Source organism: Carya illinoinensis, chromosome 2 (genome assembly GCF_018687715.1).
Source record: "Carya illinoinensis cultivar Pawnee chromosome 2, C.illinoinensisPawnee_v1, whole genome shotgun sequence".
Classification (NCBI taxonomy): domain Eukaryota; kingdom Viridiplantae; phylum Streptophyta; class Magnoliopsida; order Fagales; family Juglandaceae; genus Carya; species Carya illinoinensis.
Window position 1 is genome coordinate 20,447,474 of NC_056753.1, and position 72,089 is coordinate 20,519,562.

The 72,089-nt window shown below is 36.6% G+C and overlaps 1 protein-coding gene across 1 annotated transcript; it reads right to left on the minus strand.

Annotated features, from left to right (window-relative positions):
• Window positions 1–24,690: 24,690 nt before the first annotated feature.
• Window positions 24,691–46,847, minus strand: LOC122300287 (glutathione reductase, cytosolic-like). The gene is made up of 17 exons (XM_043110812.1): window positions 46,661–46,847; window positions 45,956–46,121; window positions 45,196–45,260; window positions 44,236–44,305; window positions 43,608–43,679; window positions 34,716–34,919; window positions 32,659–32,732; window positions 32,482–32,565; window positions 31,548–31,635; window positions 31,345–31,426; window positions 30,006–30,079; window positions 29,309–29,416; window positions 29,128–29,192; window positions 28,255–28,368; window positions 27,502–27,601; window positions 26,459–26,512; window positions 24,691–25,175 (listed from the first exon to the last, which is right to left on the minus strand). Exons 2-17 carry the CDS (start codon window positions 46,094–46,096, stop codon window positions 25,077–25,079), a joined length of 1,494 nt encoding a protein of 497 aa, XP_042966746.1. The 5' UTR covers window positions 46,097–46,121; window positions 46,661–46,847; the 3' UTR covers window positions 24,691–25,076.
• Between the last annotated feature and the right edge of the window lie 25,242 nt (window positions 46,848–72,089).

Here is a 72,089-nt window from a genome sequence, read left to right on the forward strand (position 1 = left end):
ATCCCCTCTGTCATGACCTGGCTCTGATACCACTGTAGAAAAATGGAGAAACAAAATGGACAAAAATGAACTGACAAAATGGTGACACTCCTGTGAGGGTATTTGTCCCACAAGTTAGTGATGAACAAAGGGAATTAAGTGAATCAAATTGTGCACCAGTGACCCCTATTTATAGGCCATCATGCACTAGTTGGCAAATGACACAACCTTAAGAAGTGAAACAATATTTTGACTAAATCAAAAGGTTATGTATTTTAACACTTCACTAGTCACACAACCTTTTGTTGAGCTTCTTGATACTTCCTTAAACATCACCCCTCATGGGAACCATCAACATAGAGAGAGTGTCATTCCAAAGGGTACACCATTTGGTGATCACACTGCATACAATTACAACATATGTATATATACAAAAGTATATATGCGCGCATTCAATGAAATAAATAGACATTTCTCATATATATTTCCTATCTAAATTGAATGCCAAGTTTAGAGGGAGAACATGTGTGGCCAATTCACACTATTTAAAAATGTGCACCACACATTAAGAAGTCCTATGATCTATATATGCTATGTATTGATCTATCCTAGTTATAAAAGGTTTAGGGCTTGTTTGGACACTTGGAATATATTAGATTTATGTACTAAAAAGATCCCACTCTTTTTCCAAGTATTATGAAGCATCACATGTATATATAGATTGCAACATTAATACACCTGCCATCTCAAACTTCAAACCATAATAGGATTTTATGATGAGTTTATATGATATTTTCAAACAATGTGAACTCACTACAACAAATCTAATCTTTTGAGATGAAATACTTCTGGAAAGAATTACATTTCATCCCAAAATGTCATTTTTAGGGACGAAATTCTGGTTTCATCCCAAAAAGTATTAGCAATCTAATTCTCATTCAAATGGAAGGATTTGGGATGAAAGTATATCATCCCTAAACAAATTTATGGTTTGAGCTGATGATCTACCACTTGAATGAATATAAATTTCTATTCAAACATATAATAGAAGTTCAAATGGAAATTTTGTCAGGAGAGTTACATATATTTTGGGCACAAAGTATTGAACTTTGTTGGAACCGAAATCTTGTAGTTTGAACATAACTAATGTTGTTTGAATGAAAACATGTTGCTCGAATGCACAAATTTCATTCGAACTTACAACATTTTAGTTTCATTAAATATAAAAACAAATCATGTGTAAACATTTTTATATGATGCCCATTGTGTAAAACCATTAACTAGATAGAAAAAAACCATATTAAAATATATAACAAGTCACAAAACAAAAGTTAATGTCTAGCTAGTAATTAATTTGCATGCCCATAGTCCTAACAATATCCTCTATATCAATCAAATGAGCATCCACCTTATTTAGTTGATCAATGAGAGGTGTTATGCTCCTCTCAATATCATCGACAAGGCTCATCCACATCTCAACAATTGCCACACGGATCTTTATGGGCAAAATATCATCAAAGGCAACACTTAACTCTTTGTGCACAATATCAGTAAATGCCGCATAGATCTCTATGCACACAATATCAATGATCTCATCTATACCTCCAATTGTTGTGGTCACAATAGTAGATCTCCCTGAGGGTGGAATACTCGTGCCCCCAATAGGCTCTAACTAATGCCTAGTACGAAGGTTGCCAGCGCCTTTGCCAAAGGTGATGATATTTATTAGGCCAGTTCATGATTGCCAACACTTGGCCAGAGTCAACTTCACACTTGCAGACAGAAGTAGTTTAAAGATCATTAGTGCAAATGGCAGACTACTTTTGGACAAGTATCAAGACTCATCTCTGATTTGGGTTAGGTAATATAGGGGCAAATCAATCAAATAGGCACTTGCCAATCACAAAATGAATCTAGCCCTATCGATTTTGAAGTTCGTTTTATGCTTCCTCGAGTCTATGTTGTATGTGACAATTAGCCCCAACATCCGAAAGAATGTTGTGCAGTCAACCTACCTAATGGCCTTGCCGCCATGATAAGGAGGAGTTGTATCCTCGACCATCAGTAAACATGCCTCCTCGTTGGACAACTCGTCCACTAGACCAGCTTGCCCTATACGCTCCTCAGTTCCATCCTTTTGATGAACTACTTCCAAAGCAGGACATGTACCAAGCTCATGATGGATGTGAAGAATCTCAGCTGTCTTGTTAATTGAGAATGTAATAGTCAAACCCAGTAAAGGTGAATGCCTCATCTGCAACACCCATCTCACTAACTCCATAATAGACCTCGTAAAATAATAGTCATCCATTCGAATGGAAATGTAGCATTCGAATGAGTAAAGTCAGTTCAAACTATTTATATTATAGAATGAACTAATAGTTCATGAGACTTGTTCAAATATTATGTAAAATTTCAAACGGACATGTTTGAATGCTAAAAAAAAAGAGTTTGCAATGTTAAGCATTCAAACTTTGAAGGCATATATTTGGACGTGGAACTCTAGAAGACATCAATGGCTGAGTCAACCGGTTCCCAAAACGAAAACTCATCAATCTGGATGGGTTTTTTCTCCCCTAAATGTTTATCAGAGTGAGGTTATCCCTCATTTACATGGGCATCCACTGTTTGAGGTGGCCGAAAAATCAAAGAATAGGGTTTGGATCTACAAATGAGCTCCCAACCTCATTCGTCCAAAAATAGATTACATACTATAAAATAAATTAGGAAGGAGTACCTTTTGGTGGCTAGAAAGTGTGATGTGGACGTATGGTGTCAAAGACGGTGGTGAAGATTGTGGTGTGCAGCATTCGAGTATTCAAAAGGGTGTGAGAGAGAGGGATTCGAACAATGTATGCGTTTGGAGGGAAGTATTTGAGTATTTGTTCACATTGATTTGAGTTCAAGCAGATTATCTAGTATTCGAATGTTACGTGATTAATTATTCAAATGATATATTTAGCATTTTAGAGCATTATGTAGTGTGTTCAAATAGTAAGAGATATGTTCAAACAGTAATAGCTTATGACGTCCATAAGCCACGTAGATGTATAATATATGTAGTTTAAATTAACATAAATCTAATATTTATACAATACATATATAGTAGATATATATGTAGTTGAATCTATTAATCTACATAAATTAGTTAACCTATTAAAGAAACTAAAGCTATATAATATATATTTTAGTACTAGGTCAGGAGATGCACAAAATACGTTTGCCTAGTTGGGTTAAATAGGTTTTTTATAAAAATAATATGGTTTAAAAAAAAAACTTGATTAATGAATAATTTAATGCATAGAGACAAAAAAGCAAACTTTAGCTAATATCTTTTGATAATGATAAGTTGGTAAGTATAATAATTACATATTTAGATACATAAGAAAAAAAAAAAAAAAAATTAGTTCAAAATTAAGTCAAGATACATTAGAATCATATAGACCAATAAAAATAGCATTATTGTCATCACAATAAAAATAGCATTTTTTCCAGAAATGGTTTTCACATCTGCACCCTTTCTAAGATACACACCAATAAGATTGTTCGAGTCATAGTCATCCTTATGGGCCATCCATCCAAAAAACTTATCTCCTAGATTTGTGGCTATGTAGTAGTCTATCTTCCCACAATGATCAACTTCAAAACTCTTCTCCATGGACATGACATCATTGAAACCAGTCCAATCGCTTTTAAACTCTACAATCACAAAACCTGAATGTCCCCAACGATTCCATACGGGATGGACCCTCACTGGATTAAAAGGATATAGAATAATAAAAATCATATTCTAGAATCTGGTTCAGTTGCAAGGACTTGAAAAATTGCAAAAGCACAAAAATGAAATCCAGAAACGATAGAAAGAGAAACAGCGACATAGAATCTTTAGCAATGAGCGCTATACCTATTGAGGTGCTCTTTTAATGGCCGAGAGCAACCTATAGTTGTCTTGTTCATTGGTGACCAAGGCATTCCTCACAATAAGCTCACGGCTAAAATGGTCTAGCTTCCGCACGTTGATCATCTCAGTCTTAGAGTCCTCTTTCCCCTGCTCCGACGGAGTTCGCCTCAACAACAATAAGTTCATCTACTGATGCTAGGGAAACCTCTCGATAGCCGCCCATCGTAGCTCCTCCTCGTTCTCCAGCACCAATTCTACATTCGAAGGTCTTCCAAAGGAATCTTCCGCTCCTCAAATCTCAAAGTACTCGCTCCCATTCAATGCCGCCATAGCCTACGCTTCTTTCTCACTGTCTCCCTCTCCCTCTCTCTATTATAATGTTTTTTCTATTGTAATAGAATACAAACGGGAACTTAACAGCAAATAAGGAAATTAACAAAAAAACAAAAAAAATCACTATTCACAGTTAGATAGGCACACTTATATAATAGAATAGATATTATAAACATATATTCTATATATGCTAGAAATCTATCAAACTTTTATATATCCCATTCAAATATTCAAATTCATGTATTTTTAAATTGCAATAAAAAATATTATAAGAGAGATATATATTTTCACCCTATATATTGTTCGAATATGAAGTCATCGGTCCGAAACATATTTAGTTTATGTGTTTAATAAGTTTAAACAAGCTTGGCAACAAATGTGAAATTTATCCATTGACTAAGTTATGAATAACAACAAAATTGTCTAAATTGTTCTCAAACCATGTAGATAATTTGTAACAAAATTTTAGTCTTATGTAAGAAAATATTCCTAAGATGGTGGAGGCATAAATTGTCTGACCATCATCATTTGCATCTCGGGAAGCATTTATTGGGGCTGAATTGCTAACACCCTCCATTGTTGCCCTTATTGTTGATGCCTTAATCACATCTCCATGTTAGCTTCATTCAACCATGCACTTTCCTCCATTTCTCTCTACTTGATCTTAGCTGCTTGATTTCTAGTCTTGCTTCATCTAATTTCTTATATGAGTTATTTAATCTGCTCTTTGATCCCAAAGAAGAAGCAGAAGGTTTTACGCATTGCCCTAGACTCTTCAAATATCTAGAACAGGGTCCAAAACTTGAGAAGAAAATCTCAACGTCTCTCATTGATTATTCTTAATTAGCCTATTCATTATGCACGACCACATAAGGAAGTGTATAGTGTAGAGAAACCTGTCAAGCAGCCTCAAATGCAAGTTTCCACCACAATCTCTTTTGACGATGAGGATTGTTGTGGAATCGTCTACCCGCATGATGATGTGTTAACAGTAATGATGTTGGGGGTGAATTATACAATAAGGAAAATATCGATCGATTATAGGATTTCAGTAGACATCCTATTCTGGGATGCTTTCACTAGGATGAGAATCAGTGTAGATCAGTTATGGCCAACGTCGACTACGTTGAGAGGATTCACTGGGGAAGTAGTACAGCCCATGAGGTCCATCAGCTATCAATATCAGTGGGCACAGACCCTCACATTGCCACCACCATGATCAAATTCCTAGTGCTAATGACACGATCAGCATATAACTCTATCATCATTCGACCCACGTTAAATGCTTTAAAGGTGATCACCTTAACTTATCATCTAAAAATATAGTTCCTAACAAAGGAAGGGTTTGTGAGGTGTGGTACTCACTCAAGAATGTTATGTTCAGGAGCTCAAGCAAGGGGGGGGGGGGGAGAGAGAGAGAGAGAGAGAGAGAGAGAGAGAGAGGGGGGAAGTGGTCGAGACACAAGAAAATGTTGATGTGGCTCCCTCACCACCACTAGAGATATTTATGACTAAGGCAGAAACAAGAGACGAAGATACCTTGAGACGAGGAGAAGCATATGAGCCCTTGGAGCTTGTCAACTTTGATTTGGTCCATCCGAAAAACTATGTAAAGATCGAAACCAAAATGACGAAAGAGGAAAAGAAGCAATTGATACAGCTCCTCCTTGAGCATAAGGATGTCTTCGCATGGAGTCATAAGGACATGCCTAGAATTGGTGAGGATGACATTGAGCATAGGATGAACATCAACCCAAAAGTGTGGCCAACCAAACAAAAGAAAAGAAACTTTAGTACCAAGAAGTATGAGGTGATTGCAAAGGAAGTAGATCCGCTGTTAGTAGCCGGGTTCATCAAAGAAACTCAATTCCCTAAGTGGTTGTCAAATGTGTTGTTGGTGAAAAAGTCCAATGAGAAATGCCAGATGTGTGTAGACTTTACGGACCTTAACAAAACTTGTCCAAAAGATAACTTTTCTCTTCTGATAATAGACTCGATAGTTGATGCCATAGTGGGGCATAAAGTATTGAGATTCATGGATGCCTATTCGGAGTATAACCAGATCAGAATGAATCAAGATGACTGGTAGAGGACAACTTTTATAACCGACCGGGGATTATACTGCTACAAGGTCATGCCTTTTGGCCTAAAGAATGTGGGGGTGACATACCAGAGACTGATAAACAAGATGTTCAAAGGTCAGATAGGTTGGAGCATGGAAGTACATGTGGATGACTTATTGGTGAAGAGTATGGAGTTCAAGAAACATGTGAAGGACCTAAGAGAAGCTTTCAGTGTGTTACAGCAAGTTTAATCCGACGAAGTGCGCATTTGGAGTGCAATCGGGCAAGTTTCTAGGGTTTATGGTGTTAGAGAGTGGCATTGAAGCAAATCCTGAAAAGCTATGGGCAATCGTTAAGATGAAGTCGCCCACAAGTTTGAATGAGATCCAGAAGTTGGCAAGAAGGATAGCGGCCCTCAACAGATTCGTGTCCCAATCAATAGACAAAGGCCTCAATTTCTTTCAAGTGCTAAAGAATGTGCAAGGCTGGGACGCTAGATGTGAAGAGGCATTCACATAGTTGAAAGAATACTTGACCCACCCACTAATGCTTATCCAGACCAAGTCGGGGGAACCTTTGTCACTGTATTGGGTTGCAACTCCAGATGCTATATCAGCTGCGTTAGTGAGAGAGGAAGTAAACGAGCAAAGACTGGTGTACTACGTAAGTAGAGCTTTGAGAAGAGTCGAGGCAAGATACCCAAAGATTGAACTAATTTCTTTCGCCGTCGTAACAGGTGCATGGCGATTACGCCCCTATTTTCAAGCCCACCCGATAAGAGCGGCTACCTCATCATCCTTACAAAAGGTGCTGCAACGGTCTGACACCTCAAGGCAATTGGTTAAATGTCCATCAAACTAAGCAAATACAATATCAGTCATGTTCCAAAAACTGCTATCAAAGAACAAGTCTTGGACGACTTTGTAGCGAAATTTACGAATTTTCAAGAAGAAATGCCCAAGGCTCCCAAGAAGACACCATGGCAACTATACGTTGACGGGTCATCTTACCGAACAGGAAGTAGCGTTGGCCATACAATGAAGTCGAGTATGAAGCAGTACTCGCGGAGTTGGCCATAGCAGAGACCTTAGGGGGGTAAGAGGTTGAGATGAGGGCAGACTCGCAGGTTGCGATTCACCAAATCACATAGGAATATTCGGCAAAGGGATATAAATTGATAAAGTACCTCCACCAAGTTCAAGAAGGGTTCAGCTACCTTCGGTATTTTTGAATCAAGTGGATCCCTAAATGAGATAATTGGAAAGCCTATCGATTGTGATGTGCTTAATTTCTATATAAGTTTTGTCATACTTTTATTTTTAATTTTATACTAGTTTGTGTTTAATTTTCTTATTTATTAGAATTTTTATTTATTTTTTTTAATTTTTATTCAGGAATAAATAAATTGAATGAGTCATCAAAAGAATAAAAAACATTTATTTCTCGAAATTTCTAAATTACCCTTTTGTATTTGGAGGATACATTTGTCTATACAACTCCAATAAGGGTAATTTTGGTGTCTACAGAAAGTCAAGGAAAACCCTACAACTTTTGTGTTTAAGCTAGAGTCGAAAACGAATATCTTCAGGGAGGAAATGGCACTTCAAGCAGGAGGTCAAAAATCTACAGAATTAGAATTCATCAACGATAGAGATTCTCGATCTACGTAGAATTTCCTTTTTAACTCTTTAATATTTTCTTTGTATAATTCTCATTATGAATTCTAAAATTATTATGATTTGTTTTGATTAAATTATGAACTAATTTCTATTGCTAAGGCTACGATGAAGCCTCTCCATGACAATCATGATTCTTATTTCATTGTGATCATAATTTTATTATTCCTTTTAAGTATACATCATTGAGCTTAATGTCTTCAATTATTTGGCCAATAGTTGAATGATTTGTTATGCATGTTAATTTGAGAGATGATGGATGTACTTTAGCTTCATATGAACGAAAGACAGGAATGTGCCAACGTGATTTGTGCATCTTTTATGTGAAATATTATTAATATTAATGTGCTCAAATGCTTTTAAATTTGCATAGACATATTGCAGGTTATCGTATATTGAGTAATTCTAATTCTACTTGAGATAGGGTTTTAAATAAGTTAGAATATTTCACTGTCAAATAGGATAATAATTGATTGATTGTATGGTTAGGATTTAGGATTGGATTGGTTAGGTGAGTCAGATACCTTAATGTTTTCTTCTTGAGTAAAATCTTTTTCTTTTCAAGTGTTTGGTCAATTTTTCAGTTGTTGATTTTATTTAATTTCTTACTAATTTTCTAATTCAAGATCCACCACTTTTCTTAATTTTCAAATAACTTAAAATTAGAACAATTTCAATAGTTATAGGTAAATAGTCCTTGTGGGTTCGATATCTTTCTTATCATTATATTACTTGGTACGATTTTGTGCACTTGCGAAATTTCACAATAGATTGGCACAAGTAGCATTAGCGAAGCAGGAGGAGACTTTATTTAGGAGGTCAGCCTCCTGGCTATAGATACACCTGCCATAAGGAAGTTAGAGATCAGAGAAAGCATGCCAAGTTAGACAAACAATATAATCAAGTACATGGAAATTGGAGATCTCCTTGGCTCTCGGGAAGAAGCAAGGAAGGTCAAAAGCAAGGTGCATCTCAAAGGAGGAAGCCTAGTATGTGATGAGACATGTACATAAGGGGATATGCAAAAATCATTCAGGAGGAAGCTCACTCGCCGCGAAGATCACGGGAGCAAGGTACTACTGACCAAACGCCCTAAAAGACACAAAGGAGTTCATAAAAAGATGTGTCCAATGCCAGCTACCTGCACTAGTCCCAAATGCACCTCTCAAGAAATTGAGGTTGATAACCTCCCCTTGACCATTCGCTCAATAGGACACAGACCTGGTCGACCCTATACCCCCAAGTAAAGAGGGGACAAAGTTCATCATTGTTATCATTATCATCAACTGTTTTACTAAGTGGGCATAAGCGAAAGCAATGGCAACAGTGACCACACAAAGTGTGACAAGGTTCTTATGGAAAACCATCGTATGCATATTTGGAGTGCCACAATGCATCATCTCCAACAACAGAAAATAGTTTGATTATGAGCACTGTCACAAATGGTGTGCAGAACTCAAGATCAAGGTCAAATACTCATCTTCGGGACACTCATAGGCAAATGGGCAGGTTAAAGTGACCAAACAAAACTAATGTCAGGATATTAAAGAAAAAGGTAGGTGAGAAGAAGGGGACATGGGCAGATAAGCTCCCTGAAATCTTATGGGCATACAGGACAACACCAAACACCTCAAAGGGTGAAACAGGCATATAGAAACGAAGTTATGATACCGGTGGAAGTAGGATTGCCAAGCCACAGGAGAAAAGGGTTCGATGCAAGCGCAAATGATTAAAGGCTGACAAAAAATTTGGACCTACTAGAGGAGGTGAAGGCAGATGCTGAAGCAAGAAGGATGGCCTGCGAAAAGAAAATGGAGCAGTATTTCAACAAGAGGGTGAGGCCCAGGTCCTTCAAGGTGGGCCCTGGTCCTAAAGGAAACTGGAGTTACTAAGGTAGAGGAAGGGAAGTTGGGCCCGCAACGGGAAGCGCCATACATTGTGCTAGCCAGCCATCATCTTGGAACTTATTGCCTCAAAGACACCACAAGGCGTGAATTGCCCCACCTTTGGAACTCCAAGCACTTGAGAAGATATTACTTTTAAATATGTGATGTATTAATTTTGGTACAATAACTTCACTAGTTTGATTTAATAATATCTTGTCTTCTCTTATTGCTTTGTTTTATCTCATTGCCTTAGCGTGGCCAACACACTCTTTTCGCCAAGGTTACGCAGTCGATGGACTCTCCCACTACACCTATTTTTAAGGTTACACAATCGAGGTACTCTCCCGTTACAACTCTTGCTAGAGTTACGCAGTTGAGGCACTGTCCCACCACACTCTTTTTGCTAAGGTTACGTGGGAAATAGAATCTCCCGCTACATCTATCATTAAGGTTACACGATCGAGGTATTCTTTCATTACACCTCTTGCTAGAGTTGCACAGTTAAGGCACTCTCCTATCACATTCTTTCGCCAAGGCTATGCAATTAGAGTAATCTAACTCTAACCAAAGTAACCGAAAGAGGCAAACACACATGGCTCAATGATCAACCACATCCTTCAAGAGGAGAGAATCGCAAGGTAGAACTACATGGTTCATATTCTAGTTGAATTCTATGAAGAAAGTAAAACAATAAAGTGAAAGATAACATGGGAAACAATAATAGTGAAATAACATTTACATCATTTGGGAACCAAATTGCAAGCTAAACATAGTATCTTGAAACATTTACTAATATCTTGTTCCTAACACAAAGTTTGAAAGAAGAAATTTCAGGAAGGGCACGGGGAGGGGGGAAGGCATCTGGTATAGTATCCCTTCCAAAAGAATAAAAAACATGGTATGCAACGGGGCTAGTTTGGATGGACTTCTAGTTTAGGTTGTGAAGATATGCTTCAAGATTGTTGAGCAGAAACTCACGCAACTACTTAATGCCAAGCTTGAACCCAAGACCCCAAGCCCGGCCTCAAATTATATAGGCAGCCATTAGTTGGGGAAGAATGCGAGCAACCTCACTTTGAGAGTGGCCCAACTAGGCATTTAGTTCAGTCACTTTAGCTTTCAAGTCTGACAGTTGCTTTTTTACAAGTCTCTAGAACTTGGTTCAGCTGTAAATAACGGTGGTCGTGCTCCTTTAGTTCTTTCTTCACCTTCGCTAGATCTTATTCTGCCTTATCCTTTTCACCTTTCACCATGCTCAATCTAGTATTGGCTTCTCGAGCCCTTCTTCGGAGGTTAACAGGCGGGCAACATCATCAGCCTTCGACTATTTTAGTTCTTCATTTTCTACCTTCATTTGGTCAAGGCGAACAGTTAGATCATCCCACTCTTTCTTGTTAGTCTTTGCTTCATGGCAATGATGACTAGATTCTTCCAAAGTGCTCGCCAATTCCTTTCTAAGCGAGTCAACCTGGACATGTAAGGAAGCCAACTCACCTTCAAGCTGGCTGGAGCGGGACTTAGCTCGGGATACTTTGCCCACCATCTCCTCATTCTCGGCATGGGCAGCACAAACAGCACTATGGGCTTGACCGATAAAGGATCGCATGGACTGATTTACTTCCTCCAACTCCAAACATTCCTCAACTAAAGCATTCGCCAGGTGATCAACTCCGAAAAAAATCTTAAGGCAAAGGAAACCACTGGCAAAAGGATACTCTGAAAATTATGAACAGTTGAGTGAAAGGCCTCTTCATTGTGGGCACGAGAGTGCTGAGAAGAACTAGTTGGTCGAGAGCTATATGAACCTCGAGGATTAGGAACTTTGAAGGAAACACCAATGAAACCAGCCAAAGTAGAAGTATCTTGAACAAACTTCAATGGAACATTTGGGGGAACACTCGTATTCCCTATCGCTCGTTGATCGGAATGCAACTCTACATCATCCCCTCGAACAAGTGATGCTTAAGAAGGACCAGCGAGAAGATTCCCTTATAGAAAATTCAAGAAAGGCTCACCACTCCTAGAGGGAGAAATGCTAAAAGGTGAAAAGGAGATAGATACCCTACTTTCGTTGGCAGGAGATATTGTTGGAAAGACGAAAGGCAACTCAGGGGTAACCCCGCCCAAGATAGTTGAGGGAAAGGGAGAGCCAATCGCGAAAGGGGCCATTCCAATGAACAAGTCTTCAATGTCCTCTATTTAAGGAAATCCCCTAGAAGCGTTGAAAAGAGGAAAGCTACTCGGTACAGTCAGGGGTGCATTAAGGAACCGTTTGTTTGTTGAGTAGTTGCGAATGGTACATCAAGCGATGAAGCAGCTTTTGCAGTAATTGCGAACTCTAGATCGGCCACGACTTGGTCCATAATCTTGTCAAGGGAATTGGTAGAAGGTACAGGGGGAGGATTTGATTTTCCCTAGCCACCTGCCAAAGGTGGTGGCAAGGGCCCACCCCTCGTGGAACTGGATTCATCTAAAGGTGCCACAATTGAGGGAGCTTCTTCTTCTTCCTTCCCCCAATAGTAGGTTGTGGCCTCCTCTTTAGGTTGCTCACCGGCTATAGGGCAACTAAACATTTGCTCCCAAGAGCGTGCGCCCTACTAGGCACCATTAAAAATCTATCAATATTGGAAGGAGTCAAGATGACATCCGACCAAGTAGAGTTGGTATTCTTATCCACTCAAGCTTGCACCAATTGAATATGAGCTTCCTCCCGAGTAGAAAGGAGAATCTCGAAACCATGCTCATCAGGAACCAGAGACCAGGAAGCCCTAATGGGAAATTTACGATTTGAGGTCTCATCCACAGGAAATTCCCAACCGTTGCCTAAAACAAAGAAAAATTTCCTTGGCGTGGGAATGTTTACACTCTAACTGGACTATTATATTGTGGGACCTAAAACTACAAAGGTTTCCGTCCAAGCGTCTGAATCCATGAAGGGAGAGGAACTCATGAGCCATGAGATCGGGGTATTTATCACCCGTAGGTTCCAACACTCGCCACCAGAGAAAGTAGTAAACCATTAAAATCCTCCAGGCATTAGGCACCAATTGGGCCGGAGCAAGTCCCAAGACGTCTAAAACGTCACGGACAGGTCTTACAAAGGGCAAATGAAGCCCTATCACAAACATGGCCATATATAAGGCAACAGAAACAGACATACCTCTTGCATCGATGACTCCACAGCACTAGTCAGGCAATCTAAGATTCACCAAATCCAAAATGTTGAAGCTGTCCCATGTGGGGTCCAATTCACGACGTGAAATGGTTGAGGACCATCACTAACCCTAAAAAATAGAACGAGGGGCATCCACCCCTTCCCTATTAGGGTTAGCAGTGGCCCCTTTAGAACGAATAGGAGGATTGCGGGATCACGAGGAATTAGCCCACGGGAGGAAGAGGCAAGATTGCTTTTAGAGGAAGCCATAAATTTGCAATGAAGGTTGAGAAAGGGAATGCAAGGACAATAGAGTGCTCGAAAGAAGAAATGAGAGAATCGAAAGAAAAGAAAGTGGGATAGAAAGTATTAGGAAACTATAAGTATCCACAATGACGACAGTTAAAGGGAAATGTGCAAAAGAGTGCGACGGCAAAACGACGTTTTGGACAAAAGGGCACAAATGACGAAAAACCTAGATAACGAAGCGAAGTTATGATTACAAGTCTAGTAACTAGAAGGGGCTTAATACCACTCTGAGGATTATTGGGCAGCCCTACAGGCCTGGGTTACGACTTGGGCCAATAGCTCTAGATCCACCCTACAGGCCTCCGGTACGACTTGGGCCAATAGCCCAAAATCCACCTTGAGGGACCAATCCATCCTGACCATTGAGAGAACAGATGTTTGAGAGTGGCAAGGAGAGCTATCTGATCATTTGTTCATTCATGTGTAGATAAGCTTTTTATCCTGAGACTTGAATTTCGAATAGCGAATAAGCCACCCATTGCATGATAATAGAAATTTCACAGATTCTATATAATCATATCGCTCAGGTAGTAAAATAAGTTTTCCATCATGATTACTGACTTAAGCATTGGAGGCATTCCCCATAACCTCTAAGCCACTCAACTCTTTGGTTGCAGGTAATCGTGTGTGAGTAGCAGTGAAATACGTCCACAAACACACTGAAAAGAAGATTAATGAGAACCTGTTGTTGTATCTTTAGAGTAGACTATCAAGAAGCCTAGTGCATGTCTAAATTTGGAGGCAGTGAGATTTTACTCTTAAGGAAAGAGTCCATTATAATTTGCCTCAACATTAAATTCTTTTTTTCTAAATTATTTGTCATTTTTTTTCTTTAATTTACACAGCATATGCACGTTTATCGACATATGTATTTTCTATTCTCCAACATCATCTGCCATCAACGGATTTGTACGTAATTAATGAGTTATTGGTATATGTCATTGTTCTAACGATCTAAATTCAGCCTAACTAGGTAGCAGGCTAGAGCACTGCGCATGAACATGAGTTGCAGAACTTCACGACAGATCCAATTTATTAATTTGGAATTGGACACAAGGAGTTGCTATAATGCCGGGTTTCTTAATTAATAAAGAGGCATAAGTTTGAGAGTCATACGTATGTGATCACTAGTTAGTCTTTCAAGCCATTGATCCTATTGTAATGTCAATTAGCCGAGTTTGATCTAAACGTATGAGTGGTCTAAGGGTATGTTTGGAGAGTGAGGTGAGATAAAAATTTTATAAATAGTATTAAGATAGTCTGTGAATAGTATTGAATAATTTGAGTTGAGTATTTTTTTAATTTTAGAAAATGAGAGAGAAAATGTTGAATAAAAATATTATACAATTATAATATTATTATTATATTATTTTTTTATTTGAAAATTTGAAAAAATTGAATTTTTTTTAATTTTTTGTTTAAAAAATTTTTTCCAAACAAGCCCTTGTTCATTTAATTTGTATTCAAATATGAGTTAAGCTCGAGCTTATCACCGAGTTATATTTTATATTTAGGTGCAACTCATTAATTAACTACTTGAGCTAATTCAACTTTGTTTACGAGCTATTTCATTTTGACATCACTTGTCATTTATATTATATCTTATAACTTTATATATAATTTAACCAACAAATGTTGAGCTTTTACAAATATTTTATATAATTTATAATTTCAATAATTATATTTACAAGGATCTAAGCATCACACTAGTAAGAAGAATATGATTTTCTCTTCTCAATACTTAAAATGATCTCAATATAAAATAAAAGATAATACTATAAAAGCAATAAATACGAAGTTATTTGAGTTTATATAAAAGATTATATGTGTTGGATTCGGACTTTGTAAGAGTTATATCGTTTAATAATTGAATTTTGTTTATAAACAGATCATTTACTAAACAAATTGAGTCAAACTCAAATTTAACTGAGTCAATGTCAAGCAGTTTATCGAGTAGTCTTATTTATTTACTACTCTAATTCATTTATTGTAATCCTTGGATCAATTTTTGGTTTGAATAATGATAGTTAGCCTCTTCATTTTGCAAAATTTCTCCGGTTCATGGCAACACGCCACAAACCTGAGCTTACAAACCGGACTAGTCAACCACAATACGGTTCAATGAGCCCCCTTCCTCACTCGATATCCCTTTGTCCCCTTCCTCACATCCCCCTCCCGAACCCCTTAGTAACTTCTCCTAGTGAATACTCACCACACCCCCCCCCCCCCCCCCAACGCCGTCACTTCTCAGCGAAGCCACCGTCACCCTCATTTTCACCATCGCCCCTCAATTCAAAACCTGTCAGTTTCGACATTCGACATCACCCCTCAACTTTGACATCACCCACTAACCGAACACCCCTCAACTCCTCCGTTACCTATTATCCAAGCATCCCTCAGTTCCTCCCTCACCCCAACGAGATCCCACTTTGTTTTTTCATTGATTGCTCATAGTGATTTTCATGCACTTCTAGTTTCTACTTCCATTTGGTAGTGCACCCGAAAATCAAGGGGCTTGCGATGGATAATAAGGCCAAAGTTTTGGAGCCTGTGCTAAAAGAAGCCATGGATTTGGTACCAAAGCAGAGCAAACCATCTCTCTATTTGTTAACTTCTAAGAATTATTTTCTCTGTTTTGTGTCTTTTTACTCTTGGACTTACGTTTTCTATTGCTTTTCCTTTAAGGGCTTTTATTTTCGAATTAGAACTTTATTTTGGTACTTTTGTTGATGGGTTGTGTTTTAGGCTTCTTGATGACTATTTTGATTTTTTTTTTTTTTTTTTGGTTGTGTTATGGGTTTTGGTTTTTCTTTCAAAATGGTGTTTTAGATTTTTCTTGAGTTTGTAATTGAATTACTTGGATTGTAGGAGAATTTACCAATTGAAGAGGTTTTTTTAGACTTAGGGCAATAAAGGTGGTCTCACAACAAAGGCTGCTCAATAGAGGTTGGAGTTCAAGAATGGGGGCAGAGAGGTTAGGCTGTGGAAGGACAAGAAGCTAGGGGGAGAGAACGCAGGGGCCGAGGGAGAATGAATTTGGATCTCCGCAAACTAAACACACGTTTCATATTAAAAAATAAAAAGTAAATAAATTTCACGTACGCTAGCGTGTGGAGGTTGAGAAATAGTGGGAGGTTGTACAGAAAAACCCATCATTTTGCCCTCTCAAAGTTATCACTAGTGTTTTTTTTTTTTTTTTCTTTTTTTTTTTTCTTTTTTATGGCTAAAAATGTTACCACTAGTGCATATGTGTTTTTTTTTTTCTTTTTTTTTTTTTTCTTTCTTTAACATTTAAAGGCTTGCTAGCAATGGGAGATTAGTCATTGGAAGGCTAACACTAGTGCATTTGTAAAAAAAAAATTCTTTAACATTTAAAAAAATAAAAATAAAAAACATAAATTTAATTTGAACTAGTGGTAACTTTGAATGGCCAAAATGATGGGGCTAAATAACAACACCCTTTTTGGTTTTAAGAAAAAATTCTAAAGATAGTTGATAACGCCACATCAGGATATAAGTATGGTTCGCTAAATAAGGATTTTTCCAAAATAATATTATAATATGCACGACGAGGCAAAACAAAAGAGCCCAAAGTAGTTAGGTAATAAAGCAGCATCATGATAATATCTCTTCTACTATACCTTCAATATTATGTTAAAAAAATTATTAATCTAGGTAATTAAATGTGCATGCAAGGAGGATCAGTGTGCTATATATATTCACGCCTTCTGTGCACGACACGTGTGTGGTCATACTTTCATCATGAATGCAATGAATGGACTAAGACTCTAGATACTAGAAGATTAGGCATTCTCTAGTTGTCTGTGAATCCTATTCAATTCTCTTTTTCGGAATAGTAATTAAGTCCCTACTACATGAGATTTGAAGAAAGAAAAATATGAGCTGATGTGGTAGGGGCGATTATTCTCTCTACCTAGGCGATTATCTTAGAGTTTCTATGGTGGCTTCCAGCGCCCACCTGGGGGTGGCGACAGTGTGATTGAGTTGAATTATTGCATTTTTAATGCTTTTGGAACCAATATATATTAATTCTTTCATTACTTTATCATTGGTTTTATATGGAAAAATGAATAAATCAAAGTTGTGATTTTAATTGATTAAAAGCATGAATTTCTGCTCTAATTTTATCAACTGCCAATTAATATGGATTATGGTACATTTCGCTCGAGCGGCGGCTTCTGGCCGCTCGAGCGAAATCAGGCAGATTCAAACGCTCGACTTCCGCTTGAGCGAGATTCGGGAAAAGAGATCGCTCGAGAGGACGCATTTGGCCGCTCGAGCGAATTCAGGCAGAGTCGAACGCTCGATGTTCGCTCGACAGGCCGCTCGAGCAAACTTAAGCAGAATCGAACGCTCGATGTTCGCTCGACACTCTGCTCGAGCGAATATCGCATTTTTACAGATCAGGGTTCATTCCGCCGTCAGAGTATATATATGTTTTTTTTTTACATCTTAGGACGACTCTTGGGCTGGAAAACTCGGTTTTTGGGTAGAGAAACACTTAGAATTCATTTTTCCTTTGATTTTCGTTCAGATTCGAAGAGGAGGATTCATTCAATCGATCATTCACGCAGCTACACAATTTCCACTGGATCATTCACTCACACTGTAGCAGATTAAAGAACTCCTTGAGGGGTCCAATTGCCACTGCAGCTCAGCCTCCTCCACCATTTCGAATCTTCATCTCCATTCAACTGGCTTGATCTTTTCAATTCCCTACTTGCTATTTCATTTCAGTTTTGAGTTTCTGAATTATTTTAGAGAATTTTGATTTAGACGTTTGAGAAATTTATTTGTTATTCATTCAATTCATGTTATTTATTTTTATCGTTTCGTTAAACCTTCATTTTAGTAGTGATTACAATTACGGTGGTTTAATTTGAGAATTTGTGATTTGAACATAATGATGAACCCTAGAACATTGAATTTGGGGCTTTTCAATTTCAGTGCATGTTTTGTCAATTACTTCCTAATTTAGTTTAATTCTTAATTTAGTTTTATCAATTTCTGAGTTTAATTTATTAGTCCTTTACATTCCGATCCGACAATCAAAATCCAAAAATATGAATCTAGTCCAAGACTAGTGTCCTCTCCCATCCATTGCACATACCATCATTTTATTTTCTCTTTGTGAAGTTTTTCACATTTTTCAACGAGTTTGATTTCTAAGTAACTTTCCCTGAGTAGACGATCTAGGAATTTATTCCTAATTATTACACGACATCCTCCTGCACTTGGGATAGCTTTAGTGCTACTCATTTTTAAGTGAGTCAGCGGCAGGCCCTAGTGGCCCTCGAGAGAGTCTAGAGATGCAGGATGTGAACAAAACAGGAAGGAGTTGGGGAAAAGCAAGGAATTCAGCTCCATTTGTTGATGTGGTTGTCTCAAGGCCTCAACTTTTACAAGAGGTTGATATTCCACTACGTGCCCACGATTTAACAATGGAGATATGTTCTGTCATCTCCAAAGCTGAGATTAAACAATCGCCAGAGCCTTTCAAATTTTCAATTACTTTAAAATTTCTAAGACGGCGTCCATCATTGGATCATGTGAGGGGTTTTATTAAAAATCGGTGGGGGCTGAAATCGATGCCGATGGTTGGTCAACTTCGAAATCCCAACAATGTTTTGGTGTGATTGTCTAATGAGGAGGATTTTATGGCAGTGATGGCTCGAGGTAATGCGGAGATGGAGGAAGTGTCGTATAGTATGCTCCATTGGATGCTGGATTTTAGTGAAGAAGATGACTCTCCATTGGTTCCAGTATGGATTATGATTCTAAGGTTGCCTTCGAATTATTTTCATGCTTCAATTTTGAAAAGTATTGGTGGAGGTTTTGGACGGTTTTCTAAAAGGGATAATGTTACGGCATGTGTGACAAGGCCGAAGGCAGCACGTATTTGCGTATAAATGGATGTGTCAAAGCCTTTGACACATTTGTTCTAACTGAATATTCCAGGTCTTGAAAATAGCCACTTTCAAGAGATGGTCTATGAGGCTTTGCCCACATGCAGGAACAAGGACATGTAGAACAGAGGTGTGGTAGAAGAGAGCATCCTGGTAAATCTATTGTGAATGATGGTGGTAAGGGTGAGGGGGAGAAGGACCATTCGAAACAGGCGTGGAAGGTGGTAGGCATTAAAAATATAGAGAAAAATCCACAGGTTGAAGAGACGGAGGGGACATCAGGGAGAAATGACTGACATGAGTTTTTGCTACAGGGTATCAGTCTACGTCGGAGAGAAGTCGAGAAAAATCCTTTACCTATGCTGTATGTGGATTTAAAAAGGGATATTCTAGATCATTGTCAACTACAAGTGATTGAGGATCCTATGCAGGTGGATTCAGTTTGTGAAAATGAAACGTTTATTATAAAGGAACCGTTGCTTTGTGAGGAGGAGGAAAGAACAAGTGATGGAAAATCGCGGCATAAGTCCCAGGTGGTCCAACTTGAGGAGAATATTAGTAACTGGTATGATCTTGCATAAGCAGAGGAAGAACATGCTCAGTTTACTGAGGATATTGTTGATCTGCCCTCGCCAAGGAGTTCTTTGAAGATTATTGCTGAAGCAATTGAATGTGAGTTAGTGCAACTGGGAGAAAAGGGGAACATTGAGGTTGACGGGGATCTTGTAAGGGCTTCTTTGTGTTGTCCGATGTCTATTGAGGAGCTTGATCAGGGAATAGAGGACATGGCTTTGAAGTGTTATGAATCTGATCCGAAAATGAATTTGACTTTGAAAAAAAATCAAGGAGAAGAAAAATTCATTAGTAGTCTTGAGAGGGACTACTCGTTCCAATAAAATTCATTAATAGTAATGAATATTCTTACTTGAAATATTAAGAGAATTATTTCGTTAAAAAGTAGGTTTCAACACATTTTGAATCAATATCATCTTAAGTGTTTGCAATTTTAGAACCTTTTCTTTTAGCTAATAAATGTGGAAGATGGATGCAACTTCCTAATAATGTAGTTGGTGGCAAAGTTTGGCTTTTTTGGGTAGATGACTTTGATTTTGAGGTAGTTTCACTCTCTAATCAGGCTATTGTTGGTTGGATGGTGCGTGGAGATGTACGAGTCATTTTTAATGTGGTTTATGCAAAGTGTTTCTAGCGTAAAAGGAGGGAGTTGTGGAATTATTTGTCTAACTTTGATGAGGGGAATTTACCTTGGTTTGTCTCGGGAGATTTTAATATTATTCGTAATGATGAGGAAAAAGTGGGTGGATTATTTCGAGCTCCTTGTGCAAAGTCAGATTTTCATATATATATATATATATATATATATATATATATATCTAAGATTATGGATTTGTTGAATTGCCGCCGTGTGAGGGACACTGTCTATCTTGGTGCAATGGAAGGTTAGATGGCTGTCGGATTTGGGCTAAACTTCACAGGGTACTTGTTAATACTCAGTTTTTAGATACCTTTATTGATGCTCGAGTTACTATCTCCTAAAAACTTCGTCGGATAATTGTCCGTTGTTAACTAGTTTGCAATTTGTTAGAAGAAGTGGAGTTCGGCCTTTTAGATTTCAAAGAATGTGGGGCATGCACGAGGATTTTCTAAGTCTAGTTAAAAGATGTTGGAGTGAGCCGAGAGATGGATATGCTATGGTCCAGATCAGTGGAAAGTTGAAGACTTTAAAAAGAATTTTAGAACAGTGGAATGTGGAAGTGTTTGATAGAGTGGAATCTGAGCGAAAAAAGTATTGATACTAGGTCATTAGACCTGGAATAAGCGATCATTTCGAATTATTCTCCAGAATTAGAGCAAGAATTATTATGCTATAAACAAAAACATGTGCAATGGCTGCATAGGGAGGAGATTCTGGGGTGTCAAAAGTCACAGATTAAGTTGCTTTCGGAAGGAGATGCAAACACAAGTTTTTTTCATGTGTCAAAAAAAAAAAGGGTGATTAAAAGGGTTGAGCTAAATAATGGACAAATTCTTGATTCGGCCGAGGATGTCCATGACGGTGCAGTTAATTTTTTCCAAGAATTATTGATGGTTTCTCCAGCCGAGTGGGATAATGAGGCATTAAATTTGCTTCAGCCGATGATGTCTACATTGGAAAATGAGAAACTGTGCAGGGTGCTGATGATGGAGGAAGTGAAGGAAACTCTTTAGTCCATTCCGCAGGATAGTAGTCTGGGGTTGAATGGATATTTGGCAAGCTTTTTCATTCTTGCATGGGACATCATTAAAGATGATCATTTGTAGCTTGCGTGTGATTTTTTTTAAGAGATGCCTATGACTAATTTCTTTGGAACTACTAATATTGTTCTCATTCCGAAAATGGATATTCCAAGTTCTTTCACTCAATTTCGCTCTATTAGTTTGTGTTCGGTGGCTTACAAAATATTATCGAAGATTTTGGTGGATCGCTTGGCCCCGATTATTGAAGAAATTGTATCTCCAGAACAGGCTACATTTGTGCGTGGCATAGCATATTTGATAACATCACTCTTGTAAAGAGCTAGTTCATTGGATGAATAGAAAATGACGGGGGGTAATGTGATGATAAAGACAGATATGGCAAAGGTTTATGACCATGTTAGTTGGAGTTTCTTGATGTAAGTGTTATGGAGGCCAATTATTTTTAATTGCATTTCTTTACTGGTGTGTTCAGTTATACTAAATGGGAAATCGAAAGATTTTTTTAGACTGTCTAGGAGTCTTCGACAAGGCAACCCGTTATCCCCATATTTGTTTATTTTGGCAAAGGAAGTGTTGTCTCATATGATTCAAAAGGAAGTGTGAGGGGGAAATATTCAGCCTTTCAAGTCATGTGGTGGGACGGTGATTAGCCATCTTTTATATGCCGATGAACTTTTATTATTCTCCAATAGAGGTAAGAAATCCATCCGAAATATTATGCGTGTTTTGCAATCATATGAACGTATGTCTTGTCAGAGGGTGAACCCAAGTACATCTTCCATTTATTTTTCCTCTTCTTTTTCGTTGGCAAGGAATGAGGATGTGATGAGAATTTCTAGTTTTATGGAGGGGAATTGGCCGTGTATTTATTTGGGGGTGCCATTACATGTAGGGAGATTGAGATTAAGAATGTTTGACCCTTTTCTTGCCAAAGTATAGAAAAAGCTTTAGGGTTGAAAGAGTAAATTATTATTTGGTAGAAAGATTGTTTTATTAAAGTATGTATTGAATAGTATGCCGATACATTTGCTTTCAATGATGAATGTGCCAAAAGGTGTTCTCAAAGGGTTGAAAATAATTTTCTCTAATTTTCTTTGGGTTGCGAATGAGGGGAGAAAAAAAAGGAAGTCGATGATAGTATGTTTATCGATTGAAGAGGGAGGGCTGGGAATTCGAGACTTATCGGATGTTCTAGGTTCATTATTCATGAATTTTTCTTGGAAAATGTTGAAGGGAGACTCTATTTGGTCTAAATTTTTCAAAGCTAAATATGTGAGACATTCTCATATTGCAGCTTTAACTTCATATTCTAGAGGCTCTCGATTTTGGAAGAGAGTGTTTTGGGTTTTACCACATCTTAAGTAAACGTGATGGTTGATTTGTCGAGGGGATGTCAATTTCTAGTTTGACAATTGGTTGGGAGATTGGGCAATTGGTGATGCAGTTGATGTGGTGGGTGATTCTGGGATCACGCTAGGTGGGATTTTGGTAAGTTGCATTAGCTGGTTAGTGAGGCTTTGGTAAAGAAAATTAGAGGGGCACAGGTCCTTTTTCGAGAAGGAGATGATGTATTTGTATGGATGAAATCGGGAGATGGGAACTTCAGCACAAAATCTACGCAGAATTTAATTAGGCAACATGGTGCAGTTTGTATTTGGAAAAAGTGGTTGTGGTAGCAACATGTATCGAAAAAAATGTCATTGGTTTGATGGCGAGCGCGAATTAAAGCTTTACCAGTTGATGAGACTATCAAAGGTCTCGATGTGCCGATAGTTTCAAAATGTGATTATTGTGTAGCGCCTAAGGTTGAAACTTTAGATCATGTGCTATGTGATGGCGAAGGGGCAAGAAATGTTTGAAACTATTTTGCAGCTATTTTTGGTGTTTAGTTGCCGCAAGTGAGGTTGTGGTCGGGAGTAATTAATATTTGGTGGTTGAGGGCATCGTCAAACTCTCAAGTAGGGTGGTTACGTGCTGTGGCTCCTATTATTATTACTTGGACAATTTGGCGCGCTAGATGTGCAGCTTGGATGGAATGAATTTCATATGATTGGAGAGCAGTTATCCAGGTTGTAAAAGGTTTTTTCATGGATATTTCTAGCTCTTTGCGACATTTTAAAAAATTGAATTCAAGAGTTGTTTTAGGCTTAAACTGTCCAGTGTGTTTTTAAACATGTGCAATGGGTAGCATGGACTCGGCCTCAGATGGGATTTTACAAACTTAATTCGAAAGATGTTTAAGGCTTAAACTGTCCAGTGGCTCATGTTGTGTTCAAACCTGTCCAATGGGTAGCATGATCTCGGCCTCAGATGGGATTTTACAAACTTAATGTAGATGGAAGTTCTGATGAAAATCCAAGGCCTTATGGAGGTAGGGGGGTTGTTCGAGACCATCATCACAGAGTCTTGACTGGCTTTACACATCATTATGGACATGTTACTAACACACTTACCAATTGTAGAGCTCTAATTGATGGCTTGAAGATGTGCCGGGAGTTGGGTTTGAGAATATTTTGGAGTCAGATTCAAAGGTTGTGGTAGGTTGGTTTTTGTATGGAGTGTGTGGTTTTTAGTATCTTTGAGAGTTTTGGGAGGAAGTGCATGAAATTTTATTTTTGTTGAATGAAAGGTACAATATGTTTTCCGTGAAGCAAATATGATGACAAATTTTTTGGCCAAGGAAGGTACTAGGGAGGTGTCTTTGGATTTTTCTAGAGAGAATGATGGTCTGGGTCAATTTTGGGATCTTATACATACTAATAGATGGGGTTCACCTTATTTTCGAGCATAATAGTTTTATTTGGAATGTATAAACTATAAAATAGTTTTTTGATTTATATTGGTTTGGATGCTTGGGTTGAGTTTTTATGTCTACATGTAACCCCCTAAGTGCCAGAATTATTATCACGTTTTCCTTCACCAAAAGTGATGGATATGAATAAAATTGGAGTTCCGTAAAAAATTGAAAGAGAGAGAGAGAGAGAGAGAGAAGGGGGGGGGGGGGGGGGGGGGGTGTTCATAAGGTGTAAGTGGTGTGCGCTCCTACGTATTATATTCCCTTCTCTTTTCCAAACTATGCTACTTTATTTATCTATTTATTTATGACCATGAAAATATATAAAAAATAATAATTAAAATCCGTCAAAATGTAAATTCATAAAACTCTTTTTTGCTCAACAAAAGATAATAACAAAAGACGACCGACACAAGGAAAAAGAGAGTATTGCATTGATTTCTTGTTTCTGAATTTCCTATTGGTGCCATACACTTCTGATTTTTCACGTGACAAAAATAAATGAGAATCAGTTAAAGAAGAAACAGAGAGTGAACTACCGAGTCCAAAAACTGCATCACTGTCTAATAGCTAGAGGATAAGCTAACATCGTTTTCTGCATTAAACTATCTTAACTGATTACTGCCATATTACGGTACCAAAAGACATGCAATTTTATTTTTCTTTCTTTTAGCGATACCAAAAAGACAGATACTTACATCTGATGAAGTACGACACTTTTATTACTGAACGATCACGAGAATTCCTCTTTCAACTGCTTATCATAGCATTCTTCTCTTCTCCATAATATTTGTATCTTCAGGGATTATTAGTCTTTGGTTTGCTACCAGCGGCAATACGCCTTGTCACTGATCGCATCGTCACAAATTCCTCCGCTGCAGAAGGGTGTATTCCCACCTGTATGATAAAGTCGAAAACTCTCTCAATAACAAGAGCTATAAATTATGAATATAAGAAACAAGGGCCTTCTACATGAAGCCACGGTAATGAACTCTCAAGAGACGAGAAAAAAAGAAGAGCACAACTTCCATGGTTATGAAAGTGTTAAATAATAATGATGATGATAATTTGAGAAGTCAATCATACCAGTATTACTATTCATTCTGGTTTAAGCACTTGCTGATTTAATAGACAGGACTGCAGTTTGTTCTACACAATATCTTGATAACTGGTTTAGTGTTACCAATTATTACATGTCTTATAGAAGAGAATATGCCTTCGATCATACGTTTAATTTCTCATATCTACCAACTACTTCCAGCACAACACAAACATGCAGAAAGGAAATACTATATGAGCAATGCAGATTTCTTTTTTGTTTTTCTCTCTGAGCATTAACAGTGAATTTACTCAGCTAGAAAATTTCCCAATCACACCTGACTGAAAATTAGGTCATGGAGTTAGGTAAAAGAAAGGGGAGTCACAATGAGGCACGCCCATGGAATGCAGCCTCTCAAAATAACTGAAGATTTATGAATCATATTTTATGCACCAAACGCAACATCTTTTCAGGAATTTCTTGCAAACACTATGTCTTTCCTTCATCCCATGCCATATTACACAAAAAGTGCAAACAAGTTTGCCAGCTTCGCATCTCTTAGCCGATGCCGGTCACATAGTTTAATGGCTTGCTGCATTTTAAGTGGTTTGTTGGCACACAAAGCTATGATATACTCTTGTCATCAGTTATATCATGACCAGTATCCTCAGGCCAAATGAAAAAATAGAAAGCAGGCCAGCTCAAATGTTTATTTCCAATGTTGTCAAGAAACAGTAGGATGATATGAAACCCAAACAAAAACTCAAAACTAATTTTAATATATAAAAAAAATTAGAAAACAGAAGAGGGGCTGGGCGGAGGGGACCATGGGACCACAAATGGAGCCACACTTCACGTGGTGGTCATGCTAGGAAAGGAGCCACTCTGTTGCGGGGTGGATCCTAGCCACCCCACTAGGGAGTTGAGGCCACCCTTGCAAGAGAAATCCCAAGAGATGGGAGGGAGGACAGAGAGGGGTGGATTGTACTCCTCTTCCTCCCTTGCAGGGTGCGACAGAGTGGAGGAGCAGCGGAGGCTTCTCCAGCCCCGCAACATGTGTATTGAGCTCTCACCAAGCTTCAAAATGAGAAAATAACAAAACAAAACCAATCAGAAACTCCAGAAAAAGGCTTCAGCCTACCGTGCTGTCAAATTGTTGCTTCGTTGCTCCACACTTCACCGCAACAGCAATGCCCTGTGAAGAACACCCCGAAACAATGTCAAGAATAAAATGCACAAAAAAATAGAATGAAATTAGAGGAAATTGGGCAAACTTTCAGATTTTACATATTAAATATTAATGTGCTTTCATTCTGAAAAAAGGATTTTGGGAATTCGGTAAGAGCCACAATTTGGAGTGAAACTCTATGCATTATGTAGATTTTATTGATAGAAGAGAACACGTGTAAATTCAACAGTGTTGAACTTCCTTTAGAGTCACTTGAATCCCTGCTTTTAAGGTCTTTGCATGACCTAATGGATATTTGAGGCAAAATCCAGCGCTCATGTTTCTTCATTTTCTAGATTTGATGAATTTTTTATTTTCCTCAATTTTTAAGGAGTTAATTACTCAAAAAAGGAGATCACTACAAAAAAAGATCCATGTATAAGACCATTAAAAACCTTCATCCATACAACAGAACCAGCCTCTCTTCTTTTGCAATGTAAAAGGTTAAATTTCACTTATCAAGACAGTCCCTTGGGTATATAAGGCAAACTAACAAAGAATCATGTTTCTGTTTGACGATATAATTGGACTGGAGCCACTGTGTGAAGACAGGGTCAATGGAAGCTTCTTTTTCATCTTCTGATGTAAACTACCATGTAAACAGTGTCTCTAACATGCAGATAAATTTTGATAGTTTCTTAAAACTTGGTGTTACTAGAAATTTATTGTGATATCCTTATCTTTCTTTTGGGAGAAGAAAGTGGATGAGCTTAGATCCATAGTGCTAAAAACTCTTTATATTTGTATGTCAGCTCAAAACAGTTCCGACCTGTCTAACTATACTGATTTTGTCTCTCTTTGTTTTCCCAATTCTTCCAAGCGGGTTGCACCCCCCCCCCCCCCCCCCCCCCCCCCCCCCTCTTCGCTTTTAATAAATCAAATTACTAATCAGAAAAAGTTGCACTAGAACTTCATATCCAAACTATCAATGAAATAGAATAGTAGACACAGCATACCTGTATAATCTCAGGTGCATCTGGCCCGCACATGGATGCTCCTATAACTTTATCAGTCTCAGCCTCAACAACTAGCTTCATAACTGTCTTTTCTTGTCGTCTAGAACACCAGAAATAAGAAAACATAAAAATTAGATTCTTTACAGGAGACAAATCCTTCCCATAAGAGATGCAAGTTTTGCAAATGGCTAGCCAAAGATGTAAGCTAATAACTAACTGAAACAATTTTATAGTCTGAATTACCTACAACATGGTCAGTACTCAATCAAGATGCTATAAGACGTGTGTGTGTTTGTGTGTGTGTTATAATCAGAACTCGGCGACTATATGCAATTGCACATCTTCATTATAAATCTGAAGAGATTCATCTTTGCTTGTGAATATGCCTCAAACCTCCATCGTATAGGGTAATTTCTTTTCATGAAAATATTAAACTCTTCATTCAGAGGGAAATTGATCCTATTTATTTAGCTTACGAATAGGCAGCAGAGGATGTAGTTATGAAGAGAAGCTAGATAATAAGGGAACAAAGTTCAAATGCTCTAATCTTAAATATTCCATTCTTTTCTCAACAAGGTGAATAGTTCAAGCTAATCATAAAATTGTGGACTCAGTTTAAAACTCAGCAACTTAAAATTACTTATCTGCATCATAGAGTTCCATTAAGGATAATCAGTTCCCATGGAGGAAAGGATAAACTGCTACTTGATGAGACTATAGAATTTAGTAAAGATTTCAGATCATGATATGTACCCAGATATAGTGTTCTTCATTGGATTGAAGGTTGATGTGAAAACTGAGATATCACCGTTTGCTTCATCAACTGCCTGCTCTTCACTGAGGCCCACTACAGAAAGGGGTGGTATGCTGCAACAAATTGGAAAATGAGTGCATAATTAACATTCACAAAGAAAATCCAATTAGTAGTTAACATATTCTGCTTCTGTTGTAAGAGTAGAACAGAAAAATATAAAAGTGGTATAAGTTTTGTTACATCATTAGGTATCAAATATAAGCATAATTATGAGCTTTTACGAACATGCTTATTAGTTTAAACAGGTCATGAACAGAAGTTTTCTTAGCTGCTTCCTCCTAATGGCCTTTTGCTGCTATAAAAAAGTCCAAACATTTGGGGCTTTAAAAAAAGTTCCATGAATTGACTAAGAACCAATTTAGCATTAGGCAGATAATGATAAAATTTAAATATACTAACTGCACAATAGAGAGTCAAACATGGCTATTGCTGAAGCAGAGAGATAATCCACCCGCTAAAGCCAGGCTTCACTATAAGCTACTCTTTGCACATCAACGCTAATCTTAAATTTCCTTCCCCCATAAAAACTATGGCGCCAACACAAGTAAAATTTCTTTATAGTTTGCCAGATAGGTCAAATGATTATCAAGAAGGTTGAACTGACATAAAAACTTGGAGCTTTCTCTAGAGTGGCAAGTCACCCTGACATAAGCCCTAGGATATTAAGCAAACTCTTTTTGAAAAGGACACAGCTAGCAAGGGTGATAAATGTTAAAAAATAGTAATAAATACTTCTTTACAATACAAATAGACGTCTCAAATAAAAGAACCTGTTTTAAGCAAATTTCACGAGTTTCAAAATATGCATGCACCTGAACACAGCAACAGGTACATCTTTGTAGTCTGGTTTCGTAGGTTGCCCACCAAAAACAGTTTTCTGTGGATGGCACAAAATACACAAATAGATTAATTAACACTGGAAAAAATCCTATGAAAGAGCAAAAGCTTACAAACTGAATTGAGTTAATAAAAAAATGTCTAGATAACTCATACTGCAAAGCATGTTGCCTCCATTAAGGCCACAGGGGTAAGATTCATTCTATTTGTAACATCACCCACGGCCCATATGCTAGGTATACTGGTGCGTGAGTACTCGTCAACCTGCAATAGTAATGGCAACAGAAGCCTTATTGGGTCGAGGAATTGTCATGGTGTATACAATCTTTTTACATGAATGGAGAGAGCAATTTTGCCATGGTGAGTGCAATTGATCAACAAGAAAATGATCATTGAAGTGCAATAACATAACAAGAAACCCAATGTGATCTGTTTTCACAACTGATTAAACCATTTCATTTTCACCAAAAGAATATATGACTGTAGAAACCCCACTGGTTCATCAGCTGGATGGATACCAACACAACTGGTTGCCCGATTTCAGCCCCAAAGAGTTAGTAGCTTCCAGTAAATGAATTTATTAGTGCCTCTTCCTAACATATAAATCATCCCCTATCATGTATAAATTTCATATTTTGCAATAAACTTTTACCCATTACATAATTAAAGAGGGTGCTAAATGCCTTTGCACAAAGAAATGAACCTATCACAAGATGCGTCCAGAATAGAAATTCCAAATCATATAACAAGCAATGCTAAAAATCAACAGAACTGATCCCCAGTAAAAAGTAGAAACACATTACAAGATGTGCAATGATAACAAGCAACAGAAGCAAGTGAGAAAGCTAGTGACCTTCACAGCTCCTGTCTCGTCAAGTTCCACACCTACAGCTTCCAAATTCAACCTCTTTGTATTTGGAGCCCGACCTGTAACCAACAAACAGTCACTAAAGGCAGAATCTTCAAGCAAGAAAAATAAAAATAAAAGAACAAAAAAACTGTTAAAACCCGTAGTAATTTTATGTAGCTTTGAAAACTGAAAGGGAATTAAAAACAACAAACAATATGGGATACAGTCTACCCACTCAAACTACCTTCCTTTTGCAATACGACCACCAAATTACCAAACTTGTTACTTAACCTCTCAATTTGAAACATAAGTTGCAGTTAACCCATCGTGAAGATTTGACCGTTAAGATGAACAAATGTAGTTGACATGGCATGATCCTTTTTTTTTTTTTTTTTTTTTTTTGATAAGTTGTTGACATGTCATGATTCTAATGGTTGGATTCAAAAGGAAAGGGCAAATTACAACTTAACAATCATATTGCAAGAGTAATATGATTGATATGATGCAGGCACGCTCCAAGTTTTGCGTGAATATAACCCTCTGCAACTTCATAACAAGGAATAAATAGAATGCAGCCAACCCATTGTGAACATTCCAACCTTTTTCACAGATATGTAGCATGCTGTCTCAAAACGCTTGCATTATCCTGACAATGTCAAAGGCTGTGCTTGGTAAGTGAAGTAGTTTGAGAATACTTCACAAACAGTTCACTGCTATTCTCAAACTATTCACTACTATTCACAGATCATTTGAGATCACCCAGCATCCAAATGTAACCTAAGACTGTCATTTTACTTCTATCCCTTGTATATACATCCATGCCTTGCCCTTTGTAGGAAGCTTCAGAAGTACAAAGGATCAGGAAGAGTCCCCCCCCCTCTCCCCCTCCCTCTCCCTCCCTCCCTCTCTCCCCGCAGACTGTAGCCCCAACCCAACACTTTTTTGGCAAAAAAATAAAATCAGTTTCACAAAATTTCCCGGAAAAAGGGAACTTTGATGCGGAAGAAAAGAACTTCGATGAAAATAAAGATTTTCATAAAACAACGAAGTGATTCATATTCTATGTTATATAGAAAGCCATATGCACTAGAACTTTGTACTAAATATCAAATACAACTTGCACATTTTCCCCAATCGTTAGTGATGGTTAGCCAAAGCTTGCTATGGACAACAAGATACAGTTAATGCCAGCAGGCTGCCCGCAAAGGAATACTTAAATACGGAAAAATAATCATCACTAGAAATTCAAACTCATTCAACCAATGTGCCTAATTAAAAGCTACTAGAGATCTAACCATATAAATTTGAAGATCCATGTAAATTAATCAGGGTTTGTAATTACCAGTGGCAAACAGTACAACATCTGTAGTCAACTCTTCCCCTTGATCTGTGATAGCTTTTATGCCATTCTCCGTTTTAATTAACTAAAGTTTCAGAAATAATAATTAGCACATGGTTGGATGTGAATAAAAAAAATATAAAAATCACCAATGCCAAATGTTGCACCACTGTGGCTCTATGCAATCCACGTAAAAGTGCTTTTACCTGTGTCAAACAAGTCCTTGGATGCAAATTAATTCCCCTGCCTTCGAGATTTCTCGCAACCACCGCCCTCATCTCATCATCAAAACCTCTGCCAAAGAATTTAGACATCGCTGCATTAGAAACAGTAAGGCAGTAAACAATAGAAAGATATTGCGGTTTAAAAATCCAGGAGGAAGCTATTATTTAACAAAAATAAATGAAATGGAATAGAGAACATAAACCCACCATTCATCAAGTAAACCAGCAAACTTCTCTAAAACATCCAACTATTGCAAAAGCAGTAAAGTGAAACAACAAATTCAGGGCTACTTATCTTTTTAGGTCAAGGAGTATAGCAGGAAGCAATTGACAGGAAAGCCAAGGGAGAGGCTTCCTTTGCCATAACCAAAAGCTCATCCTAAATTGTTCGCTATTATTTGGGGTTTGAATATTTCCAACTTCAGAAATTTTTGCCAATTCTGTTCCCTTTTTGGACTTGCTGTTAGTCTAGACAGAGTGCCATGTATTTTAGTTTACAATAACTTTTTTTTATGAAAGAGGAACCACCCCACGGCAGAGCCCTTAGGACTCACCCATGAGACCTAAAACCCCGGGGAGACTGGCACAGCAACCCACCTCCATGGCCTCCCACTTAAATTGCAGTTTGATCCCAGGGGGGTATCGAAACTGTGACATGGGGTTCATGCACACAAGTTTGCCCTTACCACCTGGGCTACCCACAGGTGGGTTTAGTTGACAATAATTAGTGGTCCACAATTCAAGAGTTTGGCAAAGCAGTAAACAAGCTATCGTATATGTTTAAGCAGAAGATGACAGATATCTGAAACATTCAAATATCCACAATATGCCTCTAAAGTCATTACAATTTCTTATACCAAGGACATAGAATTCACAGCCAAAGGTCTCAAACTCAAAAGGCAAAAACTGTTACAACCTTAAGGGAAGTTCCTTTCTGAAACATAGATCCACATTCAAACCCATCCCCTTCCATATTGAAGCGAATTCAACAGCAATGTACCTGATGACATGAGACAGTGATTATTCTAAAATATTAAGCATGCTACACAGCCAAAAAGTAATGAAGAACATAGAATCAGAGACAGAGACACACCCTCCCCCCACTATCACAGCATGCTTAGGTAATTCCTCCAAACTTAATGCCTCATCAGAGGTTATAGCCAACTCCTACAATATAGATAAAAAGGAAGAGGAGAAAAAAAGGCAAGGAAAACAAATACAACTAATATCAGACCTCACAATTATACTATATAATCAATGAATCTTAACTTGAAGTCTTATCAATTAAATTTAAAGAATGCAAAGCAACATTTGCAAGGATGGCCGAGCAGTTCAAAGATCAACTCTATTAATGTAAGTGAGAAAATTAAGGTACAAGACGCAGAAAGTCCAGGAAAGCTACATAAACACACAGTCCAGAAAAGGGTAAACAGCCTGAGAAGTTCAAGGAAAAATCAAGTTGGGAAGAGAGTTGAAAACATCAGTTCAATCGAACCTATTGCAACTTCTATGTGATCAAGTGTTACTTGGACTTATGGCAGCACAGTGAACTCAATCATGCATGATATAATACCCATCAACAAGTCGACAGAAAATTTCTAAGAGTTGTGTTAAACATAGATAAAGCTACTACTTGGTACACCATATGGCACAGGGTATATGAAGCAGAATGAATTGGCACATGCCAGACATGCCCTAGAGAGCCAAGAATTAAATTTAGGTGTTTAATGTGCAATGCAGTTTTTATTTTTGATGGAACACGTGGTTGACACACTTTAGACATACAGTAAACAAGTCAAACCTACTCCCTTTCTTTATTTCTTTTTTTGTTAAGGAAGAATGTGACTCCATAGTACAATATTTTAATGCTTAACAAATTTCATAAATGAAGTGGATACCCATTACCTACCAATTAGAACATACATTTTAGTTCAGATAACAATTTACATTAATCTTTACACATAATTAATAAAAAAATTTGCAATTTGGAAGCAACCCTTTATGCTGAAAACTAAACATTTCATTAGGGCTGCTGGGGGCAGGAAGGGGCATCTGCCCTCTGGACAGGCAGGCACCCGTCCAAGAGAAATGCCAGTGGGCAGGTGCTGGGTTCGGCCTTGGGCCCACATCCTAATTTATCTTAACTTCCCCCCACCCCAGCGCCCCGCACCACCAAGCCGTGAGGCCCAAAGCTCAATCCACCCTACGTTGGTCTCTCCATCCTTGCCCGTGCACGGTACATTAGAACTAGTCCAAATTGAGAGTAGTTGGTCACCCTCCAAGCATGACAACAAGCTCCCCAGGCCATGAAGCTCTCTCTCTCTCTCTCTCGCCGGGCATGGGGGACCAATTGCCCCCTAGCATCCGGACAGGGGCACCTGCCCACAGGAGGCGGGGCTCTGGCCTGAAGGCTCAACTCTTCCCCCCGCCCTTGCTGGGGCATGGGGCTGCCCACCCAAGAGGTGCGGGTAGCACCCCTACATTTAATTTGCAAATTTAAAATAGTGGTTTATACATGGAACACAAAAATTTATAAGGGGATATTTGGCAAACAATAGAACCGAATCAGACATGAATGACATGACTAGTTTTTATTGTGTTATTTATTCATTTATTTGTTGACAAGAAAACATTTCACACATATACAGACTGTATTCAAGAGAAGCACCTATCTAGAAGTAAAGATGCTAGTTTTATTTCTTCGGGTTTGATAAATTTTGAAAATTAGGGAACTGATCCCTAGTTCATTGTTTTTGCATTCAAAACAAGTGTAGATATATCCATAAAAGTTAAGACATGAATACTGTTAGTTTGGACATAATGAATAAGTAACACCAAGTCTAAAATTTAGCTAATTAACCCATTGAAAAGATAGCATTAATACAACTCCAAGTTAAATATACTGTATGAGAAAATGTAATGGCCCTTTGAGGCTGATTAATCAAACCACAAACCCTGGTTGTATGTAGCATATCTATATTCATAGTTAACAGAGATTAAATATTCAATAATATTTCAAACCGAGTAATACACAGAACATATAGAATAATCCTAAACCGAAAATCAAGCTGCACATTGTCACAAAGTACCAAGTTGTTTAATAAATTGAAACAAAAATTAATATTAAAAAATAAAAAACAGAAAATCTACCTGGCCAGGAATAGAGGGGCGATGAGCCCTACTGCCAGTTGCAATCAATATATGCTTAGCTGTGAAGCTCAATTTAGTGCCATCTAGTTGTGTCACCTCAACTTCATTAGGACCAACAACCTTGCCCTCTCCTTCAAATGTTTTAACCCCAGCATTTGCCAATAATCGCTTGTAAATTCCATTTAATCTGACTATTTCTTCTGTCTGCAAGTTCAAAAGAGGAGATAAATAATCACTACAGTATTATTATTAACGATTTCTTTTGTAAGTGATGCAATATTATTAAAACATGCAAAGGGATGTGATTGTGGAATAAAGGAATTATACAAGAGGAAACATCCAACTAGTAAGAAAATGAAAAGGGAGCAAAAATCTTTGAAATCTAAAAAATTGAAAAGTTGGGAGCTACTGTGGGCAGCCATCCAATCATAGAGTGCTGAATGATGTGGCTATTAATTTTTTCAGTCCAGCCACAGTCTTCAAAAGTTCAGCCATTGCATTCTTTGCCAGTGCACTACATTAAGCACAAAGGAACCATCTTCTAAACTTCTGAATTTTCATGATTTCCACAAGGACTCCATCAGCATGCCAACAAAAGCACTCATCAGGGATGACCCGATTGATTGCAAAAGTGTTGAGCATCACTTCCCACACTTAACCAGCCAATTCACAATTCAATACAAGGTGATCGATGCTTTCCCCATTCTGCTTGCACATGGGGCATAAATCTGTCATTATAATGTGCCTCTTTCTTAAGTCATCTGTCATTAGAATCTTTCCTAACGTGCCAACCCAAAAAAAAAAAAAAAAAAAATGCCCAAAAGAAATTAATTTCCAGATGCCCAAAAGGAAAGCTAAATCCACTTAACTAAATTCTTCAGATTAAGTGTGTATCCTTCATCACTAACTAGAAAAAACACTTTGTAAAAGAAGATTTCTTGGTGGTATATATCATGAGGAACAAAACTAAAGCTAGAGCCATTTCTATTAGGAAGCTGGCCACTAACGAGCAATCCAACATATATTCACAGCAAGAGTAACTTTAAAAAAATAATAAATTTTATTGATGGCAAGGGAATACAAAGCAAATCTCAGAATGTCATACTCTGGTATACAGAATCAAGAAACTGCCAAGAACACAAATGGTGTTTCTTTAAAACAATTGGATCACTTAGGCTGCCTTAATTTGGTAGACCAGCTCTACCTAAAGAAAGAAATCTCATAAGCTATGTGGAAGCTATAGCACACTGATATGAACTAAGGAGTGAGCTAAAGCACACAAGGAGGAAAGCCATCTGCTAAGCAATTACTCTCTCAATAATAAGCAGGAAGAATAGAATAGCCATTTGAGATTCTAATAAAAATTTTATTACTTAAATCATAATAAAAAAACTGGGCAAGGAAGTCCTTAATTTGCAGCAGCTTTTATATCATCAGTTCCCTATGTGCATTCAACAAAGGTCCCATGATGGTTGCTCCCAAGACTCGTGTTGATAAAGGTCAGAAGGGTTCCTTTGCTGAGGTCCTGAAGAATTCTCCTCCATTCATGGAGGGGAATAAGGAAGCTCATGGGAAGTCTGGAGGGAAGAGTTTGATGATGGAAGAGCAGGCGCAGGAGACTTTTCATATTCTCAATGGAGTTGGTTCGAATTCCATTGGTGGTTCATCAGGCATTGGGAAGGATATTTCATTAAAGGATATGTATGAGGCTTTATTAGTTATGAAGTCTAATGTGGATTTTTTGTTGAATTGGGTTAAGTTGGGGTTAGATTCGGTGGGCTCCGAGGATGATTGGGGTGTTCCTTTGCCAATGGGCCTTAAGAAGGATGGGCTGGTTTTGGGTTTGGGTTAGCAGGGGAATTTAAGTGGGAAGGGTAAAGTATTTTGGTTGGGCCGGGCCAGGTCAAAAGCCCGAAACGAGCTTGGTTGGCCAAGTTCAGTTTCGGGTTTTCGGGAGTTCCGGGGCAGGAAGGTCCTTCTAGCTCAACAGAGCCTCCACTTGCTCCGATGGCTACAATGGTTGCACAGAGACATGTTCGCCGGTCTCATGCGAGTCTTCCGGTTAGTCTCCGAAGATGGTCCTGTCGCGGGTGGTGGTAGAGGAAGTTTTAGAGGCTCAAGACATTGAAAGGGAAGTTTATTCTAGCTCGATGGAGCCTCCACTTGTTCCATTGGCTATGGCTGTTGCACAAACAAGTTCGCTAGTCTTAGGCGAGTCTTCCAATCAGTCTCCGACAATGGTTCTATCGCTGATGGTGGAAGAAGAGGTTTTAGAGGTGTGGGAAATTGAAAAGGGAGTGGTTTTTCGATCAAAGGATTTAGGAGAAGGGGAGTTAGATGTGAATCCTGTTGGGGGGAGTCTTAATCAAGTAGTGACTTCAAATTTTTTGAATTCTGGAGTTCTCACGAGGGATCTTTGTCCAACTTTTTCCGAGAAGTCTCTGGTTGAGGAGGGGGGTCATCATCTGGAGTTGGTCGGGGGTCATGGAGTTTCAGGAGTCCCTTCAGTGGTGTTGAAGGATGCTTTGCAGGTGGATAGCTCATCTGTTTTAATGTTTCCGGAAGCTTCTCTACAGTTGGTGGTCAGTGAGGTAGAGGGTGATAAGGGTGCAATTGGCAGTCCAGTTCCGTTGTGTACCATTCCCCCTAATTCATCCCCCAACGTGGCTTCAGATTGGGTTTTAAAAAAAGTGGAGGTTCTTCAGGAGTGCCTAGGGATATCCTATGTTGGGTATGAAGAGCAGTTCAAGGCTCTTCTTGTTGCTATAGAAGCTGGTAGATCTAATGCTATGAAGTCAACAGTGAAAAGGGACAGGGAATTGAAACGCTTAAAAAGCTCTATTAATTACGATATTAAGGAGGGGAGTATGGGGAGGGATAGGTTGAAAGGGCGGGGGTCTTGGAATTCTAATGAAGCCTAAAATACTTTCCTGGAATGTGAAAGGAATCAATAATGTCAACAAACGTCTTCGTATTAGATCCCTTCTTCGTAGCTGAAAAGTTGACATTGTTTGTCTTCAAGAGACAAAGTTGAATTCTATTGATAGAAATCTTATTCGTAGTTTGTGGGGCTGTTCTTTTGTGGGGTGGTGCTTTCTTGCTTCTTTGGGTACATCTAGAGGTGTGTTGTCGATGTGGGATAAGAGAGTGGTGGAGAAGGTTGAGGATTGCATTGGGTATTTTTCATTAGCTGTTTCTTTTAAGAATATTGAAGATGGGTGGAAGTGGGCCTTTGCGGGAGTGTATGGACCTAATGTAGATGGGGATAGATGTTTTTTGTGAGAGGAGTTGGCGGGTTTGTATTCTTTATGGGACTTGCCTTGGTGTTTGTGTGGTGACTTTAATATTGTTAGATTCATTAGTGAGAGGGTGGGAGCTTGCACATCGTCAGGAGCTATGGAAGATTTTTCAGAGTTAATTTTTTATTTGAACCTTGTGGACCTTCCTCTAGTTGGGGGGGGAGTTTACTTGGTCTAATAGTAGAGGGTGGTCAAGGTTGGACAGATTCTTAGTCTCTTCTTCTTGGAAGTCTCATTATCCGGATCTTTGTCAGAAGAGGTTGCCACATGTTTGTTCCGATCATTTTCCAATTGTGCTTGATTGTGGTGGCATTCTTGGGGGAAGACGTTATTTCTAGTTTGAGAATATGTGGCATGAAGTGGATGGTTTTGGGGAGATGATTAGAAATTGGTGGAATTCTTATTCCTTTTCTGGTACTCCTAGTTTTATTGTGGCAAGTAAACTTAAAGCCCTTAAAGTTGATTTGAAAAAGTGGAATGAAGAGGTCTTTAGACATACGGAAGTGCAAACTTTGGGATGAGCTGAATGCTTTGAAGGTTGGGTTAGTTAATGAGGAGACCTTGTGTAGAAAAAATGAGGCTGTGTCAGAAATTGAAAAGGTCTTGTTGATGGAAGAAATCTCATGGAGGCAAAAATCAATGATGCTTTGGTTGAAGGAGGGGAACAAATGTACTAAGTTTTTTCATAAGATGGCAAATTCTCATAGGTGTAATAAGGTTATTGACATTCTTCGCTCAGGCTCAATTGTGTTTCAATCACCCGATGAGATCCAAGATCACATAGTGAAGTTTTATGAAGAACTCTTGTCTGAGACAGCTGAATGGCGCCCTAAACTTGATGGGTCATTTTTTGATTATCTGGATTCTGATGCTATTAGCTGGCTGGAGAGGCCGTTTGAAGAAGAGGAAGTGCATTCAGTTGTAAGAGGTATGTGCAAAGATAAAGCCCCAGGCTCAGATGGTTTTTCTATGGGTTTTTTTCAAGAGTGTTGGGATATTGTGAAGGATGAAGTGATGCAGGTTTTTTATGATTTTCATTCTGAATATAATTTTGAGAAGTCTTTAAATGCTACTTTCATTGCTTTAATCCCAAAGATTGCTGGCGCTCAAGAGTTGAAAGATTTCCGTCCTATTAGTTTGGTTGGCAGGATCTATAAAATTATTTCGAAGGTGCTAACTATTCATATGAGTATGGTGATTGATAAAATAATTTCTAAACCTCAAAATGCTTTCGTTCAGGGGCAGCAAATTCTGGATTCAGTTCTGGTTGCGAATGAGTGTTTGGATAACCAGATGAGCGAAGGCATTCCGGGGGTTCTTTGCAAGCTGGATATGGAAAAGGCATACGATCATGTGAGCTGAGATTTTCTTCTTTATATGCTTAGAAGATGTGGCTTCAGGGATAGGTGGTGTGGATGGGTTAAACACTGTATTTCAAGTGCCCCGTTCTCAGTTTTAGTGAATGGTGTTCCTTGTGGATTTTTCAGAATTCGAGTGGGTTGAGACAAGGGGATCCATTATCCCCTTTTCTTTTTGTTGTTGTTATGGAGGCCTTGAGTCGTATGATGGAGGCAGCTGTACGTGGGGGTTTTCTTGCTGGTTTTTCAGTGGGTAAGAATAGTAATGGGGTGACTTCAATTTCTCATCTACTTTTTGCGGATGATACTCTTATTTTTTGTGATGCCGAAAGCAGGCAGATTCAAGCTTTAAGGGCTGTTTTACTGTGTTTTGAAGCTGTTTCAGGTCTCAAGGTGAACTTGAGAAAGTCGAAATTGGTTCTGGTGGGGGAAGTAAGGAATATTAACATTCTTGAGGATTTGTTGGGTTGTAAAGTAGTTTCACTTCCTATGAAATATCTTGGGCTTCCATTGGGGGGCGTCTTTTAAAGCTAAGAATATTTGGGATGGAGTTGTAGGAAAGGTTGAGAAACATTTTTCGGGTTGGAAAAGGATTTATTTATCAAAAGGGGGTAGATTAACCCTTATCAAAAGCACCCTTTCCAATCTCCCTACATACTATCTTTCCTTATATCCATTACCGGTGGTTGTGGCAAATCAGATTGAAAAATTGTTTAGAGCTTTTTTGTGGGGAGGCTTGGGGGGGCGGGCAGGTTTGGTACATGAGATATCTCATCTCAAACTCAAAATTCTCATCTCATCATTACAACTTTCCCAAATCCCCACACAAAATATAATAAAAAATTTAAATTTTTCAAATCCCAATACAACTTTTTCAAATTCCAAAATAATAATAATACTAAAAATAATATTTTAAACTCTCATCTCAAACTCAAAATTCTCATCTCTACCCCCAAACCTCCCCAATTCTCATTTAGTGAGTTGGCAAAGGGTGTGTTCTCCGACTGTTAATGGTGGCTTGGGGGTGCGTAACTTGATTTTTTTTAAGAAGGCATTGTTAGGAAAGTGGTTGTGGAGATATCATCAAGAAAGGGATTCTTTGTGGAGAGTGGTAATTGACAGGAAGTACGGGAGTGAGTGGGGGGGATGGTGTTCTAGGGAGGGGAGGGGACCTTATGGTGTTAGTTTATGGAAATACAGTAGAAAGGGGTGGAGCTTTTTTGCAAAACAGATTAAGGTTGGAGAAGGTGTTTGCATTCGGTTTTGACATGATGAATGGTGTAGTGAGAGACCTCTTAAAATTGTTTTTCCGTCTGTTTTTAGCATGGCTGGAAACCAGCAGGGTGCTGTTTCAGAAGTGTTGTGTTGTGACAATGAGACTGTACACCGGAATATTTGTTTCACTAGAAATGCTCAAGACTGGGAACTTGATGAGTTTGCAGATTTCTTCAGTTTTATGTATTCAGTGAAGGCAGTTGGGGTTGGGAGAGATCGTATGCTGTGGAAGCATAAGGGGAGTAATAAGTTTTCAGTTAGTTCCTTCTACAAGGTGCTAAATGACCAACAGCAAGTTTCTTTTCCATGGAAGAGCATTTGGAGGGTCCATGTTCCTTCTAAAGTGGCTTTTTTTATTTGGACTGCTGCTCCTTTAAGGAAACGTGGTATGATTGTTTTGGAGTGGTGTTTTATGTTAAGAAGAATGGGGAATCTGTTGATCATTTACTTTTACATTGTGAAGTGGCCAGGGAGTTATGGATTGGTATTTTTGGTGGAGCTGGGTTGTGTTGGGTTATGGGATATTTTTAGCTTGTTGGAATAGGCATCATACTAGCTCTCAACTGGCTGAGGCATGGAGATTGATACCCTTGTGTTTAATGTGGTGCATTTCGACGGAAAGGAATGATACGTGTTTCAACAATAAGGAGTGAGCAGTTGGGGAAATCTAGAATTTCTTTGTGTTCTCTCTTATTCAGTGGTTTTCTGCTATTGTTCTTAAGGGAGGGAATGTTAATGAGTTTTTGTCTTTTTTTAGCTTTCTAGAATGTAATTAGGTGTCTCATTTTGTATACTTCCTATGTACAAGGGCTTTGCCTAGTTTCATTCTATTCAATATAGTTTATTACTTATCAAAAAAAAAACCACTTAAGATGTTCTATGAAACATTTGTAATTAAGTAATAGGGTTAATTACATTTTTCACCCTTAATCTATCAAGTGCTTTACAATTTGCCCCAAAAACTACCAAATATGGCACATTATACTCTCCAACTACCGCCAACTGGAAAATATCACCCTCCATGAATGGAGTGAGCTATTTGTTAGCTCCCAGTAGTCTAATGGTAACATGTATCAGTTTTGATAATTTGGAGTGCAAAGTATAAAATACGTAATAGTTTATGGGATTACAACTCATGCCTCATACATGCTCAGACTTCAGACCAAAAATTTAAACCTGAAAGAATTAACATTATTCTTGAACAAAGTGTTATAATCCTCCCTTAAAACATCCATCAAAAGAAAGTCTGGTTTGATTGCCATAGTCAAATATCCCTCCGGGGTGACTCTTACATAGTTGATGAACAGCAAAGGTCAAGAATGGAAACAAGGGAATCAATTCAAACAGATAGCATGAATCAATACAAGCAAGTAGCATGAATCAATACAATTTTCATAAATGGGATGAGTCACACATTTCCATAGAACAATAGTCCTGAAACTACTTGTCATAGGAAGATGGCAGTCATAGAAAGACCACCAATCTTATGCTTGGGTAGCTAAGATAGCTCCACCATAGATCAAAGAATGTTCCATAAATTTTTACTAGATGGCAGTGACATTGGATAACTTCCACCATAATGGAGTTTGAAATTCTAGCAGAAGATGAGAGTTTACATGATGTAGGACAAGGCATTGAAAAGAAATTAGGAAGAAAAAGAGAGACAAGAAGCTAAGAAGAGATATAAGTAAAGAGAGAAAATCCAAGAAGCCAAAGAGAAAAGAGAAAGAAGAAGCTCAGAAAGAGAGAAGATGCCGCTGGGAAGAAGAGAGAAGAGGGGGGAAACAATAATCACTTTTCTCAAAAATTTAAATCATTCTAGAGACAAGCTTGGGGAGTGAGATGAGATGAGGATTTTGTGAATAGTAGTAAGATAGTTTATGAATAGTAGTGAGATATTTTGAGTTAATGTTTTATGGGGTTTTGGGAAAGGAAAGAGAAAAAGTTGAAAAAAAAATATTTTCAACATTGTTAGAATATAGTTTTTTAATATTATTTTGTTTGGAAATTTGAAAAGGTTGAATTGTTTTTTATTTTTTGTTTGAAAGTTTGGGAAACTTGTAATGATTAGTTTGAAAGTACTTGTGTTTGAGTGATGTTTGGAAAGGAGATGGGATGAGATGAGATGAGAATTTTGATATGAAATTTTTTTTCAAACAAGCCCTAAATCTATCTCCAATAGAGGACAAAAGCTCCTTAGATAGACTAATATGTCCTAATATAATTAGGACTTCCAATTAAAATAAAATATAAAACTCATAAAGAGATAAACTTCTGAAACAATAAAATTTAAATTAACTCCTATACAGATAAATTTTCAAATAAAGCATACTCCTAGACTCCTAAGATTAATAGACTCCTAAACCCTAAGGCAATGCCACTTTGAATTACAAAAACAACCCTTAACAAAATAAATTAGAATGATTTTTTTTTTTTTAATTTGTCCTGTATGCTTCCATCCTCGTCAGTTGACTATAAAGACCAACACATCAATCCTTGCTCTCGCTGGCCTGGCGAGGATGAAGCTCTTTCCTCACAAAAGCAAAAGTGGAATGCATCAAAGCAGATTAATAAAAGTTCAACATGCAGATGCATATGGTCTTTTTCTGTCACGTTGAAGGTCTCACTCCCATGCCCACCGTCCCTCAGCTCATGATGAGAAAGTTGGCTACACTAGATTCTGCAAAGAATCCTATGTTGAGAGGCCATATCCACCCAGACCATTAAGTATAGGACTTAAAAGACCTATTGTTAGGGTAACTAGGAAAGCACCAAATCCAAACATGGCGCCCTAGCAACCACTTTTGGTCACTGGAACAACTATTTCAATGGATACATTTATTGTTAGTCTCATTATGTTTTTCATTTAAACTTATTTTTAAAGGTAAAATGAAAAACATGGAGCTGTGAACAACACGCAGTCACTGATCATATCACAAGATAGAACATTAAAAAATTACCTTCTTATGCAAAAGTTTCTTCCAGTTGAAGTCAATTTTCTCATTCAGTTCCCACCCGAAATTCCGGGCATCCTACAAAAATCCAAAAGAGTCCATTAGTCGTGAATAAAAAAAAAAAAATCCATAAAAGAGAACTCACTAAACACTAAACAAGGGACAGCTTTTTTGTAAGCACAAAGCACAAGGAACAACAATATGCCATACACAGTTTATTCACCAACAGACTTTCTTGAGAAGCTTAAAGACATTCTGTTACTTGATAAATCCATGAATTAGTTTTTTATCACCCAGTATAATTCTAGAGGTTGAGTGTTTGCATGTTTTTTATAACTATTTAAGAAAACATTGAACTTGAGCCATGTCAATGGAAAACATGATAAAAATGCAATCTAGATGCAGTGATATGATAGCAAAGAAGACCCAACAGAGGGAACAAAAAAAAAAACACACACAAAGCTTCTTCTTCTTCTTCTTCTCCTTCTTCTTCTTCTTCTTCTTCTTCTTCTTTATTTTAAGTTTGGCAACTTAAACGGAGTAAGGGACCAAAGAAAATATAATCCTAACAGAGTCATTGCTTATTCATTCTCAAAATACTTCATGTACTATTGATATTGGATAATATTCTGACCTCAAGTTCACCACCATAAGTAGCTGCATACACCAAAATCTTCTTGGGAACACAACCACGAATGACGCACCTAGAAAACCAAAAGAAGAGAGACATCATTGTACATCAGCAATGTTACTTCAGGAGTGCCGTTTTCAGTTAAGAGTCCATAATCTAATCGAACATGAAAAATGAAAGTTCCAGAATCAACTAATTATATATTTAGATGATATGAAACTCATATCCAGACACTAGGTACAAGATATTACATTTCAGCAACAGATCTAATGATCTTACAAAAGCAAATTTATTCATGCTTAAGTATATTTAATAATCTTTTTTTATAAGCATGTTTCAGTATAATTATGTTAATGTGCCAAATCAAAGGAAGCTGAAACTAGTTAGACTATAGAAGGTATTCTCAAATAACACAAGCAATTCCTTATTCAGTAAATAAATTTCCACTTAAATTATTGACTGCACAGCATCAACATCTTTTGTAATATATCTGCAGCTTCTTACATATAAGTACTCTAATTTATTCTCCGCAATGTAATACCACATCTGTAATCAAAATGAACATCCAAATCAACAAACTCCACCAGCATACATTCAACTCAAATTGATCACTAGTATAAGGAAGAAGATACGCCAACAGTTCATGATTACTGAGGAAAAAATATCACATGATATTCCTTAAAAAATGGAAATTAAAAGAGAGACAGCAGCAAAAAATCGCAATATTCTGGCCATTCAAAAGAGAGAAAAAAAAAATCGTTGTTAAATTTGTAATATCTAGACATTTGCGAGTCAACAAGTGAAAAGAGCAAATGTCTAAATGATGACATTTGTTGTTAAAAGAGAGATAGCTATCTCGAGTTTAGCCATCTCTCCTTTAATAAGTTATGACAAGTGAAGTTTAGCAAATGTCTTGAGCAACCAGTGAAAAGAGCACCAAAGTTAAGGATTGTAATGACTCACGTTCCACCAATTCCTCCAATAACCTCTGAGCTGATTGGATGAAATGGAAGCTCACAAATCCCAACCTTGCAACAGGGTTAGAAAGTAACTAGTCGTCATTTAGCTATCAAATGCTTTCATGAGAAAAAAGAATGAAATAACAATCAAGGGGAGAGAGCATGGTAAGATTCAGATACAGCTAAAATTATTTTAACGATAACTCAAAATAATCAGATGCACTAAAAAGAAGAGGGAGGGGGGGAGGGGGGTGGGGGGGGAATCTCTCATGGACCAAGCATGTAAGGGCATGTTTGGCTGCTTAGAGTATCGCAGAATCTTGTGAATGGTAGTTAAATGGTTTAAGTGAAGATGTTTTATTGGATTTTGGGAAATGAGAAAGAAAAATTTAAATAAAAATATTAAAAAATTATTTGAATATTATTTTTTAATATTATTTTTATTTTGAAATATATAAAATTATATTGATTCTTGTATTTTGTTTCTAAGTTAGCAAAAGTTGTATTAATTTTTGTATTTGAATAATGATCAGGTAATGATTAGATAAAAATTTTGAAATTGAAAAATATTTTGTATTTGAGTGATATTTGGAAATGAAATTATGAGAAGTTTTGAGAAAACTACACTGTTTTGCCAAACATCCCCTAAGTCTGCAATAAAATCGATGAAAACCAGAGTCTAAAAAACCACATAATAAGACATAATAGCCCTGACATAATCATAATTATGAATCACTTCCCGTTCCATATCCTGGGGCCAATACCTTGGCTCCATAATTAGCAGAAAATCTGGCCGCACGAACACCGCCACTTCCAGCTCCAATGACAAACAAATCAAAGTCATAGTGGGCTTCCTCCGCATTAGGCTGGCTCAGCTCGCCATCAATAAGCATCTTTCTCGCCATGGTTATATAACAAGTCGAACTGGATCTACAGAGATCATAAGATCAATATTTAGTTAGCACGTAATACAAAAAGGTATAACACACTGTTTGGCTGCCGAAAAACTGATCAGCGAAGCAAAGAAAGGAGAAATTTTAATCTGACGCATTTCGTTCACCACAACTAGACGAAACCACTTGCTCGAGTCTAAATACGGTTGTCCTTCCAGGTTTCAAAATTAACCAAACAACAAAATGTTAAAAGGAACTGTAATCCCACGGCCACGCATTTGCCCACAGCTTACTACGAACCAAACAGATCATTTCCAAAAAAAAAACCAGAGAAAACGAAAAACAAAGACAGCTCTAGAGCAAAAGCATATAATATGCATAGAACAAATAACAAAATCAACTTTCAAGTTCCTTCACAGCAACCAAAGCGAAACGAAGAAAACTCCATACGTGCTCTAATTTGCACTGTTTGATTGCCGGAAAAATAAAATGAGAGTGTAAACAAAAATCAAAGCACATATAAACTGAGCGGAACGTTTTTACGAAGAAAAAGTCGTAAAGAGCTTCAAAATTAACCTTGAGAATGTGAAGTAGAGCTTGGAAAGCAATGGTAGCAGATCTTAGGGCTTTAGATCAACGAAGCATATATACTATATAGCATGAATAAATAATAAGAAAAAAAAAAAAGGAGGGGTTTGAAAGGAGGGTGGGAATGCCAAGTGAAGTACGGTTCTTGTTTTTTGGTTAGTTGCAGCAGCAGATTCTTTCAAATTTAGCTATGAATATTCTTTAAGGATTTAATATATTTTAATACAAGGGTGGCGCTACCGCCAGCGTGGTAGCTCCACTAATTGTTTTTGTATTTTTTTAAGTATATTTTAATATTTTAAATATATTTTTTTAAAAAAAATTTATAATATTATTAAAAAATACTTTCTTAATCGAAAAAAAACTTTAAAAAAAATTTTAATAATAACTCTAAACGGTGAGATTAGCATTATTCTTAATATAATAATACATTTATATTTTTAAGTAATGCTATATATAATTATGGATTATATAAGTATCGCATATTCTTTTTAAAAAATATAATATATTATTAAAAAATTAATTTTTTTATATAAATTTTATATTTTTTTAATTTTTTTAAATAAATACGCTACACTTATGTATAATATAATTATAAATATCATTTCTTTTATTTTTTTTATAATTATTTGGAGCTAGAAAGCCTCTTATCTTTTTAAATAAAGCAAGACTTATGAAATATTATCTCAAAAATTAATTATTTTAAAAAGTTTAATTTTAGTTGATTGCATTTCATAAAATAATAATAACTATATCATTTTGTTTGTTAAAAATACTCTCGATTTATAATAGAGTTATTTTTTGTGTTTTTATTATTCTTTTTATAATATTTATAGTGGTTTAAGGATATTTTTAATGAAAATATTATTTTTATAAATTACTTTATAAAAATATTATTAATTTAAAATATAGTTAAAAAATTATATAAATTATTGTAAAAACAAAGTTAAGTGTCCAAGTTTTCCGAACTTAGCCTCGTTTGTTTTCACAATTAAAAATTAAAATTTTAAAAACTTTTCAAAGTTTTCGTACTGTCAGAAGTTTTACAAAAATAAACACACATTTTGATCTACTAGTTTTCATCTCAAAAGATCTCAAGTTTCTTCTCAAATTTTTATTTCAAAAAATCTCAAGTTTCTTCTCAAATTTTCATTTCAAAAAATCTCAAGTTTTCATCTAAAAAAATTACAGCATTGGTAAATAAATAAATAAAGGAAGTAGCCAAAAAAAAAAAGACAAAATGGTTAAAAATAAAGGAAGTAGAAAAAAAATCACCATTGGTAGATAAATAAACAAAGAAAGCAGCAAAATAAAATCACCATTAGTAAATAAATAAACAAAATAAGCAGAAAAGAAAAACAAAAACAAAATTGACTAAATGGTTAATAAAAAAGGAAACATCAAAAAAAAAAATACATCATTGATAAATAAATAAACAAATGAAGCAACAACAAAAAAAAAAAGACCAAATGGTTTCTCTCAGTTAAAAATAAAAAGGAATCAGCGAAAAAAAATACATCATTGGTAAATAAATAAACAAAGAAAACAGAAAAAAAAAAAGAAGTAGAAAAATAAAAATAAAAAATTGCAGCATTGGTAAATAAATAAAATATTATAAAAAGTATTACAAGTACTTATAGGTCCCATCATATTACTAACTATAACAAAGTCAAACTGATCTCATCTCATCTCTAAAAACAAATACATATTTCATCTATTTTCATCTTATCTCATCTCATCTCAACATATCTCAAAAAATTTTATCTCATTTCATCTCTAAAAGTAAATATATATTTCATCTAATATCATCTTATCTCATCTTATCTTAATATATTTAAAAAAAATTTATCTTATTTTATCTCATATTATCTCCGAACCAAAGAGTGAACAATGTGGACCGAATCAAACATTGGGGCGCAGCCCCTCCACGTATACACTCTGATCTTATTATTTTATTAGAGGTAATAAATTTAAACATAAATAACTTTCTATGATTCAATCAAATAGGTTGAATTTATTTTGTAATAAAAAGAATTTTAAAATATATTGAATCACGCCAATGATTTTTTATTTGTACAAGATTCTGACTAGAGTTGACTTATATAAAATTAAACTGTTTCATCTCATATAATCATTATAATTTTCTTAAATTTTCAGATAAAATATAATAAAATATTTAACTTTTTTAAATTTTAAAATAAAATTAATATTAAAAAATTATATTATAACAATACTTTATTTAACTTTCAATATCACATTCTTTTTCATCTGAACCATATAACTAAACAAGGCATATATATATATGAATGAATTAGAGAAGATAAATTCATATATAATTCTCTCATTGTAACTATTTATTTTTTAACTTTGGCAATTACTCTACTCAGTTTTCTTGTTATTTTCTTTGGATGTGTAAATCGATCGAGTCCGATGGGTAATGGATCGAAATTTTCATCATTTTCTCCAGTCTGGATCAGATCGAATATCCATATGGATCAAATCGGACTGGTAGTTAGTCCGATCCAGTGAGTCCGTTTGGTCTGGCAAATTAATTTTTTTCTTTTTTTCAAATAAATTAATAAAAAATTATTTAAATTACTAAATTAAAATTAAGTGAATTATTAATATAGATTATGTAACTAACTCATCAAAAAAATATTTTATATAGTCAATGATAATAAATTAGATAAAAATTACATCTTTAATTTATATAATTATTATATAAAAATAGTATATTAAATTATTAAAAATATTTAAAAATATATATATAGAAATTCAGTCCATTCAATCTGGTCCGGTCCAAAATTTATAAACCTCTAAACTAAACTAAATAGTCTCGATTCACAATTTATGAGACTGAGACCACCAACTGGTCTAAAGTTTGGTCTAATCCAGTCGGTTTATCGATTATATATATATACATACATATATATGTATATGAATCCTAAGAATTTATATCCAAATTCTAATATTAGAGTTAGAGAAATATACACATGTAATATATCCCTCATAAGCGAAAGTGGTTGTTACTCTTTCCTTTTCTTTTCTCTCCCATTCAAGAATCAAGAGAAGAGTATATAAAAAGAAAATGGAATCAAGAGCAAAGTAGGTCACGTCTTGATTTGATTTATAAAGTTAATCTACATACAATCTTTATTTAGAGACTAGTTATATAAGCCTATATAATTATATTTAAAAAGATTTTAAAATTACAATTATATGCTTTTTTAAAATAATATTTTTTTTTTCTTTTTATCCTCAGTTATTAATGAAACTGTACATGTAGTTTTCACTCTGAATTGTAAATAAAATTTCTCTTAAAAAAAAAGCAAAAATTCAAAAGAATGAAAAGCATGGCGATTTGCCCACCACAAGGAAACAACTGCACTAAGATTTGACACGTATGTTCTATTTGATTGTCGGACCTCGAGAACGAATTTAAATGGAAGATCCAAATGATGTCTATTATGCATAGAATGCTAAATATAGAACAAATATTTACATCTTATTCAAAACTTTTTTTTTCTTAATATAATAATATAGTTTTCTGACTGAACAATAAAATAGATATAGAACATTATTCTTTTTTAATAATAAAAAAAATCATTCATTCAAGTCCTTACATCTTATATAATAAAATAAAAATAGAATATAAATGTGGTTTATAAAGACTTGAATAAGAGAGAGAGTGAAAACACCATATTGTCAATGGGAAATGTACCTGTACGTTTTTCTGGCCACATTCATGACGGCAGGGACCCGCACTTTCAATAAAAAGAAGAAAGTATCTCAAATTCTTAATAATTTAAAAATAAAAATATAAAGTGTATTTATCAGAAAAGTTAACGATGATCATTTCATACGGTATCAACTCCAACCCAATACAGCTTCAACCACTAGGAATGTGGCCTTGATCATATGGTGCCTTTGCGAGCCCATGCCACTGCCCAGAAAGCGAAGGGACAACTTTTTCTCGGAACTCTTCTATTTTTTTCCTGCTTTTGCTGCCTTTCTTTCTATTATCATTTGTTGTTGTTCCACTTTGAATACTTTTTGCCATAACTTCAAAAAAGAAGAGGTAAAGGATCTACTACAATTGGAAGTATTGCTTTTGAAGTATAGAAAATTCTTCTTGTCATTTTACACTTCACACATCACATTTATTTTAATTTTTTTTTCATTTTTTCTATAATAAATATGTAGTGTGTGGATGATAAATAAAATAATTCAATTAGTTTAATAAGAATAAAATGAAATAAAAAATAAAAAAATAAAACATAATATTTTAATATATAAAATGTGTGGTGTAGAATGATGTGTAACATTTCTCTCAAAGTATAGATAGGTAAAATCCAAACAATTATATGAGACGCGTGAGGACCACCGGGAAAAAAATATCCGCTAAAGGCATGTGACATGATTAGCATAACCTCCCACTTTCAAAATAAAGATATGGAGTTCAAAACCTCCCTCCCTCAAATATAGCAGCACTAGTGGTGGAATCAACTTAGCTAACTTTTGGTCAAACTTTAGTTACGTTGCATAAAAACTTACTGCAATAGACTCGACATATTTATAGAATTTCTAATTTTTGTAATTTTTATTGGTCAAATTTGGCAACCCAAGTTGTTGGCTAAATATTATTTTGAACATAAAAAATTCATCTTTCCACTTGCTATTCGTTTCGTGCGAGCTCCACAACTCAACCAACAAATATCTTTTTCTCAAAAGCATGAAACTCATTTCGCCCGAGGGGTAAGTTTGAAAAGGTTGGCTTTACTGTAAGAGATTTTGTTGGGATTCGACTCCATATTTGATGGTTGAAATATAAAGCTGTTATTAATGTGTGTTGATATCATATATTTGATAACTTTTAATTTGTTAGTTTTCAAGATATTAGTGAAAACATGTATCATTTGAAAAAATATAATCATTGTAAAAACAAAATTGTTAAAAAATTATATCCATTGAAATAATATGAATGTTAAAAAATTAATGTGTACTTTTTTAATAACGAATAAATATTTAAATTATAATTAGAATTAAAATAAATAAAAATATAAAAATCAATATTTTAATATAATAATGATAGATTTAGAGAGTTTGTTATTTAGTGTTATTGAAAAGTGACTAGCTAATTTAGTAAATTTTTTAGTCAAATTTTAGCCAAACTTTGGCTAAATCATTACTAATGCTCCAAGACATAAGATTTATTAGATCTCGTTTGGTTAACCAGTTCATGTGAAATAAAATTAGATATTTTAATAGTAGTGATATTTTTTAGTTAAGATAAGATGAGATGAGATGGTTTGTAAAAAAGTGTATATTTGGATAATAAGATGAAATGAGATGGATTTAATTTTTTTGAAAATTTGATAAAGTAGTAGGTCCCACAAATTATTGAAAAGTATTTTTAATTATTGGGTACAAAATATTATGAATATATTAAAAATACATAATATCTGTTATTAATTTAAAAACTTATAAATATTTTAACTTTCCCAAAATATATTTTTTTGTGATTGGCTGTAATTATTTCAATATTCTCAAATATGAACGCATTTCTTTGCTAAACAAAATTATTCTAATTATGACCTATTTATTATATTATATTTTATGAAATTCAAAATTTTTTTTCTAATTATATATTACAATAAAATAAAAATTTCTAATACATAGTGATGCATATTAAAAATGGGGTACTTATTTTTTTTTTATTCCAATCTATTAGTTTCAAATTTTCAAATAAAACCCCAAACTACTGCCACCTTCAGTATTCCAAAAAATATCAATAGCATTGTTAATTTTTATTATTCTAATTGTAACCTATTGACTATTCTATATTTTAGGAAAAGCAAAATATTTTTATTGTAAATTTGTAATCATATATAACAATAAAATTGATTATTGTAATATATAATTATATTTATTCCTAATCTCCTAATGTTGAAAGGGCATAGTATAGGCATGACTGTTTGGTTACTATAGTGCACTGTATTGAAATTTGAAAGACGAGCAAACGAGACTTTAAAATTTTCATCTCAAACTCAAAATTCTCATCTCATCATTACAACTTTTTCAAATTTCTATATAAAATATAATAAATAATTTAACTTTTTCTTAACTTTTTTAAATCCCAAAACAATAATAATATTAAAATATAATATTTTAATATTTAATCTTAAACTCAAAATTTTCATCTCACTTACCAAGCAGAACCTTATCGTTTGTTTATATAGACAAACCAACCGTATCAACTTAGATGAGATAATCTAGTCATCCAAACCGGGTCTTATTATTTTGTCAAGTGATACTAAAATAAAATTTAAATAATTAAATATAACTCTTCTAAAAAACTTATTATTGTTATAAATGAATTTATATAACCATATTTAGTCATCAATTAAAACCGTCCTTAACCGTCAATTAAAACTTAGGTTATACCTAAATTGCTTTGTACTCCTATATATATATATATATGTGTGTGTGTGTGTGTGTGTATCATTCAACGTTTTCAATATTGAATAATCATACGCATTCTTTCATCTCTCTTTCTTTCTCTCTCTCTCTTTGTCTTTCCTTCTCTCTCTTTTCATTAGTTTCATAACACGTTATCAACACGAGATTCTGTTGATTCTGAAGTTAGTGGTCTTCTACTTCAAGTAAGTTTTTCAATATATTATTTGCAATCCGCAAGGTGAGTATTAAATATTATATTATTTATTATTACTTGATAAAATTATACCTTTATTCACATAATCTACATCTCAGTGATATCTATGGTGAATTAAAATTTTCATAATTTACATCTCAGTTATATTTGTGGTCAATTTTTAGTCATATAGTTTATATACAAGTTCTATTTATCTTTTTTATACTTGTTATGAATTATTGATAATAAGATTTATTTCGGAATAGAAATGAAGCATCCCTGAAGGATCGCCCTAAACTAATAATTTTATTGAATATCTTATAATAAAAGATCTATTTATCATGTGAGATAGTTTAAGGGAGTAATACATGTACTAAAAGATCAGGATTCTCCCAAAAACTCGTTATGATTAATACACCTGAAGTTGCATAATTGAAATTATGTAGAGAAAAGCCACTAAAGAATTTCTGTTTAAAATGAATGTCTCAAATGTGCTCCTGAAGTAGTAATATCAAGTGCGAAAGTTTATAAGATATTCTAAACTTATATCTTGTCTTCTAGTGGCTGAGCAAAATAATAAGTTTTTGTTAAGAAATCATTAGTCATGTCCTACTAGTTTCACATCATTCCCTGAAGTGAATGGTATTGGATTTATATCATTCTCATAAGCGAATGGTGCATTTTTCAAACAAACCAATAACTTGAGTGTGATAATGAATATTTGTATAGTACTTCTATGATTTTGGGCTAGAAGCTCGTATTGGAAAAACTACTAGCTTTCTCTTTGAGATGATATTATACAAATATTGAATCAAATATTATGATGCATCAAAAGTGATATGATTCAAAATATTTGTATATTTTTCATGATTAACTTGATCATTCGAAATCAATTACGATAAGCCGAATAATTTTTATATAGACGTCTATAAAAGAACCAAAAGATTTTTTTACTATAAAGTCTTCCCACCATGAGCGAAAAGAAAAATTTGTTAAAAGCAAATAAAATGAAACAATTCGACGTTATTTTGATTATCATAGGTGAACTGGAAGTTCAGATGATAATTAATTTATGGATGCAATAAAATAAAAATGTCTCATATTCTAGCTGCTAAAATCCCAGTGAAGATTGAAGTCCTCGTAGGTCAATTAAGAAATTTAGCAGTCTAATGAACATAAGACATGTCTAAAAGTGTGGGAGACCTATTGATACAAAAGATAAAGCATCCCGAAAAAGAAAAGCACAAAGAAAAAAAATTGATGCTCCTGAAGAGGCCGTACCTACAAAACAAACAATAAGATCCATCTAAACTTTCTGTACAAAATTCTCTCAGGATAAAAATTCCTGAAGAGTATAATCTTCCTTAATAGTACCTCTTGAAGATGTTTGTCATGAAATGTCTTCCTTTGAAAAGTGACAGGTAACTGAAAATAACGAGATTTTGATATATTTCATGAGTATTGAAGAAATTCTAGATAAAAATAAAACTATTGTAGGCAATATATTTTTATATAAGATGACACTTGAAATTATTAGAAGTAATAAAGAAAGTGAGTCATGAACCGTCGAAAAATACCAGTGTAAAAATATTGACCAAAATAGAAAGAAACAATTCTTGCAGAATTGATATCACTAGTAAAATATGATACATATGGACTTGTAGTCCAAACACCTAAGAGGTGATGCTTATTGAATATAAGTGGGTATTTGTATAAAAGAAATGAAAATGTGATATATAAATCACGAGTCAGTTTCTTGCAGAAATAATATTGATATGCTTTTAAAGTTGATGAAATTATATTGAGGTTTTTATTAACTTGATAGTTACCGAGAGTTTGGGTATGCATGATTAACTGTATATTTATATGGATCACTAGATATGAAATGCATGAAGCATATAGTCCTGAAGTACTTATTCTATCAAGTTTCAAAAATCTTTATATAATTTAAAACAATCCAAACACATGTGGAATAAGCTATTTTTCATATATTTTCGGTATCTAGATTTTTTTTTGAAAGGTAGATCTTGCATTCATTCATTGAAACAAGTTATGAATACAAGGGGGACAATCCCCCAGCAAAATACATTCATCGAGATATGACAGAGCGTGCTTGGCCAGACCATGAGCAACGCCATTGCCCCTCCTTGGTACATGCCTAGTGGACCAGCTACTGAAATTAGAAAGAAAAAGTTTTATATCTCTGACCATAAGGCCAACTGAAGACCAACACTCTTCTATCTGCTGCATTGCCTTGACTATTTCCAACGAATCACCTTCTAACACAATGTGATTGAGACCCAGTTCAGCACAAAGGGATGTAGCTCGAAGAGCAGCAGCTGCCTCCCCGAGTATGGGATCCGGGTACATGGCCTTGCATGCCCACAAAGTAGCTATCAGAAGGCCTTTTGAGTCTCTGATACAACCCCAAGTCCCACCCTTGAGTTTGTCTTATCTACTGCAGCATCCCAGTTTGCTTTGAGCACTCCTAGATGGGAGGGTCCATGTTTGAGGACTCAGATTTTGTTTTGGCTGCTTATCAGCTCTTTGCTCAGCTTCTGATTTAATTAGTGCCACTTTTGCTTGGATCTTTTTGGAGAGCTTATCAGGTGAAGTGAATGAATCCTTGAACACTAGGCAATTTCTTCGATGCCACAAGAGTTTGGTTGTTATTGCCATCTCACACAATACTTCTGAGGGAAATTTCTCAAGCATGGATTCAAGAAGCTCTCTGAAAGACTCAGCAAAGCTACTCATCTTCTGTATTTGTCTCGAGCCTGAATACCATACTCCTTGAGCTAACTTCATGAACAAAGAGCATGGGAAACTATCTTCTCTTCAGTGAGGCAGATGGGGCATAAGGGAGATGTCACCACCTTCTTCTGTAGCAGGTTGAGATTAGTAGGAAGTGACTCCTTTGCTGCTCTCCACAGAAAGGATTTGGTTCCATTAGGAATCCTGATATTCCACAGCCTCTCCCATACCTTAGAACTAGTGTTGTTCTTAGAAGGTTGTCCCAAACCATCCTCCCTCATAGTACCCTGCAGGTGGTAGGCACTTTTTACATAAAACTTTCCATTATTTAAACACCTCCAGGATAGGACATCTTGGCTTCTGCAGGGACTAATAGGCATGTTACAATTAGTTTTGCCTCCTCTTCTAAAAAAATTGAATGGACTACGTCGAGGTTCCACTGCCTGGTCCCTGGGTTGATTAGTTGATCAACTAAAGCCTCCTTGTCTAATACACTCACAGGGGATTGTATCATATAGGAGGATGGCCTTGGCACCCACTTATCAACCCAAATCCTAATATTGTTACCATTGCCTACTCTCCATAATAAGCCTTCTTCAAGAACATGTCTGGCTGCAAGGAAGCTTTTCCATACATAGGAGTTCGAGACTCTCTTTCTGACTGAGAGAAAACTCGAAGTATGATAATATTTTGCTTTAAGGACCTATGCAGCAAGGGAGTTTTGGTCTTGTATGAGCCTCCATCCTTGCTTTGCTAGTAAGGCTAAATTGAACTGTTCAAAGTCCCTCCATCTAGATTAGCTTTTATTGCAGTTTATATAGATAATTTAAATGTCATTGAGGTTCCAGAAAAGCTCATGAAAACTGCACATATTTGAAATACAAAATTAGAATCCTTTCAACTACGAAGGGGAGATGAATAAAATTATTAGTTCTGAAATACCATCTCTTAAATGTAATTAGTATTTCAGATTCATATTACGGTTTTGTAAGAAATGTACATGATTAAAGGAAAAATAAAATGGAGCACACAGAACATCTACCAGAAGATAGAAACACAACGTGAATATTTATGAAATATTATTTTATTATCTTGAAATAAAATTACAGAAATTTGAGATTCTTCGCCTCATTCTTTAAATGATCTTGCTTTTCATAAATTTACATGGCAGCCCTATCTAAAAGAGTAGGCAATCGAAAAGAAGAGTCAAGTAAGGATTTTAAATTCTTATTCTTTTGTTTTATTGCTCCTACTTTCATGTTGGGCTCCAGAAGAAGTCACTGAATGATAGAAATTTTCTCGTTGAGTTTGTTAACCTCACAAATTTTGGATTGTAGTCGTTGAGAAAATGTGATAATGGTTGATGAGTATTGGGTACCGAGACTCACAAGCTCGTAGATAGCATCATCATCTGACTTATTAGTCAGAACATTATTGTATTGCATTATAGTATCTACAGTAAAAACAGAAACAATTGGTGAATGAGATCTAGAATACCTCATATATTGGTCACGAGAAGATTGCTAGGTCATTGCATAATAAGAATACAGAGAAAGATTACAGAGTAAGAATGTAGAATAATTACAGAAAAGTGAAGAAGATGGGATGTGAATAAAGATAAGCTGAATATTTCTTTTATAGAGAAAATTATGAAAGCAAGACAAAATTACATATATTGATAGAAGATACGCTAAACACAGATATCCTATAGTTATTTACTAGGCCGTGAAATTAAAAGCAGCTTGCCCATACTCCCTTAGAAATTTGACTTTTTCAGATATCCACGGTGAGATTAAATGCAACTTGTCCTTATTCTCTAAGTATTTGAACTTTTTCAAATATCCGTTACTGCTGATCTTGAAGATCAAGGGCATACTGCTTTAGCGTCTTGTTCTCCTCCTTCAGTTTCTTGTTTTTATGATTCTTCGTAGACGCAAGTAAGATATTTGATTATTGAGTTGGTTGACCTCATTCATTTTAGCTAATAACCTCTGAGACATGGTCATAACAGAAACAAAATATTAAGTACTAAGAAATCTTGATTCTAAAACGACATCAGAATAACTCATTTCAGAAAAATGAATCTCTACTCCTATCATAAGAGCAACATCCTCAGGTGAGTAAAATGAAGGACATATAGCCCTGCAGCCCCTGACAGCTATAGAAGAGCTGTAAAATCCTACAGTGCTTGTCTGGTCTAAAAAGGTTGCCACCGTTTTTGTTGAATATGGAGAAAAACCCATTTCGTCCTTGTGAAGACAATAAAGAAATTCTTTATCCTGAAGTATCTTATCTCAGTGCAATTAGAACCTTGATGTATCTTGCAAATTACACTCTAGTTGATATTGCATTTTTAGTTAATTTACTTGCAAGATATAATTCCACACCAACTCGAAGACATTGGAATAATATTAAACATATTATTCGTTACCTTCGAGATATAATTGATATGAGATTATTTTATCAACATGGATCAAGTCCACAATTAGTTGGATATGCAGATGTATGTTATTTTTTAGATCCACATAAGAAGATCATTGCAATTCGTGAGGAGAAATGTGAAATTAATGTCAAGCAGATACGGTCAAGTGATAATCTGACAGAGTTATTCACTAAAGCATTACCAGCTGCAACATTTAAGAAGATTATGCAGAGCATTGGAATGCGGAGACTTGAAGAACTATTATCATGTACTTTTCAGGGGAAGTAATGTCTTGAAAACTTGTACTGATTGTACTCTTTTTCCTTTGCTAAGGTTTTATCTCACTGGGTTTTCCTTTGCAAGATTTTAATGAGGCAATCTTAAAACACTTGATGATACACATGAATGTTGTACTCTTTTTCCTTCGCTATTGATTTTTTTTCCATTGGGTTTTTCCTTTATAAGGTTTTAACGAGACATATTTTTTATGTATGGTCATCCAAAGGGGAGTGTTATAAAAGGATTTGTATGACCATGTTTAGTCATCAATTAAGAGCGTCCTTAATCGTCAATTATGACTGCCCTTAGCCATCAATTAAGACTTAAGTTATACCTAAACTCTTTTGTACTTCTATATATATGGGTATCATTCAAGATTTTCAATATTGAATAATTCTACGCATTCTTTCATCTCTCTTTCTTTCTCTCTCTCTATCTTTCCCTCTCTTTCTTTTCATTAGTTTCATAACAATTATAACTTATTAAAATAATAAGGTTAAAAAGTTCTTCAAATAAGAGAAAATATAGATATCCCTAGGTAGGATTGCAAACAATTCGGGTAGGAGTACATGACAGGGAGTTGTGTACCCACAACCATGGTTAGCTACTTGGGTTACCTGACTGGGGTTGTGGGGCCCATAGTCCCCTCACCTATACCCATGCACAAATTACCTGCAATCTAGGCCGTGGATCATAGGAGATCTATATTTTCTCTTATTTGCGTAATCTTTAGGTCTAGTTTGGATAATAAGAACTTTTCATTTCTTTTCATTTTATCTCAATATTTAAATATAAATATTTTTTAATTTTTAAAATTTTCATTTAATCAATATATAATTATTATAAATTTGTCAAACTTTTAAACGAAATAGAAAAAATAATTCAATTTTTTAAATTTCAAAACAAGAATAATGTTAAAAATTTATATTCTAAAAATATTTTAACTTTATAATATATTTATTTAACGTTTTCCCTCTCGTTTTCCAAAACCTTATAAAATATCTTAACTCAAATAATTTCACAAATCATTTTAACTCATCTCACTATCTAAATAATGCCTAATTTTATTATTGTAATAAGATTAGTCTTAGATAAAAAATTTTTTTAAAAAAAAAAGAAAAGAAAAAACACTATGTACTAGATATATTAAAAAATAATTATCTAAGCATAATATTTGATTGCAAGTATTCTTGCACCACTTAAATCCATTGTCCATTTAAAGACCCTCCATTTTAAGCTTGAAAAACCCAAGACCCTATTAATGACAATCAAAGGCAGTGTGCTTCTATGATTAAGACCCCGTTCATAGACATTGCATTAAGACCCCATTCGTAGAGATTGCCAAAGTGGTTTGTAAGATTACTTGTATGAAACCCAAATGGGAGGAAACGTTATTCTCTTATTTCCCTTACTTCAATTTCTTTTATCCTTGGTGTTGATGTATATTATTTTGATTAGAATACAACCTAGATTATGTTGATATATATAGAATACTTCCTTATTTCACTTGGGCTCTTTCTCTATAAATAGGCCATCAAAGTGTACTAAACATTCATCCATAAAATATAGAAATCATTTTCAAATTCAAATTTTACTTATTTTCTTCACAGTATTAGAGCCAGAAGTTCCTTATGGACTCTTAGCTTTTTTCTTTTTTGGCAAGATGTCGCCGCTCGGTACTTTCTAACCTTCATCAATGCTCATTCTAAAATCTAATTTCATAATCAAGTTTGCACGGTTTATATCATCTAATCTGTGAAAGACTTGACCCCATTTGCCATCCCACATGCCACCATGACCCACCACAACGTTTGGCCTCAACACCTTAGTTAGCCACCAGTATTATATTTTTTACAATTTTTGCAACATTTCTTGATAGAACAGACATCACTGAGTTGAACTAGACGAAGATCACTACCAACCAATGACACATAACTATAATATGTGGGCCCAACATAAGGAGATTTTTCTGCGAGGAAGTCGATTGTAGGGTTATGTGTCTAGCAAAATATCTCTGCCTAAGCCTAAAGATGGAGAGACAAGATGTTCTTGCTTCACATCTTGAAGATTGGAATAGTATGCACTGTAAGATACTTTCCTGGTTTATCAACACTTCAATTTCTTTTATTCATAGTTTGTTTTCCCAGCTTGGAAACGCAAAAGTTGCTTGGGATTTTCTAGCATGTCGATACAACTACACTCATGATGTTTTCTTGGAGTTCCAACTTGAGACCAAACTTTATTGAATGCGTCAAGAATCGAGGCAACTTATTTTTTATTTTTATTTTCAAGTAAATAATAATTGGGAACAACTTACTGCTTCATACCCTTAACTGAAGTTCCCTCAAGACATAAAATTATTTGTAGCATATCATGATCGTAAAAAATTTACGCATTTCCTGATGGCACTTCATGAGGATCTGGGCCAACTCGGGCTTCCCATTTACATCATAGACCTCTCTCAACTCTAGAAGCAACTATTTCTGAGCTCATCTTTGAAAAAAAACTGTCATTCCACCATGAGAATGCAATCTTGGATATGGTTTTTGCAACTGCTTTTACAAGTGCTCCAAAACCTTCATCTAGTTGCTCACTTGCAAAGGTTCCCTTCAATTTAGTTCCTGCAAGTATTGCAAAAGGACTGGTTACTCCATTAATGAATGCCACAAGTTACCATACCAAAAGTAACAGGTTGTTGCATCTGCTTCGTCTACGTTTGAATATGCTCTTGAGACTCTATCTCGCACTCCTAATCTCATTGTAGCTAATGTTGATGCACTAATTCACCAAATGTTGTCTTGATCCTCTACTATGTTTTTCTATCACCTCAGGTAAATCTTTGTGGTTCATTGACTCTGCATGTTGTAACCATATAATGGCTAATCCTACCTTGTTTTTCCACAAAACTGTCATTTCTCCTAATCCTGTTATTTGTGTTACTAATGATTCTCACATGTATGACACTCAAATTGGATCTATCTCATCTTTCTTATCTGTTGATGATGCATAATTAGTTTCTAAAGTATCCCTAAATCTTCTTTCCATCGGTTAGCTTTGTGATTTGAGCCTGAGACCAATTTTTGACAATGATGGTATTGTTGTGCAGGATCATCCTATGGGTCAACCTTTTGGGACTGGTCGTAAAGTTGAAAGTCTTTTCAAGCTTAAGTCTTTGCAAATCCCAGCTCCATACAAACTTCTCTTGTTGCTTCCGCTACGTCCTCTAGCTTATGACACTCTTACTTAGGTCATGCCTCCTTACCACATGTTCAACTTTTAACTTCTCAAGATCATTTAGGGTCTGTTGATTTCAAGTCTTTTAATTGTGCCTCTTGTCATCTAGGAAAACAAACACATTTGTCATTTAATAATAGTGATTTAACTTCTTTTGCACCTGTTGATCTAATTCATTCTGATATTTGGAGTCCTGCCCCCATCCATTTTGTGTTAGGGTATTGTTATTTCTTTATCTTTGTAGATGATTATTCTCGTTATACTTGGATATATCTTTTGTGGCATCAATCTTAACTTGCAAATATTTATAAAAAATTTCACAAAATGACCCAAACTTTGTTTTCTTATTCCATTAAAATATTTCGTTCAGAGAATGCCATGAAGTATAATGACAAATATTTTCTTGACTATTTATCTTAACATGGGACCATATCCAAACACTCATCCCTATACTTCTCAGTAGAATGAATGTATCGAAAGAAAACACAGACACATCTTAGACATGGTACATACTCTTCTTGTTTTTGCCTCTATTCTTGTACAAAGATTGGGTGAAGCTGCTCTCACTGTTGTATAAACTATCAATCAGGTTCCCTCCAAAACTATTCACAACAAAACAACTTTTGAGCTTCTTTATGGTACAATCCCTTATTACTCTTTACTCCATTTATTTGGGTGTGCTTGTTTTGTCAGTTTGCCTCTATATTAGCGCACCAAACATGAATCAGGTTCTCAGTTATGCTGTTTTTTTTTTTGTTATGACATTTCACAAAAGGGTTATCATTGTTATGATCCCATCACTAGATGTCATCGTGCTTCTTATCATATGACATTCTTGGAACATAGAACATTTACTAGTCTTTCTTGTTTCGCTTCCCCACATTTGCAGTGTTCTCCTATTTTTACTAATATTTTTATCGATTCAGACCCCGATTTTATTGTACAGTTGTCCAGCTTCTCAGATAGTCTCTCTACGTCCCTCTTTTGTTAGATCTAATAAAAGTTTCATTGTATTGTACCTATAGCACGACCTACTTATGTTAGATCTTTACTTACAATTGCTGTCGTTTGTCAATGACAATTATTTTAGATGGATATCAAGAATCCTTTTTGAATGGTGATCTTGTTGAAAAAGTATATATACAACTTCCACCTGGCTATGAGCAACCTCCTTGCAAAGTTTGCCACCTTCATCATGTTCTTTATGGCCTCAGGCAATCTCCTCGTGCATGGTTTGCCAAATTTAATTATGTGGTTCCTCAATAAGGTTTTGCTCTTAGCTCATATGACTCCACTATTTCTACATACCACTGATACAAGTATTATTATCATTCTTTTATAAGTTGACTACATGATTATTACTATGATTGAAATTTCTGGGATACGAAGTCTTCAAACCTTTTTGAGTCAGAATTCTAAGATGAAAGACCTGGGAAAACTCTACTACTTAATTGGACTTGAAGTCACTTTTGGCACAGATGGTTATTACCTCTCCCAAATCTAAATATAATTTTGATTTGCTTTCTCAGGCTAGTATGACTAATAGTAAGACTGTCAATACTTCTCTCAAGATCAATGACAAGCTTCTTGCCACTAATGGTGAGCTTCTTTTTTATGCTACTCTCCATAGGCAGCTGGTCAGTAGTCTTATTTATCTTACCATCACACAACCAGATATTTCCTATACGGTACATTTGGTTAGCCAGTTTATGAGTGTTCATTGATCTACTCATTATGCTATCGTTTTCTATCTTCTCCATCTTGCGTTACATCAAGAGAACTTTGTTTCATGGATTGCATTTTTCCTCATACTCATCCCTTGAGCTTCGGGCTTATTCTAATGCTGACTGAGCTAGAGATTCGACTAATCATCGATCTACCACTAGTTATTACTTTTTACTAGTGACTTCTCTTATTTCTTGGCGTGGTAAGAAGCAGTATGTTGTTGCTCACTCTAGTACAGAATCTAAGTATCATGTTCTTACTGACACTACATCTTTGCTTTAATGGTTACGCTGGTTTTTGACAGATATGGGTGCCCCTCAAACGACTTGTTCTCCCATTTATTGTGACAATCGAAGTGCCATATAGATTGTTCATAATGAGCGTTGGAGGCACATTTAAGGGCTATGAATCTCTAAAAGCTTGATCCTTATCCCGCTGCCTTTAATCATAATAGTGAAATTGGACAAGCAATGATCTTGGATGCTTTCTCCCTTGTGAACGAAGTTCCCACGGGTTATCTTCCCAAGGGTGCTGGGGGGGCTGACCTGGAGGGAGACGGCCCTAAAGGTGCCGAGGTCTACCCCGTCAGGCGCTCGGGGGATCCTGATGTCCCTAAGGTGGGCTCTATTGATACTAAGGTGGATCTTGATGCCTCCCTCAATTGATTTGTATCTCTCCCTTGTATTTGGCATGATGTAAATTTATTTGTAAGGACCATGGCGCTCAATGTACTATTACAATTGTATATATGTATGTGCTTCTCACTGTATTGCTACGTGCTTCACCTTGTTTTATTTTGCTTTGTGGCCATTTACTCGTGCCTCTTTTGTCTCTTCTTTCTATTGTTGATGTTCTTGTCGAGACTTCCCACTTGATTTGTGCACTGTGGATTGAGGAGTCTCCCTTTTGGAAAAGGGAGGGGGTCTTTCACTTTGCCCTTTCGGCACGTGGCAGTCCCGAGCTTCTCCACTAGGTCTTTTTGACAGTTGATGTGGTGCAAGTGAGTCCCCGCATACTTTGGGCAATTAGACATCAACACTCGCCTGTTACGTTCTTTTTTCATTAATGATGCCATATGGTATTTGTAGTGGACGCTTTGAGATTCGTGTAACGCCAGTCACAAGATCCTTGCTGGATTTGATGAGGGCTGTGGGATACGCACATTTCCAAGATCTTGGGGAGTGAACCGTTGTGGACACCTATATAGGTCCTCCATTCTCAGTTGATAACCATCACTTCTCCCTTCCTGCCCGTCAAGCATTTAGGACTCCTTTGTCTTCCTTATATGGGTTTTACTCCTGAGAGTTATGATATTGATGAGCCTTCTAGCAAGGCTTCTTGGATGAAGGCTCACCACAAGTTTTTATTGAAGTAGATGCTTGGAGATCCTTTGCAGTGCCCAAAGGAAATCTTGCTAAAGGTCTTGTTGTTCTGTGTCATTTAGAGGTGAGTTCCAGATGTGGTGCAGCCTGGGCTTCATGGCCGCGTTGTTCGATGGTCTTTCCTATCTTAGGACTCATTGTCAAGTCCATGTTCCATTACAACGTTGTGACTTATTCATCTCAACAAGTCGGGCTGGTGCCTTTCTCTCTAGCTTGGTTAATGTTGGGAACTCCTCCCGCGTAGGAACCGTTCAGGTTTGAGTGTATCCTTTTTAGGCAAGGAGGAGGAAAAGGGCACCTAGGTCTAGGATCCCTGCAGGGACCTACTTGACCTCGATACATTGCTAACATGCTTAATAACGATGATGATCATGCCCCGGGGGTCCTTTGTCTGCAACTTCCACTAGAAAATGATTTGCTCAGATGATAGTTTTTCTGGTGGATGTCCCACAATTGAAGGGTCTCGAGGTGGATGAGGCATGAGGGCCCTCCAGCCCCTATATTTTGTACACTTCTTGGATCGTGCAATGGGGGCATGTCCCTCCGGGCTAACCCGCGTACTCTGAGCTTGCCGATGGAGTATTTTCCTTTTTTAGATGTACATGTCTATTTTTCTCTTCTTATAAGGTCCCTTGTGGGGACATTGTAATCTTCCTCTTTGTAAATACTTCGATCATTAATGAATAAGTATTATCTTTTGTTCATACTCCCGTATCTTGCTGTCTTTGCTTCATTATTATTTGTTTGCACTTCATGCATATCATTTACTTATTTTAAGGAGAGGTTAAGCGTTGAGCAAAAGATAGCACCAGTGTCGGAGGCTTGGCTCTTGTTCTCCCTCGCAGGTGGATGACATCCGTTGCAGCCAGAGCAGGTTGGAAAGTTTTAAGTCACCCTGCCTTGCTGGCTCTGTGGAGGTCGAGCAGCACTTAGGCATGAACTCACCTCGTTGACCTTCGTGCTTGGTGAGAGGGGCGGTGGCAAGTAAAGCCCATGCACACCCAAATACTCCTGCGGAGGTCGAGCAACATGTGAGGCCAATCTCACCCAAATAAATCTGCAGAGGTCAAGCAGCACTTAGGCATGAACTCAACTAGTTGACCCTCGAGCTTGGCGAGAGGGGGCCAAGCGACATGTAAGATCGGGCTCATCCAAATATTCCTATGGAGGTCGAGCGGCATGTAAGACTGGGCTCACCTCATTGATCCTTGCAGTTGGTGAGAGGGGGCCGAGTGGCATGTAAGGTCAGGCTAGCATAAATACTCCTGCGGAGGTCGAGCAACATGTGAGGCTGAGCTCACCTAAAAACTTATGCAGAGGTTGAGCAGCACTTAGGCATGAACTCACCTCATTGACCTTCGTACTTGGCGAGATGAGACTGAGCAGTATGTAAGGCCGGGCTTGCCCAAATACTTATGCCAAGGTCGAGCAGTCAGGCTCGTCTCGATACTTTGATGGAGGTCGAGCAACATGTAAGGCTAGGCTTGCCTCGTTGACCCTCACGCTTGGTAAGAAGAGGCCGAGTGGCATGCAAGGTTGGGCTAGCCTGACTGACCCTCACTCTTGGCGAGAGGGGGCCAAGCTACATGTAAGGCTGGGCTCACCCAAGTACTTTTCCGCAGGAGGGATCAACCAGCCTTAAGCATTATACACATCCCTTTGGTACCCCGTGAGAAGGTAAGTATTTTGTGAAGATTAACATTGGTGGAGACATTTGTAGGCGAGGATTAATGCTGGTGGAGACATTGATCTTACTATTTGAATTCCTGAAAAAACTAACATTTTTCATTAATAGAATTCATATAGCAAAAAATGAAATATACACATTTGTAAGGGGACTAGTTTGCTCCTTGCTTTTCTTGTTTGCGCCCTCCTCCCCTTCTCCAACCGTGGCAAGTTGAGTTTTCAACAAAAGCCGGCTTCATGTGAGGTGCATATTCGCACTGCTTGTTGGTCATTAACGGGTTATGGGGGTTCATCGTGGGCACCTTGCCGGCCTTCAGCTTTAGCTCTTGCATGTAGCACTCTCGCTCTAGAAACTGTTTTCTACAAATTTCTCTTACCCCTTGAGTAGTTGGGAACTTCATCTTTAGGTGGTGGGTGGAGGTGATCGCCTTGAACTTGTTGAGAGTCGATCAGCCAATGATAGTGTTGTAAGAGGATGGGGCTTTCACAAGTAGGAAGTCGAACCATGAAGGGGACCATACGGGGAGCGCCACCCACCAGGATAGATAGGGTGATCGTCTTGGCAGGTTGGACCATCTCTCCGAAGAAGTTTTTAAGTGGCATTGGTGTTGGTTGGAGTCAAGTAGCATATATTCCCATGCGGGCAAAAGCTTCCAAGAACAGGATGTCAGTCGAGTTACCAACTTGTGGTGAAGTTGGCGATTAGCATGGTCAACACTAGAGCATCGTCGTGTGGGTGGAGGACTCCCTCCTTGTCATCCTACCTGAATGAGATTATAGGTGCAGCCTTGCTCCTCCAGTACTTTGTTGGGAGGTATGCTGCCGAGTACACTTCTTGGTATCGGGCCTCCCTAGTGTGTGCCTTCCTCTCGGAGGAAGTTACTTCTCCGCAGACGAATCCCCTTGCTATGGTTCTGATTTTTCCTATCGGGGGTGCTTCTCAGCTCTGCGATTGGGGTGGACCACATAGAGGTCTTCGCTTAGCTTCCCTTCTTCGGGGGCTTTATGCTCTCCTTTGCCTATAGCCCCTATTGAGGCTTCTTTCTTGTGACTGTCTCCTCCACACATGTTCCTCCTACCGAACATGGAGATATCTTGGCACTGGCCAATCTATCAGGTCCCCTCTTCCCTGCATGGAACGGTAGTCGTTCGTGTTGTGGGTGGTCGACTGGTGGTAGGTGTAATAGTGGCACGCTAGCTGGTCATCCTCCTGGGCAGGCTGGTGCTCATCCTTCTAGACAACATACACTGAGCAGTCCTACTGATATCCTACACTCCTCGAGGAGGGCTCTTCCTTCCTCCAGTCAAGCATCCTCTTTTCTACCTTTTCACGAGCAGGGGCCCTTAGTTGGGGCTTTTCCCTTCCTATCTACCTGTTCTAGTTCCTTCTTCCTTGGTTCAGTCAGTGCACAAAGCATGTCCTCGACATTGATGAAGTTATCGACTTGGTCCATGAACTTCCGTGGGGTAGCGATGGGTTCTCTTGGCCAACTCTGCAATGAACGCGGACTCGGGCCACACTCTCCCTAGGAGCTCTGCCAAGGTAATCTTCTCATCTTGGTCCTCTACCGTCATGCGCTCCTTGTTGAACTTGGTTAGGTATGCTTTTAGGCTTTTGTCCTCTCCTTGCTTGATGGTGAGAAGGAATGTCATGGGGCTCCTCCTTCTCCTACTTGGCATGAACTACGTGAGGAATAGGTGGGCTAGCTCCCCAAAGCTTTCTATAGAGGTAGCGCTAAGGAATCAAACCACACTTTTGATGGTCCCTTCAAGGTTAACGGGAAGGGTTTACAAACCACCTCCCCGTGGAAACCATGCAAGGCCATGTGCGCCTTGAAAGTTTCGAAATGCTCAGTTGGGTCTCGTCATACATCTCCATAAGAGGGACCCAAAAATTTGGTGATAGAGGTACCGCCATCACTTCTATGCTATATGGAAGAAAGCTGACGAGCAGCTAGTCTACCGACGTCGTGGTGCCCATTTTCCTCACCATCTCCTCATACTTCCCCTTGAGGTTGTTCAATTCTTTCCGCATGTTCTTACTTTCTTCATCTTCGTCATATTGTCCCCTTGTTTTTGGATCAATGATGCTCACTGTTGCTGGGTTTTTCATCCTACATGGTTCTTGGGCGTTATCCTTGAGAGTCTTGTTTTCCTCGTGGAGGACACCCACCTCAGTGATTAGTTTCCCTATCAGTTGCTCTATCACTGCTAGTCTAGCTTCCATGTTTATTGACATTGCTTCTTCCTAGTCTCAAACTATCTGAGAATGAATTCTTGTAGGCATATGAAAGACAAACAAAAGTTTTCTAGGATCCCACAGATGGCGCCACTATTAACGTCATGTTTCATACTCCTTTGGACCAGACTCTCAGTAGTCTGAGTCTTTGGTCTAGCGGCCTACGAACACAGAGAAAAGATTGAAAGGAGGCTGCTTTTGTGGTGGCCGGGGGAGCCTTTGATTCCAAAGTTAGTAATGCTCTAGTAGGTATATGGGAGAGTTCAGAGAGTTAAGAGTGTAACAAGTGCGTAAAGCGTAACCCATTTTTGATACATGGTGGTTCCCTTTTAGACCTAGCCTGGAAAGTCAAGCAACCATGCCCAACAGCTGGGGGGAGGGATGTCCTCCTGAAGTTCCTTTCACCATACCCATTTAATGTGGCGTATCTTCTGGTGAGTGCATTTAATGGGACGTGTTGCTCTGCTTCTTCTTTGGGTTCAGTCTCGTCGAGATGACTTGTTCCTTTTCTCTCTGGCCAGGGCAGATTTCCTGCTCTTCCTACATAGTGAACTGACCTCTGCTCCAAACCCCCGAATTCGGTAATACGAGTCAAGAGCCTTTTAGTCTGGTTAACGGATGGCCCAATAAGTATGGGCCCTGGGTATTGGGCTCAGCCACTAGGCCTTTTGGGCCTGAGGGAAAAATCCCCTAACATAATGTTTTAGTTCTAAGTTTTTTAAAAAAAATATTCCAAAATAATTCAGGATGTTTGGGATTTGAGGCTGATAGTGTTGAAATTTTAAAATAATTTTCAGTTTGTAATTATTAATTTGTAGTTTTTTGTTTTGTTCTGTTACATTATTATATTATAAATTGGTTGATGACTTTGGTGAAGTTGGTTAGGGTTGGTTGTGATTGTAGTTGACGGGTGGTTGTTTGGTGCTGATTATGATCGTCATTATGGTGGATGACATGTTGTGAACTTGTGATTGTGGAGGTTGTTGTTTGGTTGTGATTGTGCTGGTTGTTAGGAAGTTCCTTTGTAGTTTTTGTTTGCATTGTGTTTGTGATTGTGCATTATTTCTCTTTGATTTTGTAATTTATGTAATTTAGTCATTGTATTTAAGTTTTTTTTTAAAATTATTTTTTATTATATTTTTAGGAAATGAGAAGCCCACTAGGGTGTTGGTGATTTTTTTCTTTTTTTAAAAAAAAAAATTAAATTGGGTTTTTTGAATATGAGAAGCCCAAATATCAAATTGGGCCTTGGGCTTTTGGAAGTGGGCCTTGGCTCAATCACACTCCGATTGGAGTCAAAGTCCATTATGACCTTCAACTCCAATTGGAGAAGTCGGAGATGGTCTTTTTGACTCCATCGGAGTTGGAGCCCAGCCCTACAAACAAGCAATGAAATTTGAAAAGGGTGCTACTCAGTCCATCATTTCGTCCCTCAAAGTTACTACTAGTGCAATTGTATTTTTTTTCTTTTTCATTTAAACATAATTAAACATTAAAAAAAATACATAAAACTACTAATAATCACTTTTTTAATCGTTAAGAAAAAAATTAAATAAATGAGCAGTCAAAATGAGGGAACAAAGCTGGGGGCAAATTAGCGTTTTCCAATTACCCTTCATCACAAAAGAAGGGAAATCAAAAGAAGGGATGCAAGTGAGAATGTTCATTTTTGGAATGTTTTTATTAAATACTTTCCTTCTTCATAGGCTAGCTTAATAGCTCCTTTCCTAATTGCACTTAACAAAATAGTAAAAGGTGAACAGTAACACCATAATAGTTTCCGAAAGTTATTTTGTCTATTGCATCAGTGAAAACAATAAAAATTGTACAACAAAATGATAATGGTCGCTAAAAGTTATTTTGTCTTGATGTGTCGACTGGTAATAACAGCAATGATAATTATTTTTGGCATGATGCAGAAGTTGGCTAAATAATAGTACCTTTTCATAATTGAAGCCTTTAGAGCATTGACAGTGGTCTAGCTATTGTCAAGTCTAAATTTTAGCTAGAATATCAAGTTTTAGCTAGAGCGAAAACCTTTGGCTAAGTTGATTCACATTGGATTAGCTATCTTAACGTCAAAATAGTAATATAATATTATATATTTTAATTTTTTTTTATATTTTACAAAATCACTCTATATATTAATTAATATTTTAATTTTTCAGTCATACCACCATTGATTAGTAACTGTATGATCTACCTTTCAAAGCTCAATTATCAATTTTTTTTTTTCATTATTGCAAGACTATCAGCAAAACAAGTAGGAGAATCACATGGAACCAAATCCCAAAAAAACAAAAAAAAAAACAAAACACACACACAAAGCATTAAATCACTAGAAACAAGCATTAAATCATCCATACTTGATGCTTCAAACACAAAGCCAAAATTGCTACAATTTTCCCTGCAAATACACACACTGAGAATTCCTACTTTGTCAACCAAGAAAAAGTTGGAAAAAACAGAATGAAAAAAAAAAACTACAGAGAAGGGGAGGGAGGGAGACGGAAATGGTTTGGGAGAAAGGCAATGCTGGCAAAAATGCTTGGGAGAAGATGAAAATGCAATGCTTGCGAAAATGCTTGAAAGAAGATGCAATTTGCACAAAATTTGTGCTTGGAAGAAGATGAAAATGCTTGCAAGAAGACAAAAATGGTTTCCTGAAAGGAGAGGATGAAAAGGGAGAAAGGAAAGGGTGCAATCGGTGTAACTGGAAAGGAAAAAAAAAAGGAAAGTGAGGTGCAATGGGAACTAGTAACGAAAGGGACCTGGCATTGCAAAATACTCAAGAAATCTCGATCGAGGAAGAAAATACTGAGAGAAGAGTAAGGAAGAAAACAGAGAGAAGAGAGAAAGAAGAGTGAGGGAAAGAAAGAGGGTAATTGATGAAAAATCATAAAATATTTGCTTGTGCTACTACAATACCTCACCAAACTTGGAGAGGCACTAACAAATACTATAGCATAAATGTCAACTTGGTATCTATAGCTAGTCCAATGCCCGACATTTTAAGCCTAAACTAGTCAAATTTTGCATTGGCC

What these genes read in the sequence shown, in the direction of transcription:
- LOC122300287 (XM_043110812.1), bottom strand. Translation starts at nt 46,096, where the DNA reads ATGGCGAGAAAGATGCTTATTGATGGCGAGCTGAGCCAGCCTAATGCG. An exon ending in CAAGGACTTGTTTGACACAG is followed by an intron (nt 31,427 to 31,547) that starts GTAAAAGCACTT and finishes CTGAAACTTTAG; the next exon opens with TTAATTAAAACGGAGAATGG. An exon ending in TGGAGGCAACATGCTTTGCA is followed by an intron (nt 29,193 to 29,308) that starts GTATGAGTTATC and finishes TGCCATCCACAG; the next exon opens with AAAACTGTTTTTGGTGGGCA.